Genomic DNA, 62,788 nt, shown 5'->3' with positions numbered 1-62,788 from the left:
TTAACCAACACGGACTATTCTCCTTTTTCTTTTCCTCTCTGCACTTCCAACATCTCATAACCTCAGGCTGAAGAGAATAACACCACTTTCTTCCCACTTTTAATAAGGATAGGACCTGAACATCCAGCCTTCCCAGTTTCAAAATGAGAAAAATTGAGTAGACGCCAATGCCAGGCCACTTAGTCCAGAGATGGACAAGCAGAAATGGCAAACTCTAGCTCTACAACTTGGGACAAGTTACTCTCTCTCTTCTTTGAGATATAATTGACATACAGCATTGTATTACTTTAAGGTGTTACAACATAATTGTTTGATATATGTTTATATTGGGAAAGGATGACTACCCAAGATTTTAGTTAATAACCATCACCCATCACCATACAGTTACACATTTCTTTTTTTTAAAAAAAGATTTTCTTTATTTATTCATGGGAGACACAGAGACAGGCAGAGACATAGGCAGAGGGAGAAGCAGGCTCCTCGCAGGGAGCTAGTTGCAGAACACCATCCCTGGATCTGGGATCACAACCTGAGCTAAAGGGTGTGATCACTCAACCACTGAGCCACTCAGGCGTCCCACGATATTTTTTTTCTTATGATGAGAACTTTTTTTTTTTTTGAGAACTTTTAAGATCTCTTCTCTTAGCAACTTTTAAATACACAGTGCAGTATTGTTAACCATAGTCACCATGCTGTGCATGATATCCCTAGGCCTTATTTACCTTATACCTGGAAGTTTGAATCTTTTGACCCCCTTTACCCATTTTTGCTTACTCCCATCCCCCATTACTGGCAAACACTATTTCTTTATGTTTGGGGATTTTTTTTTAAGGTTCTCATGTAAGTGAGATCATAGAGTATTTGTCTCTCTGTTTGGGTTATAACATAAGGTCCTCAAAGTCCAACTATGTTGTTGCAAATGGAAAGATTTCCTTCTTTTTTATGGCTAAATAATATCCCAGTGTGTGTGTGTGTGTGTGTGTGTGTGTGTGTGTGTGTGCTCCATTTGCTTTATCCATTTATCTGTCAGTGATCACAGGTGGTTTCCATGCCTTGGCTATTGTAAATAATGCTGCAATAAAAGTGGGGATATATGTATCTTTTTGAGATTGTGATTTTATTTCTTTCAGATAAATACTCAGAAGAATTGCTGGAGCATGGGGTAGTTCTACTTTTAGCTTTTTAAGGTGCCTCCATACTGTTTGCCATTGAGGCTATACAAAGTCTTCAAGTCCCTGTTTCCTAGTCAGTAAAATGGGGAAAGTGAGCACTGTTTCTTAAGCATGAAATGTTGATCAAATTGAATAGAGTTCTTATCAGCAAAAGGAAGAGAAACCTCTTGGTCACCACGGAGATTATAAGGGTGGGAGGCAGGAAGGTGTCAGCGTGGTGGTCTAGGATGGGCGACAAAAGAACAGCTGGGAGCAGACATGTTGGGGTGGGTGGGAATTGGGGTTTATTTCATAAGGGGCTTACAGATCTTCAGCCCCTGCCTTCATTCAGAAACCTCTACTCTCAAGTCCAAGCAGCTTGTGCCAAGATGAATCCATCCCTGCATTCAGGTGGGTGTGTAACCTTGGACATTGTGATTGGTTTCATGATGGGCAAGTGACTCCATCAGAGCCATAGAAATGTCCAATAGCTGTTGTTTAGATTTCTGGGCAGAAGTTCATGATGTTTTTTCATAGGGCCCAACCTTAGAAACATGTGTGGCTGGAGCTGCTGGCAGCCATTTTGTCACCATGAAGGAAGCATCTGTTTGAGTTTGGAGCCAACACAATCAAAAGTGAAGCAGAGAGATAAGAGAAATAGAGTCCTAGGGACCTTGTCAGAGCACCTGGATCCACCTCTATACCCTCCTGTTGCATGAGCTAGTAATGGGATTATTGCCACCATTATTTGCTCAACCCTATTTGACTTGGGTTTCCATCACTTAGAGTCCAGTGACTTAGTCTTGACTTTACACCATGATCATTAGGAGCCTTTCAGCACAGGAATTCCAAAGCGTCATGGCTCTTGCAAGACTCTCTAAAGTAATTGGGGCTGGCTGTAGGAAACTGAGTCGTAAGACTTCCACCATAGATGCCCTCCTCTGTCAGAAGACATTCCCCACCTGCCAACGTGGTGAGGGCCTACAGACCCCGGTGCCCTATGGGGAAAAGGAAGTGGTGACCAGTCCTGTGATGCCGGGATATTAATGAGTTTGACTGTGTCACATTTCTCCAGAGCCTGCCCAGGGATTTCAGGTAATAGATGGCAGTTATGTTGTATAATCTCTTCAAACCTGAACATTTCTGAGTACTGAAATATGTCTGGACCCAACAGTTTCAGATAAGGGTTTGTGGCCTAGTGGTGCCCTCTATTTGAAACATGGAAGCCTTGACATAAAAGCGTTCCACCATTTCTGGCTTCCTTGAAGAAGTGGAAGGTCTGGCATTGTCAGGGCCATTGGCATGCACACCTGTGGAGACAGATGCCCGACTTTGAGTTATCCTGCTTCCTAGATGGGGCCCATCCACTGCTCACAACCCAGTATCAGCCGAGAGTAGGGACAAATTTGGATAATCCTCTTTGCATGGGGTGGGGAGTGGCAGTCTGCAGAGGCTCCTAAAGTCATTCCTGGCTACCTCTGCAGGACCATGGCTTGTCATCCTTCCAGGAGCTGTACAATTCTAACAGGAGCTCAACTTGTGGAGAGCTGCCTTAGTGCCAAGCTCTCTCCATGCATCAGCTCATAGCATCATCATCACAACAGTCCTGGGTGGGAGTGATTCTGTCCCCTTTCAGATGAGGAGACACAAGCTCTGTGTCTTGCTCAATGCCACACACCCTTAGGAAGTGCTGGGGCTGGTCACATCTCCTTCAAGCTTCTCTGGACCATCACCTGGGGGTCAGTCAGCAGAGGTGACTGGACTATAGGATCCCCAACCTGGTCTAGGTGTGGAGGGAGGGAGGGCAAGAGGAGAAGTAAGAGGACAAGTATCAGGAAAGCCAATGATTAGAGTAGATGGAGCATGCTAAAGGGAGAAGCTTTCAGATTATTTGGCTCAATGTTCTTGTTTTCTCTTGGGGAATGTGGGGAAGGTTCTAAGTCCACCCCCCACTGCTGGTTTGGAATAGAGAATAGGGTTATCACAGCTGTTATGGGGAAAGGATTCTGGAACCTAATAGTTAACTCTGGGCTTTGCCATTTGACACCTCCCACCCCCTGCAAACCTCATTAACTTGCTTTGCCAGAGGGAGGGGAACTGCCTGGTGCCTGGGGGTCTCAGCTCTCTCTCTCTCACTTCCAGAACAACAGGCCCACAGGGGGGAAATTTCTATCACACTTATCCTCCTTGGACTTTGGGAAGTAAAAACCCAGCCCCCCTCCCGCTGGTGTGTGGACACACTTGAGCCCGGAGGAGTGTTAAAATTCAGCCGGAGAGGCACCCAGCACTACAGAAGCCTAGATAAAGGGAAAGGATTTCAGGCAAGAGGAAAAAATAAAATAAAGAGGCAAGACTTAAAATGTCCTGTGAAATGGAGAGCATTTGGCCCTCGGCACACATGTCTGCGGGAGATGACTCAACTCCTTTATAAAGTGGTGAGTTTTGTGTGAGCACAGATGCATTTTGTTTTCCTAGGAGGAATCAATGATTAAATTATCAGAAACCAAGCTAAAAAACCAGGCTGCTTGCATATTTCCCACACCTCCCCAGTGTCTCCTGCTTATGAGGTACCGGCTTTATCTTGGAAGCTTTAGTTTAAATGTCCAACACATCTTATTAATGAAAGTAATAAGCTGTTGTTTATTATATGTCATAATGGGGAATATGACTATTTAATATAAATCTGACATTTAAATTCCACTTAGCTCTGCGATGTGGACGATATCAAGGCATAACTCTTTACCCCAGAGTAAAAACTCCCTGGGTCTGCATTTTAAAGCATTGAAGTTTTCAAAGTAATCAGGTTCCTTTTTTTTTTTTTTTCCAGAGGAACCAAATTGTGAAGACATCTGTTCTGTTATTAATTTCACATAAATCTTAAGCTCCTCAAGGCCAGAAATGAGGCTTCATTCACGTCGAATTAATGAAACATGATTGTAAGTCCCTTGCATGGAAATGCTGTCACACAATTCTGAGCCGCTTATAAGCACCCAGTAAGCTCAGAAACTGCCAGGGGACAGCCATGTGAAATCCGCCCTCCCCTCCCCCTGCCACTCGAAAACAATATCTGAAAATATCACAACACTAACTATATCCTGAAAGATTAATAGCAGATGAGCATTTCTGGGAAATGAATCAGACTTTCTCCGTAAAGGATACCGGGTAAAAGCAGATTGCACAATATAAGGCTCTTTGGATACAGTTTAATAACTCTGCAGCCCTACGTGCACCTGACAGGAGTGGGGGGGTCCTGGGGTGTCTGGCAGAGATGTCTTTTGGGAGGATGTTGAAGGCATAGGATTGAAACAGGAAACCTGGACTGGCCAAAGCATGATACACATGTGTCACGCGTGTGAGAGAATGTGTGTGTGCACGCTTATGGGTGAATGAGTGTGTGTGTGAGTGGATGATGCACATGTGTATGTATGGATATGAGTGTGAGTTTGTGTGCATGTGTGAAGATGTGTTTGTCATGGATGTGTATGAGAATGTGTGCACGGGCACCTGGGTGGCTCAGTGGTTGAGCGTCGGCCTTCAGCTCAGGGCTTGATCCCGGGGTCCTGGGATCGAGTCTCGCATCGGGTTCCCTGCATGGAGCCTGCTTCTCTCTCTGCCTGTGTCTCTGTCTCTCTCTGTGTCTCTCATGAATAAATAAATAAAATCTTTAAAAAAAAAGAGAGAGAATGTGTGCGCGAGTTTGTGTGAGTCGTGTGTGATTTTGTGCATGTGTGTGAATGTGCATGAAAGTGTGTGTGTGAACGTGTGCATTTAATGTGTGGATGTGTGAAAGAGTGTGAATGTAGAGTGTGCGTTTGTATGGACTTGCGTGTGCATATGTCTGTGATGTGTGTGTTTGTGAGTGCATGTGTGTGTGAAAGATGTGCATTTGTATGAGAGTGCCAGTTCGTGCATAGACACACACACATAGATAGACACCTCTCAGGATAGACACGAGTCAGTCAGTTGGAGACGGATCTTCAGGAGCTCAGCACAGTCTTTTGCCCGTTTGAGCTCTTCTTGAAAGGAACTTGCTTCTGGGGTTTTGAGTGTGTGGGGCATGATTTTTTGTCAAATAACCGAAATTGCCAGCAGAAAGATTGTCTGGAGGGAGGCCTGGAAAGGGGAGCCTGAGATTTCTTAATCAAACTTCCAAGTGTTATTTTTGGTCTTCCGCTGAGCTGGGACCCAAAAAAGAATCTGCATATGATATTTACATCTCGAATCTTCAGAGCCTCATTAGCTTTGATATTTATTTATTTATTTATCTGCAAAAAGGAATTTAAATCAAACGGAGAGGCACAAAAGCAAAACCTTTGAATGCAGTGCAAAATTAATTAAAACAGGCAGCCGATGGGTAGAATGGAATACAATAGAACTCAGAGAGAAGACAATGAAACTAATTAGACTCTGATGGGAAAAATCTCACTGTGTTTAGTGATCATCCATTGGTAATTAATAAGTCACAAGTATTGGTGTTAGAAGGAATCGCCAGAATTTTCTCCCTCTTATTTTCTAGAAGTTTCTTCTGTCCTTTGATGCTGATCTTTCCAAACTGAGCCAATCAAATTATCGGAGGAGGTTGCTTTTTTTTGTTTTGGAGAAAACCGTCTGGTTGATACCAGCAACTGGTTAGCCCTCACCAACAGTCCCCAAAATAACACACAGGTGGGCTGAATTTAATTGACAGCAGATAAGGACACATCCAGACACCAGAGATGTTGAACTCCAACGGTGAGCAACTCACCCAAGTGGCGGAACCAATTTGTGTATATGAACAGATACAGTCCCAGATACATTTTTGCTCCTGGACATTTTGAGGCTTTGTTTTACCATCCACGCTTTGTAGATCTGTAAAAAAACATTTCCATCCACCCAGTCAAAAAACCCTTGGCCAACAATCTAAGAGAGGCTTTTAGCTTTGTTTAGCATAAGACAGCATCAAGGGGTCTGGCTTTCTCGTCGGAGTTCTTTTGAATGAAATGATCAGTTAGTATTTATGCTTTTTGTCCTCCTGTATTTTGCAACAGCACAAACGTACAACTGTCACAGTTGAACAATTTAATGCCTAGCTCGCCTGTCACAAAGTTTTAAAGTCGGCCACATGTGTCTTTCAGCTTCTTTTAGAATCTCCTTCCTACCACCCCCTCTCTCCCGAGCACTCAAGTCTCTCAGGATGACCCTGGGTCACTGCCAGCTTAAAGAGAGTGAGCTTTGAGAAATACCTTGTAAACCTTGATTTTAAAAGATGGTTAAAATGCTAATGGTGGAATTTCAGGCTCTGTGGCAGTTCTTGATAAAAGGGATATTTTTGAGCAAGAAAATCTTTCCGACGATTCCTCAAAAGCATTCTCCTCCAATGCATAGAGTTGGCTGTGTTGAGATAAGTAAGTAAATTAAGCCAGATCTCAGCTTTCCTTTGGGTAAAAGGGAAGGAACTGAACTAGAACTGGAATGATCTTTATGATTTCTTTTTTTTTTAAGATTTTATTTATTTATTCATGAGAGACACACACACAGAGAGAGGCAGAGACACAGGCAGAGAGAGAAGCAGGCTCCCCGTGGGGAGCCCGATAAGGGACTCAATCCCAAGACTCCAGGATTCTGCTCTGGGCCAAAGGCAGAGACTTAACCACTGAGCCACCCAGGTGTCCCATCTTTATGATTTCTTAAAGTTGATGTGATTTGTGATTCTAAGACACACATCACATATGTGTGTGCCTATATATGTGTATATGTTGTGTATATGTGTATATATGTGTATATCTATCTATATCTATATCTATATTTATATCTACATCTATCTATCTATCTATCTATCTATCTATCTATCTATATATATATATATATATAGAGAGAGAAGAACTTTGCTATTTACAAAGAAAACAAAAAAACGAAAGCTCTTTCTAATAAGTAGAATATGGATTCATTCATTCTCTGTGTGTGTGTGAGATCTATAGTCCAGGTCCTGAATCAGTCAGTCTTCCACATCATTTCATTTAGCCCTTAAACAACCTTTCAAGATGGGTATTCCTAACCGGAGTGATAGTCAATCCAGGTAACGATCCAGGAACCATGACACCTGCCAACTGGAAAGGACCCCTGGCAGCACACTGGATGCCCTTGTCTGTGCCAGGTATTCGCCGTAGCAAGATGAGAAGAGGTGGAGTCTGGGGGACGTAGGGGAGGAGCCAGGGTGGTGGCAGGATGACAGTGTGTGTGTGTGTGTGTGTCTGTGTGTGTGAAGCTGTTGAACAACTGGCCTGGGAAGTGCTCTAATTTTTAAATAACCAGGATTTTTTTATCCAATGTCCCATCAGACTGATTTTCAGTCTTCCCCGTTCTGCAGAGGACAAACATGGGGAAGTGGGAGGCCAAGGAACGTCTCCAAGGTCAACCCTTAGTCACTGCCCTGAATTGGAAGCCACGTTAAGACTTTAAGACTCCAAAGTTCACGTTCTTAACCACCGTGCTGACTGTGAGGATCCCTCTAAGCTGACCTCAAAGTGTCCCAGGCTGGCCCAGCATTTCTTTGTAGGGAGAGCTTCCAGAATCTTGTTTGAGGGGTGATAGAGCTGCCAGATTTAGCAAACAAATACAGGACACAGCATTACATTTGAATTCCAGATCAACAACGATACTGTTTTTTGTATCTTATTATTATTATTTTTTTAGGATTTTTATTTATTTATTCGGTGAGAGACACACACAGAGAGAGAGAGAGAGAGAGAGAGAGAGAGGCAGAGACACAGGCAGAGGGAGAAGCAGGCTCCCTGCAGGGAGCCTGACATGGGACTTGATGCCCGGTCTCCAGGATCAGGCCCTGGGCTAAAGGCGGCACTAAACTGCTGAGCCACTGGGACTGCCCTTTTTTTAAAAAAAAAATTTTTATCTATTTACTTATTGTATATTTTTAGTGTATTGCATGGGACACAGTTACACTGAAGAACTATTCATTATTCATCAGAAATTCGAATGTAACTGGACATCTTGGATTTTATCGGGCAGTTCTAAGGGGTGAGGGCATGGCCACGGGGATGCTAAGACATGTCTGTCTGCAGAAATATTTTCTTTTCTAGAAACTCCTTCCTCCAAAGCCGATGGGTCTTGCCTGCAGTCACCTCATTCCCTGAACCTTTCTGATTCTCAAGTCAAAATGCCAGGGCAGGGGCCATTTAAGCCAATGCCCTGCCTCTCTTTGTCCTCCTTTCCACTCGGGGAGGCAGCACCCCAGGCCCAGTGGCTTGGCTTTGAAGCGGGGAACATGGTCCACCAGGCGTGTCCTCCTCTCCGAAGCACATGGAAACTATTCCCTTCCAGAAGGCCTTCATGGTTTTTCAGCTACAGTTATAATTTCTGTGGCACCCCCGCCCCAGCTCAGATGGTATTTATTAGAACACATTGCTTTTGACAAGAAAACTGCATCTTAATTAAAGGTTGGCGATCCAAAGCCTGTTTGCAGATGAGAAAAATGAAACAACCCTATGAAGCAGTCAGTGCGTCTCCTCTGTTGGTGGGAACACGGTCGTCTACACTCGGGGAGGGTCTCCAGTGTCTCAGCCACTCATCTTCATCGGAGTGTGGGGTGCGTTGCTGCGCCACGAATGGAAATGAGCCTTTGAGAGGAAGGGCTTTCAGAGCAGGGATGCTCCACGGGCTGTCTTGGATCTGAGTCACTTCCTTCTGCAGGCTGTGGCACAAACCCCACATCCCGGGGCGGGGTGGTGGGGTGGTGGTGGTTAAGGATGGCTGCTCGGGGTCCAGAAACCACTGTCCATCCAGTGGGTCTGTGTCTGGGTTCAGGTGGAAGTGGGGAGAATCTGGCTCTGCCTCACCCCTGAGCCAAGACTGGAATAAGCTGGCAGAGAGGGGCGCCTGGGTGGCTCATCAGTGAAGTGTCTGCCTTCGGCTCAGGTCATGATCTCAGGGTGCTGTGATGGAGGCCTGGGTGGGGCTCCCCCCTCAGCAGGGAGTCTGCTCGCTTCCCTCTCCTGCTGCCCCTTCCCCTGTTCCACATGGCTGGTGGAGAATAAAAATGCTCCTTCTTGGGGTGGGGCTCATTAACTTGAGTTTCACAGAGGAGAAGACCCCCGAAAGATCCATGGAGAAAATTCAGGGAGTGCATGAGCTTGCACAGGAAAAATTTGCACATACCCACACACACATTTTTTGGGGTTCGAGTTTCTGACTGAAAGTAGTATTTCCTTCAGTTCTGAAAATAGGCAACACACTACAACTGTGTCAACACTACTTGTGTGTCTTTGTCATGAATAGAAATCACAGGGGACACCTGGGTGGCTCCGCGGTTGAGCGTCTGCCTTTGGCTCAGGGTGTGATCCCAGGGTACTGGGATCAAGTCCCACATCGGGGTCCCTGCATGGAGCCTGCATCTCCCTGGGCCTGTGTCTCTGCCTCTGTGTGTGTGTGTCTTGTGAATAAATCAATAAAGTCTTTTTAAAAAAATAGAAATCACAGATATTAAATGCCACGTAATAGTTGTTATAGGATATCTTGAAACAGACTCATTATAATACTGAAATTATAACTACTAGACCCACCTCTATATCCGGTTACTTAAAAGTTAACAGGAGCACGTGGATTACTGTATCTTTTTAAATTATTTGGATAACTGTCATTCAATAGAATTTGTTTTCTTTGCAGTCCTATTTTTTATTGTATCCTTGTGAAAATGTTATTCTGTGATGAAACGTGAGGACATGAAGCTAAGTGGGATGAGCCATGCACAGAAGGACAAATACTGTGTGATTTCACTCAGATGAGGTACCGAGAGAGGTCAGATTCACGGAGGAAGAAAGCAGAATGGGGCTGGGCTGGGGGAGGAGGGACGAGGAAGTTAGTGTTCAAAGGGAACAGAGTTTCAGCTTGGGAAGACGAAAAAAGTTCTGGAGATGGATGATAGTCATGGTTTACAACAGTGCGTACTTAATGCCACTAACCCTATGCTTAAAAATGGCTGCAATGGTAAATGTTATATTACGTGCATTTTATCACAATTTTTAAAAATCCATGGGAACAATACAGATATTTTCATATCACATTTAAAATAAAAGATATGCCCTGTAAAGGGGTTCATAGGCCTCACTGGAAGCATCCATATCACAAACTAGGCTAAGACCTGCACCCCCCCCCCCCCCCCGCAATTCTAAGGGAATTGCCCTTCCTCATGCCTGCACACTATCCCATGCCTGTTTCACTCCAAGGAACATTCTTCCCTCTTCAGGGCATGGCTCAAATGGCGCTGTCCCCATGGCTTCTGTTCTGTTCCCAGGGCTCACCTGAGGACATATTCTTCATATCCCTCTAAGCACGCTACTAGGATCCCAGCTGGACCTCGCTCCGTGGCAAGAGCCCAAGGCTTTGCTCTCTGCCTCAGGAAAGGGTTATTTGGCAAGTATCAGAGAAGTGTTCAGGCTATGTTAGTACCAGACTAAGATTGCTCCTTGGTGCAACAGAGAAACTCGAGTGACTATTACTCAATGCTTTGTCCACACATCATTGATGTGCATCTCAGGAATCACGCTCCCACACTTGGTGAGACTTTCCATAATCTTAGTGAATCTATCATCCCTATGAGGTTGATATTATCAAGAACAGCATTTTGCAGATGAGGAACCAAAGATCAGAAAGGTGTACCTGGGAGCACCTGGGTGGCTCAGTGGTTGAGCGTCTGCCTTTGGTTCAGGTCATGATCCCGGGTCTTGGGATCGAGGCCCACATTGGGCTCCCCATGGGGAGCCTGCTTCTCCCTCTGCCTATGTCTCTGCCTCTCTCTCTCTGTGTCTCTTATGAATGAATAAATAAATAAATAAATAAATAAATAAATAAATAAATAAATAAATAAAATCTTTATTAAAAAAAAAAAAGGGTGTACCTCCTGACCGCAGAGATTTTCTGCATCAAATATTTTTCTGTAGTGATGTTACTCAGGAGAAGCCCAGGGCTACATTACATAAAGGTCACATTTTATTGGAGAATCTGACTTTGGACCCATCAGAGAAAGATGACGGACTAAACACAAGCAAGGATTTTCTGATCCTAGAATTGGAAAGGCCATCCAGCTGGTCCCACCTGTTTTGCAGGATTGCTGAGGCCATAGTTTTCTGGTGCCAGTGTGAGTGACTTTCGGTTTCTTCAGCCTGAATTCTGGTGATGGAGGGGACGAGAGAGGGGGTCTGGGTTTGGGACATGTCCTCCTTTTCAGGATCCATGGCACCTCCTGAATGGACACCAAAAACAGCAATCATAATCACTCTGCTAAACCCCTGATGTGGATTATGTCAATGATTTCAGAACTTCCATCACTTGTGGCTCTCTTTATAAATTTGGCCATATCTGAGTGTCACTGAAACTTACCTACTTAGTGATATTCCCCCTCTTTAAATGGACCTGCTTTGAAGACCTAGATCTATTTATTTACAAAGCAAATTCCATATCACTCCTATAAATAGACGTGTAGTTAGGAACCATACAAATCGCTTTAATCAAAAGAAAATAGTTCTTAAATTCTACCTTTGTATTGCCACCTGGAATAGATTCAAGGCCAAAGTATACTCCCTTTTTTGTTAAAACAGGAAGGAAACAACAAAAATACTCAGTATCTGTTAGGTATTTTTTTTTTTATCTGTTAGGTATTAAAGACACAGTGCCATCCAATAGACATTTGTGTGATGTAATTAAGAGGGTCCAAAGGGAGTTTATTTTTTTTAAAATTTATTTATGATAGTCACACAGAGAGAGAGAGAGGCAGAGACATAGGCAGAGGGAGAAGCAGGCTCCATGCACCGGGAGCCCGACGTGGGATTCGATCCTGGGTCTCCAGGATTGCGCCCTGGGCCAAAGGCAGGCGCTAAACCGCGGCGCCACCCAGGGATCCCTAAAGGGAGTTTAAAAAGACATAATGGGGGCTGGCCTGGGTGACTCAATTGGTTAAGTATCCGACTTAATTTCAGCTCAGGTCATGATCTCAGGGTCGTGAGTTCAGGCCCTGCTTTGGGCTCCTAGCTGGGTGTGAAGCCTATTTAAAAAAAAAAAAAAAGACATAATGTATCCACCGTGTGAATCAATGTTATTTAATGACCTATCACCTAAAATCATTTCAGGTACCATGTGTGGTCTCTGTAAGCTTCCAAACACTCCATTACTCAGGTTCATCCTTGCACCAACCCTAAGCTGGTGTACTGGTTACTAGTTAGCACTACTCCACTTGATGGGTACAGAGAGGCTGCTCCACTAGCCTGAGGTGGCACAGCCAACCGGTGCTCTCTCCCCCAGGCTGCTGAGCTCCAGAGTGGAGTTCTGTGTCAGAGCTACACCTGCCCCTGGGATTTTGTGGTGTTCTGTGAATCCCCAGGAGCTGCCAAGGCCAGGTGTCCATCCAGCCACAAAGTCCCCTTGGTGACACCAGCTCCAGGCTTGCAGCCTCACATTCCTGTGATAGCAGTGTGCACCCAGCAGCCCCGGGACTGCTCAGACATGGCACATGAAGATGACATTGATGCGGGAATGGAGGAGTGGACAGGAGGGGAAGGACACGGAGGCAGGGGATGGAGAAAAGGAGAGCGGCCTCAAGTCTCCATCTGGAAAATGGGTATACTAAAAGCGACTTTGAGGGATAGGTGACTGTCGATTTGAGCACATAGTAGGGGCTTCCCTCCCGCTCCGCTCCTCTCTCTCTTGTCTCATACACCCCCTGCCCACACGTACGTGTGTATTATTTAGAGTGAAAATAGGGAGTTTGTAGCCAGGGTCTGCGCTGACATGAGAATCAACGGGACATGCAGGACAAGCAAGGCCCAGTCAGCCAGAGTCCCTTTGAGCTTCAAGGCAACTTTATCAGAAACTGGAGCAAGGGGTCCCTCGGGAGGTGTCCTCTGGCATGAACCAGGAATCCCTCCCAGCTGAACAGCCTGCCATCCCCCCATTAGAAGCCAAGTGTGGCATTGCCCCTTCTTCTGCGGGTTCCCGAGGGAGATGCAGGCGCCCACCGGAAAGCAGAGATGCGGGTTTCAGGTGTTTTTTTCCAACAGTTCCCCTCAGGAATGAGGGGACCCCCCCAAAGAGAGGGGAGGAGGGGGGGGACAGGACCCAGCAAAGGTAGAGATGTGTCTCCCTCAACACGGGCTGAGCGGCACTCGGGCGTCACTGTGCCTAAGACGGGGAGGACAGGCCAAAGGCATCTGTCCCCTCCACGCTGGCCTCTTGTCTGCTGTGGGCGGGAATGCTGGGCCTGACAAGAAGGCCAGGTTACACCCCAGCGAGGCCTGCTGCTCATCGCGGGCCCACCACTCCCTGGGCTCCCTGGAGCCCAGCACATCTGGCAACCTGGTGGGCTTTCCTTTTGGGACCAAGGAACCTCACACGCAGCGGTGCGGGGGTGCAGAGCCAGGGTAGAACAAGGGGGGCTGGGAGTGGGGGTTCTAACCAGCTCTGGGGGCCTCGGAAGCCTGTCTCTCTCTGGGCCTCAGTTTCCCCAAACTGTAGAATTGTGGCGTAGAGTCCAACCTCTCTGAGGTTTCAGAGCGCTTCTCATTCTTAAAATTAAAACAAAAGACAATGCTCTGGACGCTGCTCTCAGGTGAAACTACAGATGCACATGGAATGCCCAGAGAAATACTCGTGAAGATTATTGCCTGCTGAAGCCCCATCTCCCGCAAAGCCAAATACCCCAATCTTAAGAAAAATCCAATTCAATGACAGAATCTTAATTCTCAGCCAAGGAGTAATGCGGACTTAAGGGTCATATTTATTTGGTCTGAATTAAATGCGCTTAGTCTGAGCCTGCACATCAGAGCTCAGACACTGGTGGCCTTCTTTGTTTTGTACCGTAGGATTAAAAAAAAAAAAAACAACTGAGCAAACATTTTAATAACAAAAGATTTCACATGAAAATGCCAATATCTGACGCCTCTAGGAAAATCCAGATCTGGCTACCATCAGCTGGAGCTGAGCGGGAGAGTGCCAGCTGTGGTGGCCATAGCGTGCTCATCCTGTCCCTGCCAGGTGACATATTGGTGTTGGAGTTTGAGGCTCTGGTTTATAGGGAGAAGGTCTGGATGTTCAATGCACAAAGGGGGACCTTTGTCACCTCCTTCTGTGGGTGACAGAGACACAGCCATGGGCCTGCTCTGCCTTGAAATGATTAGCCTGCCAGCCGCAGCCCAGAGCCAGCCTTGCGTGCGCACCCCCCTCCGCACTAGTTGGCCAAGAAGGAGGCCCTGTGTGTGGCTGTCGGAGCCCTTCGGAAGCGAGTGTCAGCCTGCTGAGGGCTGGGGCCCATATGCGGCCCAGAAACAGCCCAACCTCCCATTCGATCTGGGTTTCCTGCTCAGCCTCTGTAGCACCTACTGCCAACTGGTGGCTTTTCATTTCTTCTGCCCTGGGCCTTTTTCCAACATGCGAAATTGCTTTCTCTTTCTCTCTGCAGGGTGGGTTCTGTGCTTGGTGGCAGAGTTCTCCGGGTTGAGGCTTTTGCAAAATGACTTTCTGGGTTGAGGCTTTTGCAAAAGTGACTTTTCGGAAAGGCTTTTCTCTGTTTAACTTTCAAAACCTCACCTGTCCCACAGTTTTAATTCTCTAGCCTTGTCTCCCCAGTTTGTTGTGTCCCAGGAGGGAGGGGGGCCCGACAGCCAGAGAAACCTTCCCCAGAGACTGCTTGAGCCTCGCCTTGGGTTCACAGCTGAATGCAGCAGGTAGATCACACAAGGAAGCTAGAGGGGCCTGTCCTGAGGCAGGACAGTGCCAGGCATGTTCGGGGCTGGGAAGGCAGGCAGCAGGAGCAGAAGGTGCCTGGGAGCGTCTGTTTTAGGGACGGTGAGGAATTGAAGGGTAGGCAGGGCCAGAACCAAGGGCCTAGGACACCCTGCTCTACTGTGGCCAGAGGTCCATGGGAGCCACTGCAGGTTTAAAGCCACAAATGATGCTGTGAGATCTAGGTTTTGGAAATAGCAATGTACTGACTGGAAGAGAGGCAGGAGGAACAGAGAGAAAGCAACAGCAAGGGTCCATGCAGCAGACAAAGGCTGAACAGCAGGGTGCTGGTGTGACTCCAGGTCTCCCAGATGGGGGGTGGGAAGGGCACTGGTGTTGACTCCAGGTCTCCTGGGTGGGGGGTGGGGCGGGCGGGAATTGAGGACGGGGCGGGGGCGGGGGCTTGTGAGGGATGCTTCTTGGGATGGGGAGATATTAGGCAGACCTAATCTGGGCTCCAGGGCATCGGTGACTCCAGGAAGACAAAGCTCAAGGTTGGGGCTGGTGAGGGAGAGACCAATGAGTCTAGTTTTGTGGATAAGTGATTAATATGCAAAAGAGAGCTGCGTTTTTCGGGTTTGTGATATCAATTTGCCCAGTCTACAACCTGTTTATGGATATGCATGCGTGCTTTTTTTGAACTCATAAAAGATCTTGGGAATCAAGGGAAAGTCATTTGCTTTCTGCTTGCTCCCATGAGAATCACATTCAACCTGGTTAAAATGTGACCTCTTCCAGGCGGAGCTGCGGGCTTTCCCCTTGTGCCCCTGGGTTCTTATCTTATGGCGGCGCTTATCTCGTGGACCTAGAGCTCACAGTTCTTGTCTCTATCTCGATGATAAGTGCATTGATTTCATCTTTGAGTTCACCATCTGGGGGGCACCTGGGAGGCTCAGTGGTTGAGGGTTTGCCTTTGGCTCAGGTCGTGATCCTGAGGTCCTGGGACCAAGTCCCACATTGGGCTCCCCATGGAGAGGCTGCTTCTCTCTCTGCCTATGTCTCTGCCTCTCTCTCTGTGTCTCTCATGAATAGATAAATAAAGTCTTAAAAAAATTCACCATCTGGCACAGTGTTTAATATATAGAAAACAGTCACTAAAAGTTGAAGAAAGATTAAATGATGCTTTCTTATGTTCTTCTTATGGCTTTAGATTCAAGGCACAGAGAAACCCAAGTGTTTGTCCTAGGTCACACAATGGTCTTAGGCCAGATCCTGAGGGACTTTTTTTCTCCAGCTTTGCCTTTCACATTTTACAAAGCATGTATTTGCCCTACACAGGTGTTTATAAGTTAGAACCCATATAGAAATTGAGAGACTTCATGCTAAGTCTGAATTTCTTGATTCTTTTGATAAATCAGATCTGGAGACATTGGACGGTCTCTTCTCTGTTTACCACACTCCCCACCATTCCCCAAGATGACCCCAGCATTAGGGTGGGAGGACCTGCATTCTTCTTTTGACATTATTATATAGTCATGGCTTTAATACACGTGGAAGCAAAATGAAGCTAGAGCAGACCTGATGGTTTGGAGAAAGAGACAGGATATATTACTTTAGTGGAAGTAAAGACTATGTGCTAGCTTTAAGGTACAAATAACCTCCTCCTTCACTCACTTTCACTGTGACTCTTGTGCCCAAGGATCCAGGCACCAAGGCCATCCCACAGAGGCAATAGGGTGCAGTGGTTGGGAGCATGGCTTTTCCAGTGACCTGGGGCAAGTTCCTCAAACTCTTTCTGTCTCTGTTTCATCATCTGCAAAATGAGGTCACGATGGTAACCATACCTATTCTGTAGGTGGTTGCGAGACTATAAGGCAACAAGTGTAATGAGCTCAGAACAGCCCATGCTATCTGATAAACACATATGAGAAAGGAGAAATCCTTGTCATGATGGTGAGTGGCAACTCACTGACTTATTCACTTATCAGTTAAATCGTTTGATCAGCATTGATTGATGTCCTTAGAAGATAGATGCCCTTGAAAAATGCCAGGCTGTGAAAATTAACTCTAACTCAGTGGTTCTCAATCATGATGGGCATGGAATGGTCTGGAAAACCATGGTAAAATTCTGATTCTGGGGTCCACCCAAGACCAAACACTAGACCCTCTGTAGGCAAAGTCTGTGGCCCCCATAATGATGAATTATGTCAAGTTGTGGTCAGGATGGGGCACAGTGCTCAAGCTAAGACTAGGTGCGCATGATCCTGACAGTGACTACCTTCTTAAATTTTGCACCCTGGTGTGCCTCATTGGCTTGACCTAGTTTCTGTCCCCTCTCAAACTTCTGGAATAGACATTCCACAAAAGCAAGGATTTTTTGGTTTATTTTCCCCCCCTTTCTGTGTCTCCAGTACCCAGAACAGCAGTGAACATATAGAATGCCCTTGATAAATGAATGATTGAATGAAGGGACCTATCCTCCTAAAGTTTAGGCTAGAGCTTCCTCTGCTGGACACAGCTGCTTCTGCTCTGCACAAACCAAAGGTGTGTAGTCCTAGATGTCACATGGTCAATGGTGCCAGAGGGGACCTTGGAGGTCAGCTGGGATGGTTTTTCCCAAGCCCAAGGCATTTGAGTCTCTCTATCAAGATGTTTGCCTTATCTACATCCCTCTTGAACTATTTATCATTTCTATTATCGAAGTATACTTTTGTCTGACAAGGAAACCTTTAAAAAAAATGAGTCCTGTAAAGGAAAAACTATTATCACTTGCCATAAATAGGTAACTGTAAAAATAAATACAAAGGAAAGAAATCATGTTGTTACCTTTAGCTGAATGCCATGCCTGAGGAGGAATGGGAGCCTGAGGCCTCCCCTCTTATAATTATGAAAAGAGGTTTAGAAACAGAAGGGTGGTGTTAAAGTACCTTTGGACTGAGACTTTTTCTTATAGGGACTCAGACAGCCCGAAGGATAGTTCAAACTGATCCCTTTCTCTCTCTGTGCATCAATATGATTTATTGCCGTAGTCATGTTTATCACCCAGTCCCATCCAGATGGTACCCAACCATCATCGTACGCATCCCACTGGGAAAACCCACAACTGGTCAAAGCCTCTCATGTTTACAAGACTCATGCCCCAAAGGAGAAGGGTTTCCCCAAGGTCACATTCACTTCTTCATCCATACATTTGTTTGATGTCTATCCATGGGACACCTCCTATATGCCCGGCGCTGTGAACCAGATGGGCCAAATCCCATCGTCATGGAGCTACCATCTTAGAGACTGTATTTCAGGTACCCTGACTCCCCATCTAGTGCTCCTTCCCTGCCCCTTCCCATCCAGTAGAAGGTGTTTTCATGGTTCCTGTCCACTGCCTGCCTGCATCGGTGCCTTGGGCCCTTGGTGTTATATTAACATCTTTTCATTTTAATCAAACAACTACATTTTCACCCCCTCCTGGGTTCCCCGTCCCTCCGGCACGCACTTCAAGAATGCTGCTAATTTCAGCGTCTGGCTTCCAGACCCAGACGTTAAAATGACTACCTTTCATCTCAAGTTCGTAACATAGAAAACCTCCAATATTGGGAACAGATAGCCTCGAAGGTGGGTTCATATCTCTCAGCAAGATTGCTGTAACTTTACTCTCCTGTGCCCGATCAAGGCTTTTCTCTCTGCCTCGTAGGTATTTTAATACAAATGTTCCTTTCATTTGACTGATTGAAGGTCTCCAACCTGCAATAAATGAAACATCTGATCCCCTTGAATCCAAATCACTTTTTCTTTGATTTTCTTTTACTTCTATTTCTTCATCCTTTGTTCTGCAGCTCGAGTCAAATTTCCCTTTAGAAATTGAAAGAATGTGTGTGGGTTTTTCCTGCCTTTTTTTTTTTTTTTTAAACCAGGCTCTAGTGCAATGCTGGCTTGTGGACTAGAATATTAAGGTCGAGTTCAATGGCTGACTGTCTCCAGCAATATGCTTTGCGTGTCATTGTCCTGCCCACCCCATCCAGCCCCCCAGTTTTAGGCAATGGGTATACAAATTAGCCTCTGTCTACAAGTCACAGACTCTGGCTTTCTGAGTCACCCTGGGGCTTGAGAGAAAATAAGGCTAAAGATTTTTTTCCCTCCCACTAAAGGAGTTAAGATATCCATGTACAAAGCCCTACATATTGGCATTTGGCCGTGGAGGTGAGCATTTAATTGCCTCTATAATGACTTATACCTTCTGCATGATATTGGGTCCCCAGTTTCAGGTAACGAGCTGCTGGAGACTGTCAGTCTCTGGAATGACTGGCTCATCCATATTCGCAACTTCAAATGGTGAGCAGTAGTCTTTCAGGAGCCAGCGGAGCCCTCTGTGTGTTCAATTCCCTGTTTGTGCCCTGTGTCTATACTTAGCTAGGATGTTTTTCCATCCAGTGGTCTTGCCTTGGCATCGGTGGAGACTTAAGGGGAAGGTATTGTGGGTACCAGTGCTGCTTCTTATGTCCTAGTAAATCTGCCTTTCTCCCTGAACTGGTAAAATAAAAAGGTTTATTGCATAGGGATGATCGATGGGTAACCAGGGGGGAATCCCAAGGAACATTCTGTTGAGCTCCTTACCCTTTGACCTACTGCTGTCTGGGGCCAGTGAGCCTTCCTGAACCTGTGTAGTCTGTCAGGCTTCAAGAGACTCTCTATGCTGATGATCTGTGTTTAATCCCTGCCTCTTGTTTACCTACCCACGGTTGGTAGGCATCAAGATGGCCCACAAAGATCTCAACTTCTGATATTCATACTCTTGCTTAGTCCTCTCCTGCTTTGAACCAAGGTAGGGCTGTGTGACAAAAAAAAAAAAAAAAAGGCAGAAGTAGTGGTGTATATCGACTAAGAATGGGCCATAAAAGACTGGTTTCCATCTTGGGTGCTGTCTCTTGCTCGGGGGAAGCTGCTAGGTTGCTAGAGGGCTTTGGAGAGACCCACCCTGCAAAGAACTGAAGCCTCCAACTGACAGGCAGTGAGACGCGAATAACCATGTGAATGAATCTTGAAGTGGGCACCCCATCCCCAGCTGAGACTTCAGAAGACAGCAGCCCCGGCTGTGTGTGAGAGCCTTTTGAGAGACCCAGAGCCACTCAGCCTAGCTGCCTGTGGATCCTGACCCTTAGAAACCACATGAGACAACACATGCATTGTTTAAGTTGCTAAGTTTGAGAATAAGTTGTTATGCAGTGACAGATCGCGGATATACCAGTGAACGGGTCCCAAGGCTCTCTGGGGGGTGTTCTAGGTCGGCTTCCTCAGTGGGTGTGGTGGAACTCCCTTACTGTCCTCTAAGATGCATTTTCTGTTCTCTCTCCATAAGAGACACCCTGGATTTAAATGGCTGCTTGGCTGCCTGGAAGGTGCATTTTTCAGCTTCTCTTGCAGCTAGTTGTGATTACATGACTACCTTCTGGTTACTGGGCATATGTGGAGGTGGTGAGTGCAACTTTTGAAGAGTGCTGTCACTGTCTTACATCTTCCTTTTTTTTTATAGCTTCCTCCTTCCTGCAGGCTGGAACTGTTCCTAAAGGCTGGAGCTCCAGCAGCCACCTCTGATGATGACTTCATAGGCGTCCCCAACAAGGAGGAGTGCCAAATCAAATCCTGACCACCAGCCCTAGAAGTTTTATTTATTTATTTTTAAAAAGATTTTATTTATTTATTCATGACAGACACAGAGAGAGAGGCAGAGACATAGGCAGAGGGAGAAACAGGTTCCCCCAGGGAGCCTGATCAGGACTCAATCTCAGTACCCTGGGATCACAACCTGAGCCAAAGGCAGATGCTCAAGCACTGAGCCACCCAGGAGCCCCCACTCCTGGAAGTTTTAGATGGGAGAGAAAAAACCCTTTCCCCTTCCTGTGTTACTGTGAGGACTAAATGAGTTAATGATGTACAGTGGTTAGAACACAGAGGCAGGGCCACGAACATAGAAAGTGCCATGCAAGCTTAGACTCTAGAGCTCCCACAGTCCTTGCTTTGATGGAGAGGCCCAAATGATTCCTTGGAAGCTTTCTTCTCATCTAGAAGTTCAATGCTCCTACTGAGGCATTCTCTCTTAGAGACCAACATTCTGCTCTCCTATGCAATCTCTGCTCTGTATGATTAGTCTCAGGAGGCCCATTCCACTCACTCATTCTTTCTAGTTGCTCACTCTACACCCATGAGTTCAGATCCATTGGTCCCTTCGGGCAAGATCTGGTCTTAAATTTCTGGACTTGTCAAAAAGATACCTTCAAAGCATTTGGCTGGATTGACCAGATGAGTGGTAGTGTTGGGATAAGAAAGACCTGGGGGTTGGTCTGGGAGAAGGCTTGAAGAGGAAATGTCAAAATCATAGATCTGGCTGTGTTGAGTTTGTGATCTATTGACCTTTTAAGCCAAACTGTTGAGTAGTGAGGTGGAAATACAAGTCTAGGGAGTTGAGGGTTGAGGTTAAGGATGGGGAAATAAATGTGAGTACAGACCATGCTGGTACTTATATGTATGTCAACTCCGGAAGACCTTCACCTTGCAACTTTGCTGGCAGAGTAGACAATATTGACAAATTCAAGCCCAGGCAGGTACCAGGTCCAAGTTACTTTAATATCATTTTCAAGGAACATCAACTGGACAATGCTTTCACAAATCACAGGCTGTCAGGGAGGGGGTCACATGGGTATTTAAAAAAAACATTTATTTATTTATTTGAGAGAGAGAGAGAGAGAGAGAGAGAGGAGAGGAGAAGAGAGGCAGGGTAGGAGGGGGAGATAATCCCAAGCAGATGCCTTTGCTGAGCACAGAGCCCTACACAGGGCTCAATCTCATGACCCTGAGATCATGACCTGAACCAAAATCAAGAGTTGGATGCTTAACCCACTGAGCCACCCAGGCACCCCCATTAAAAAGGCACATGGCCATTTTAAGATGAATATGAATGGATATTTCTGAAGGACCTCAGGTTTTAAAGTCAGAGAGCTCCAGGCTGGAGGTCTGGCCCCATCACTAATAACCTATTATCTCTGGGGGCACCTGGGTGGCTCAGTGGTTGAGCATCTGCCTTTGGCTCGGGGCATAATCCCAGAGTGCTGGGATCAAGTCCTGCATTGGGCTTCCCACAGAGAGCCTGCTTCTCCCTCTGCCTATGTCTCTGCCTCTCTCTGCGTCTCATGAATAAGTAAATAAAATCTTAAAAAAATATCTATGCTTTCTGGGCAACTCGATTACCTTTGCTGAGACTTAGTTCTGCCACCTATAAAATAAGGACAATAGAGTTGTTGGGATTTTGAGATTTAAAAAAATCAAGCCACAAATGATTCAACTAAGAGAAGAGACTAATGCATCTTACTCAATCCCCTCATCTCCTAGAAGGAAAAATCTATTGCTATTTCTTGCCCATATATGTTTCTTCTATAATTCCTATATAATGTTTTTGGTCAATGTGGTGAATGAAGGCAGGAAGGTGTTGTAATGGTACAAGAGCTTGATCTCCAGTTGGCACCTTAGAAGGCTCCAGTACTTCTAATGCTAAAGAATAAGCTTGAGGTGATTTGGGAGCCACACATTACCCTTCCACCTCACTGCAATAGAAATTTGGGGAGAATGAGAGAGAGATCAATCGACTGGTCCTTTCCCTTAGCACCTAAATGCAGCCATGATTTGTGGCCATGTCACGCACTGAACCATAAATACCAGAGTCTAGCATGAGAGTTTCCAGATATTTATATTTATAGACCAGGTGCCCTGACTGGTGAAAGGGAGTATGGAAGCCGGAGGGTGGCAGCGTCCTGAGCAGGCGCTCAGAAATCCCAGCTCAGGTGTGTAGAGGAGGGCCTAGTGTCCCCCACCTGGAACCGCCCCAGCTCAGGCCCATGCTCCTGCTGATGTGCCCCCAGGAGCTCAGCCCAGCGCTTGTTGGGGGTGTTTGTAAGCTCTTTAACATGTCCTGTAGTCAGTTTTAAAGGGTCTCGTCGTCCTGAAAGCTCTCTAAGCAACAATCGTCTCTCTCCTCCTCCTTGGCTTCCTTTTTTTTTTTTTTTCATCTCTGGATTTGTTTCAAGCATGATTGGAAACCTGCTGTTGTGAGTTTGCATGGAGGAGGTGGAGGCTTCCCATGTCCTTCTGCTTGTTACTTGCAGGAAGGGAAACATCAAAAGGCCCCGCGCCCACTCCCCACGTGGCCCAGATCTTCCTGTATAATGTGGAGAGGAAACTGGGGCCTTTGTGCTTCCCTCGCTCAGATCATATCAATTCAGTTTTCCCCTTCACTTAATTTGTAGTTGGAGTCGTCCTGGCAGGCATGCAGAGGTGGGTGAGGAGGAAGGTCAGGACGGGAGAGGAAGCCGGCTGGATGCAGGCTGGTGAAGACGCCCCAGGATTTGGAAACGAGGGGGAGGGAATGGCCAACATAACCAGGGTAAATCTCTGGTCAAAAGATGGCAATAGGACTGCGGCACTAACCTGGATGCTCCCAGCCCCCTTGGGCCCCCCCGGACCTCCCCAGGACTTGGCCGCTTTCTGTTTTGAATCCATAAAACAAGGCGCTGGTAAGCTGATGAGCCTTAGAAACCTCTCCAGACATTAGTTTGTGATTCCACATCCAGTTCTGTCTCTTAACATCTGGCCTTGTCCGTATCACTTCATCTCCAGAACTCTGTTCCCTCCTCTCTACAGTGGAGCTGTGAGGGGATGCGATAAGGGAATTATCACAAAAGGGCTTGGCAGGTGCCTGAAGCCTGAGAGGGGCCCAATAAATGCTACTCACATATACACCCCTTCTCTACACCTCCCGTGTATGCATGGGGGTACCTAGGGGACTCGTAATTTTTTAAAAAGATTTTATTTATTTATTCATGAGAGACACACAGAGGCAGAGACACAGGTGGAGGGAGAAGCAGGCTCCCTATGGGGAGCCTGATGCGGGACTCGATCCCAGGACCCCGGGATCACGACCTGAGCTGAAGGCAGATGCTCAAACACTGAGCAACCCAGCTGCCCTGGGACTCATAATTTGACATATTTATTCTAGTAAATATTTTATATTTTGTGAGCCAGGTATGGTCCTGCCGCATATCTTTCCCCCAACTATTTAAAAATGTAAAACCATTCTCAGTTCCCAGGCTGTACAAGAATACGTAGTGGACTGGAGTTGGCCTATGGACCATTGTTTGCCAGCCATTCTACTCTTGAAATCCATGGTTTGTATCCAAATCCTAGCTGTGTGACATTGGGCAAGTCATTTAATCCCTCTGATTATCATTTTCTTTAGCTACCAAGTGGGGCTTGTAACTACCCTGTCCACAGTGGCACTATGGGAATTATGCACACAGATACAACATTTAGCAGAAAACATCTGGGATACAGTTAGCACCTAGTGATTATATTTAATGTTATTAGTCAGCAGCTGGGAATTTGGAGCTGGATTCAAGAGTTCAGCTGGGGATAGAGTTTCATTTTTCTTGCCACAGGATCAAGGGAAAAGGAGTCTTTGAAAATAGGGTGCAGGGTATCTCTGGACCAAAGACTGACTGATTGATGCATTCATTGCTTCATTCACTTACTCGCAAACATTTACTGAGAGCCTACAGCATGCCAGGCACTGTATAAAAATTGGGGATACAGCAGAGTACAAAGCAGACCAAATCCCTGCCCACAAGGAGTTCACACTCTAGTGGGGGGAGATGGATGATACACATCTAAATACACTTCAGAAAGTGATAAGGGCTATCAGAAAAAAATAAAGCAGAAGAGAGAGGGTTAGGAAGTGCTGCATGGGGATGATTATTTGTTTGTGCTGAGGTCAGAGAAGGCCTCAGTGGGAAGGTGTTACAGGAGCAGAGATTGGAATGAAGACAGGGAATCGACCACATGGATGTTGGAGAAAGAGAATCCCAGGCACAAGGAGTAGCATGTGCAAAGGTCCTGTGGCTGGAACATACTTGGTCTGTTGCAGGAACACTGAGGAAGCCAGAATCCTAGGAAGGACAGTGAGGCCAGAGCTAAGTGTTCCAGAAGGAGATGGCAAACAGATGTCAGTGAAGGAGGGAGGCTAGGGAAGGGTGCAGACCATGCATGTCAGGTCTCACAGGCTGTTGTGAGCTCTTTCACGTACAGGGATGCTGGGGGTGCAGCCAGCTTCTCTGCTCCTTCCCTTTGCAGATACTCTTTTTTTCATTTAACTCACACCCATGTAGCACTCACTCTATCATAGTTACACACCATCATCTAGTTGTCTAATGGTTCAAAATCAAGCGTGGGAGGGGGAGACAGCTATTCAATAAAGATACAAAAATAAGACCATTGCCCAAGTTATAAGGAAAATTGAGTCTGGAAACCAGGGAAGACTGCTCTGAGGAAGGAACAGTGGAGGGGAGAGTGGGCATCTGGTGGGTGGCAGTAGGGTCCCTTCCCGGGGCTCGGAGAAGGCTGGTGTGGCTGGGAGGTGGCGAGCAATGGGGACCGTGGCCGGTGCATGAAGTTGGAGCAGGGACATCTGCTGGGTCTTCCGAAGCCTTAGGGGCCCGGTAGGGACCCTCATTTCTCCTGAGAGCAAGGAAGCCTCTCAAGTGAGCAAAGCAGAGAATGACATGATCAAATATGCAGCTGGACAAGGTCACTTTGGCTGTCGCCATGGAAGGGAAATCGGACTGGATTTGGGGTCACCTATTAAGAGGTTATGACAGTTATCAAGCTGAATACTTATAGTTTGATAAGACTGGAGACAGAGGGGACAGAGGGAAGGACCCTGTAAATGTTTTGCAGGTAGTATTGGGAGGACTCAGGGGAAGATTAGTCTTTAGGTGTAGACAGAAGGCACCAAAATGGCTTTGAGGCTTGGGTTCGTGTCCCCAGATGAAGGGTGGGCAGGCTGCTGGCTGGAGGGAGGAAGCCTTGACTCGTCTCACTTCTGTGATCCACCCGTATGGGCTCCTTGAAGGTAAGGACCATAGTTAGTTCCCTCCCGAGCACCTGGCTCCCAACCTGGTTACAACAGGTGCTAGGTCAGGGTGACATCAAGGTCCCTTCAAGCCAGGCTTCCTCCAGGGAGTTAGGATAGAACCTGGAAACACACCAAACTGGCCTAAGTGGAGTGACATTGAAGTTCAGTTTGGAAGTGAACTGAATAGGACTAAAAAATCTGTGCAGGGGGCACCTGGGTGGCTCAGTTTGTTGAGTGTCTGCCTTCAGCTCAGATCAGGATCCCAGGGTTCTGGGATTGAGCCCCACATTGGGCTCCCTGCTGAGCAGGGAGCCTGCTTCTCCTCTACCCCTGCTCATGTTCTCTCTCTCTCTCTCTCTTTCAAATAAACAAATAAAATCTTTAAAAAAAAAAAAAGTCTGTGGGGTTTTGACAATCAACTAGGAAAGTGGCCCCTGATCTTACCTGGCAATTTCTCAAGGTGACTTTGGACTGCCTCAGTTTCCTTCCACTTTGGCCCCTTTTCCTCAACCTCTCTTCTCTGCCTTCCTCTCCATTCCCAATATAGCCTATTTCTGGAGGCCACACTGGAGGGGACACTCTAAGCTCCTCCCTACCTCGGGGCCTCTGCACAGTCGGCGCCTGCTCTATTGGGAGTGCCTCTCCTGTCTGCCCCATCTCATCTCCATGAGTCTTTCTCATCTTGTTGTGCCACCTGTCACTTGCTCAGGTCATCTTCTCAGATCCCCTAAGCTCTTCATTCCCGGAGCATCCTGTACTTTCCCCAGGTGGCCCTGCTCAGAGCTGTCATTAGTTACTGTCCTTGTCCTTTTATATCCCTCTGGGTGATCTGTGACCCCTGGTGCCTAGGGCTGTGCTGGCCAGGTGCTGAATGAATAGATGGATGAATGGACGGATGCCAAGGCTTATGCAGTCTCAGGTTTGGGTGAGCCAACAGCAAGCTCATATTGTCCAATAGTGTTTTAGAAAGAAGGATTTTTGTTTTCCATCTTCTGGGCATATCTGCATTTTATGAGCCGAAATAAACCTTAGGCTAAAGGAATGCACCTCTTGTGATGGAGAAAATATTTTAAAAATATTAAATGCCTGTGGTTTTCATCCAAGTCCTCTATAAATCACATTGTCCACAACCATTCCACCACACTTGCTCCAGTGAAGGGTGAATGCCACCTTGGGAAGGAGTGTGCTAGAAGGTAGGAGAAGTCCCTGTGGATGAGAAGAGGAAGTGGAAAGCCCTTTCCTGGCAGGGGAGCTGTGAGAGGAAAATGCAAGGTAGGGACAGGTAGGGGGCAGGCCAAGTGCTGCTGGAGTTCTGACTGCCGCCCTCAGCAGGAAATGCTGGGGTCACATTCTCCACATAAGCAGCACCCTGAATGTCCAGGTGGGATAGATCGCCGGGAGGCTCTGGTCCTACGGGCAGAACTGACTCCAGCAGGTGCGAGTGAGGACTCAGAGGGCACAGTAGGGTAAGAGGTCCCTTCCCTCCAGTCATAAACATGAGGACCAGATAAGATGATTTGAACTGAGAGGAGATGCTTCAAACTATGTCTTTAATGAGCAAGCTGACACTATCCATCCCTGAACCTCCTGCCTAACACATGCAACCAGTGGCAAGAGGTTGGGGGGAGCTGATAAGACCAAGAGCCTTAAAGAAAACAGTGGCATTGTCTCTGTACATCTGAGTGGTAGTTGGATTGAAGTCATGACACCAACTTCCCTCCACACTCTGTAGTGTAGCACCTGGGGATTAGGCAACTTGATATTATTAATATTGTCTGCCCTTTGGTGCCATCGCAGCCGCCCTACCATCTGGAGCGTGCTTTCTCCTCCAGGTTGACCTCCTCTGCATCCTCTTCCATCTCTTTTGTAACGAAGAAGCACAACGTTGAAAGATTACCGTAGTCCAGTAGCAAACAGGAAGTGGGGATCATGGGGCTGAGACTCAGCTCCCTGGCTCCCAGACTCTTTTATCTGAGACTCTGATGGACAGGAATCAGCAGTGACCACGGATGCGTGTGCTTGCATCGCTCCCTGCTCCCCATGTGCAGGATGGGTTGTCTCCATCTCACCTGTCCACACACAGACGCTGGGGCCTCGGATGCATTAGCCAGCACCCCCCGCCCCACCACAGGTTCTGTACCCTCGGACTCCTTAACCGAGCACACTTAACCCTTATTCTCCTGTGTGGCCACTCTCGCCCACAGATCCCATGCTAACCCAACGGTTTTTCAGTTCCTGGCTCATCCCCCAGCCCATTGCAATTACCCTCTACTCCTCCTAGGAGTTAAATATTCCTGTCATGACTTGACCCTTTTGAAAATGTCTGATCGTTGTATCATAAAACAATGGCAAGGCAGTTTAATTGAATCCTTTTTTTTTTTTAAAGTGCATACTGACATCTGATGCAGAATAATAATGCTTGGCACTCACAGAGAACTTTTCATCTTCAAAGTGCTTTGTTACCATTAAAGGCCACGTGTGCCGAAGACGGATTCGCTTTCCTCTGTGTCACACCGGATCGCATCAGATTGAATTTGGTGGGGATACAGAGCAGGGGACTCTGTTGGAGTGCTGAGTGGTGCTTGAAAACAGCCTGAAAATAAGTGCTCGAAAGCTCAGGATAATTGTCATTTTCATTCTCATTCCCCACAACCGTGTCCCCGTCGTGCCTTCTTATTTCTGTTTGGGGCAGCGGCACAAGCTGGGTTATGCTGCAATAACAAGCAATCCCCTGACCTCAGAGGCTTAAGCTGGAAGAAGTTGGTGTCCGACGCATGCTACATATCCAGTGGGTCCCCTGGGGCTCTGCTCCATATCTCCTCTGCACAAGGGACCCAGGGTACATAAGTGGCCACCATGATGATGACAAATGTCATTCGAAGGGAAAGAGAGAGTGTGGGCAATCACACACTGACTGGCTCTTAACGCTTCCACCTGAAATGCTCACATGTCACTCCTGCTCATAAGACATTGGCCAACGGGTCGCATTGCTCCGTCTAACACAAGCTGGGAACTTATCACAACCTCCTAAATCTCTCTGTTGAACCTGATCACGTTACTTCTCCTCCATGTCTGCTGTCACCTCCCCCAGCAGCTTCTCTCCTTCCCTAGACTTCTCCAGAAGCCCCACCTGATTTCCCTAATTTCTCTTGGGCTTCTTTCCCCTAATCTGCTCTCCATACTCCAGAGCAAGGTTTTCAACATGCAAATCTGATGTCATTACCCTCACCTCAAGTTAAAACACTTCATAGCCTTTCCGTTGATCTCCATCACAGTTGGGCCCTGATGTACCCCGCTAACCTCATCTCGGGCCATTGCTCCCCATCACTGTCCTTTGGAGTCCTTGAACTGCAGGCTCTTTGCATTGACATTGTCTTCACTTAGAATCCTCTTGCCCCCAAATCCCTCCCCCCAGGTAGCTCCCAGCCAGGCATGCTTTCTCCAGAGAAGTCTCTCAGGTAACCTTTGGAGAGTCCACCATGAGCCTCCCCTGTGTATTACTCCCTGCAATCACAACTGTGTTTGCGTGGATGGCTCAGGGACTCTAAGCTCCACAGGGCACAGGCCTTATATTATTTCTCTTCAGCTATATATTGTCTCAGCCTAATTGCATAGTGCTTGGCACTCCTTAAATATTAATGGATTCAACGATTGAATGAATGAATTTCAAGTTCTCCCATTTCTATTTGCCAAAATATCCACCTTTAAAACAATATTTTATTTATTTGTTCATGAGGCACACAGAGAGAGGGGCAGAGACACAGGCAGAGGGAGAAACAGGCTCCCTGTGGGGAGACCGATGTGGGACTCGATCCCAATCATGACCTGAGCCAAAGGCAGACATTCAACCACTAAGTCACCCAGGTCTCCCCCAAATATCCACCTTATCTGAGGGTTCAGGTCAAAGGCAAAGCCCTTTGAGTGTACCTTCCTTGTCGTATTTATCACATTTCCTTGTTCTACAATCATTGTGAATTTGTCTTTCCTTCCCCCATGGGGTCTAGTAGCTTCAGAGCTTTGCCTATTACTGACAATTAGTGTGTGGCTGTTAAATTGACCCAAGGTAGCTAAACTCACCCTTTCTGGTTTTGAGGCAGAATGAAGTCTACATGGCATCTCCGTTATACTCTGCCCAGGGGTGTGGCTCTGCCCATCTCCCTGACCCCATCCTCTTCCCCTCCTCTTCACCCCATCCATGCCCTCTAACCACAGCAGCCTTTTGGCTCTTCCTCAAGCAATGCAAGCTTATTCCAACTGCAGGCCCTTTGCACTCCCTGTTGCTCCTCCCAGAGCACTCTAACCCTGGGTCTTCGCAGGATTGTGTCCCTCACTCAATTCAGGTAATTGCTTAACTCTCACCTCTCCAGAAAGCTCTTCCCCATCAAAAATGGCATAACCTCTTTTCTCTCTACTTAAAATTGTTCTCCGCTTTTTAAATTGTTTAGTATAGCTTTCATAAAGGCATGCCCTATATTTATTTGTTCATTTTCTGGTCCTTCACTTCAGTGTGGGGAGGAGTCCATGAGGGGAGGAGTCATCTGCCTTGCTTGTCACAATATCTTCAGTCCCTTCAGCCTCTAGAATGATGCCTGGCACAGAAGGGGTCAATGAACCCCTGTGAAGGAAGGATTTTTAATGATACTGATTCCCTGGCTAGTTTTGTCACATGGGGACATAATTAAGAGATTTAACTTGATTGATATTTTAGCTGCAGGGTAACAGGTATTTTCTAGGTGTTCCTGTAAGAATAGGAGGAATCGTCTTGCAACTTTCAGTCTGTTTTTCTTTCCATTTCTGCCTGTCTTTCTGACTCTGTCTCTCACTTTCTCAACCAATCAAAGTCACATACACATATACACATACATCTACTCAGAACAACTTTATTAGATCATTAGTTGAGGTGATGGAAAGTTGACGTTCTTTGATTTTGTTCTTCATGTGTTGTAGATTTCAAATAAATTAAGTTAGTCCCAAGAAAACAAAGTATGAATTTTGCAATTTTCTGAGAATTATTGGAACCAGGTCTTCAACACGAGATACGAGTCTATAAATATTCTCAATGCTTAAAGCAGTAATTACATTTCTGTGCTGATTCGCACGTAAATGTTTTCATATTTCTGCCACATGCATGTTGAGTGTACATAGTTTTCTTTTTTTCTTTCTTTTTCTTCTTCTTTTTTTTTTTAAAGAAAAGCACATAAAATACAAATCTTTCTACTTCAAAGTGGCGGGAGAGGAGTTAGAGTTCTAAATATTCTCTGATTTGGAATGGTGTTCCACTAGCATGAAACCAACATTTCATCAAAGTGGCTTGCTTCAATCAGGGTTGTACCGGTGAGATATAAATTATAAATCATATCTTCTGTTTTACATGAGAAATGGGAGCTCTGAGGTGGATCGTGCTTGAACAGATGGACTCGAGGTGGTTTCATGTCTTCTGCTGCTTATGTTTTGCTTCTAATGTCATTTTCAAAGATTCCATCATTAACTTCAGAGGCACTCAGGCAAGGTTCTTTCAACAACTAAATATGGGTTTTGGCAAAGGTTCCAGCAGCCCAACAAGGCAGGGTGGCCTGGGGTGGCTGGGGAGGCACAAATGGACCAGAGGAGTGGGCATGGAGAAGAGGACCGAGCAGGGGACAAGGAAGGGGCATCCCCCGATGCCCTCTCAGTTCCACTCTCTTAGCTAGAGAATGCCAGGGAAGGAATATAGGACTGACTTTCAGGTCCAACTTCATCTGCAGCCCATTGTTAATTGTGGGCCTCAGCTTCCCAGCTAATCGGTACCTAACATACGAGGTTGGACCAGGTGGGCTGATAGGCCACTGCATGGTTTGTTATTTGCTGGAATTCTGTTCCATAAGAAGTTTCTGAGAGTTAGGGTGACCAATAGCAGGGTGGGTGGCTCAGCACCATGGAAGTTTATTTTGTCACTGTTCTGGAGGCTAGAGGTCCAAACTGAAAGTGTCAGTAAGATCATGTTTGCCCTGATGGCTTTAGGAGACTCCTTCTTTTCCTCTTCCATCTTCTGGTGGTCCTGGTTGTTCCCTGGCTCATGGCCACATCACACCAACCTCCATCTCTGTCTCTACATGGCCTTCTGCTCTGTGTGTGTCTCTCTGTGTCCTCTCCTCTTCTTATGAGGACACCAGTCATGGGATTTAGGGGGCATCCTTAATCTTGAGGTCCTTAACCAATGACACCTTTGGAGCCCCTGTTTCCAAATAAGGTCACCTTTCTGACATTGTGAGGGACATGAATTTGGGGGGAACACTATCCAACCCATGGCGCCCCCGTATGCCTCTGTTGCCCTGGATTTCTTGTCATCTCCCTTGGACTCTACGAAGCTCCCCTGGATCCAGCAACTGAAGTGTTAATTCATGGCACGGCAGGTCACCTAGGGACCCTGCTCCAGGCCTCCGGGCAGGACTACAGGATCCTAGGGGCTCTGGCTACAGCATGCTGCTGCCATAAGCAGCACAGACAGCACAAGGGGGAGAGCTGGGATGAGCACATTGAGGACCAAAGAGACTTCAGACGTAGACAAAGGGAAGACGGTGATTGGGGGGCATATTTTGGGAAGACTGAACCCCAGTGGTGTGGTGTGTACATGTGCGTACATGAGCGTGTGTACACCTGTAGCCAGAGGGGGCGTGTGCTGAGAGTAGCCTCTGCTTGGCCAAACGGATGCCTTTGCCATGTAGCTGGGCAAAGAGTGCTTTCCTACACCTACACATTTACCCATGTTGTTTCTCTGCCTGGAATGTTCTTCTACTCCCTCTTAAGCTATATTCTCATCCTTCAAGGCTTTCTGGGATTTTGTTCAGGCCTGTTGTGCTACTCTATTCCCCATCCTTCCTCTGCTCTGAACTGCAGGAGAGGAAGAGAGAGCCAGAGAGCCAGAGACCTGCAGGCTACATCTCCTCAGGTCCTGATCAACTGGTGTCCAGCTGGATTCACCAACGGGAGTCACTGCACAGCATGGAGGGCAGGATGGAGGCGGAAGCCAGGATATTTCTCCCCTTCCTCCCCAACTACTGGTGGAACCTCACAATCCCATATTTGGCTTCTTGTTTTCTCCATCATTGGTAACCAGTTCCCTGTATTAAATTCCTTCTGTTTTAAGTACTCAGACTATTTGGCTGAAATGCCTTTGTGGCAACACCAAAATATGCTACATAACCATTTTTTTTATTTACCTCTCTGCCTCCCCAACAAGACAGGGAACTCATAGAGGTAGGACCTGTGTATTACTGTTTTTTGGTACCCACCCCCCATCAGAACCTTTCTTTCCCACTCCAACCTGTCCAGGACCCCTTGCATAGAAGGTTCATGGTAAATGTCTGTTAATTGAATGAATAAATGACAAGAAAAAAATCAGCTTTCCAAGGGCTTGTAATTGGCAAGTAGACATTATCTTCCATTTTCTTGACACAACTCACAGGAGTCTATTCTTTGCCTACATACACAATGTATAATCATACAGCTATCTGCACGTTTATTTGATTGACATCTGTCTCTTCATCTTCAAGGAACAGAACTTGGAGCAGTTTGTTTAGCTCACCACATTGTCCTGGCACGGTGCCTAGCTGATAGTAAGTACTCATGACATCTCTGTTAAATGAACGGTGGGTGGCCCAGCTAGGCCTTCAAAATTTCTAATTGCTTTTAACTTAAAAGAGAAAACTTAGCTCCACCTACTTGGGAAAAAAAGGAAAATATGTTAGCAGATGAAATTGAAAGACAAAGGAAGTATAGAAGAATTTTGTCAGCATTACCAAATAGTATTTCCTTTTGCTCTCATGGACCATGATAGTCCCTATGCAGTTTGGTTTTAGAGATCTCTGTTAAGCAGAACAGAATGAAGACTGTGTTTCCTCCTGATGCTGCAGAGACATGGACCAGGCCTCTCTTCTCTACCCTTCCACAGTTTCCTGGGTGGCCCTCCGCCGAGCCAGTGCTGATCAGAGCCTAGTGTTTGGTGGGTTTACACACCTGAGTCTCTCACTAGCTTGGAACCTCCCAGAGGGCAGGAGCTGTGTTGGGGTGGTCACTAGTGCCAACCACAAACATTCCAATTCTTTCCTCCTTCCAGAGCACAGTAGGATTGCATTTCCTGGCTGTCTGTAAAGTCAATCATGGGCAATGATACGTGAGTAGAAGTGACATATGTCGCCTCCAGGAGGAAGCCTAAAGAGCGAGGAGCATGATTCACCAGGTTCCACCAGGTTCCGTTCCCACTGCAACAGGAATGTGGAAGCACCTGCCCCGCCTGTGTCTCCGGGACTTGGAGACGCAGCGCCCCCTCCTGACCGGTGACGGACATGCAGCATGAATGAGAGGTCGACTCACTACTTCCTGTAGGTTTCTGACATTGTAAGCTTGCCTGTTTCTGCAGCGCGATCCAGCCTCTCCTGCCTGGTAGCCAAGTCTTGTTCACTTGGTTGGCTACTGAATCCAGAATGGTGCCTGCCTTCTATCTTGTGGGCTCTTAAAAAAAAAAGGATGAATACTTGACAGCTGAGATAAAAGAGGCAGAAGAATCAGAGGTGTGGATAGTATTTTTGTTTCCTTAATTCTCCTTTCTCATGGCTCAAAGTGCTAATTTATCTGCTGCCCACTGCCCTATCCATTCATACATTCTTCCAGTTAGTTGGCCCATCTGTAGATATTGGGAGTAGTCACAGGGCACCAGCTCCTGGGTTAGGTACAGGGTGGATACGACATGATCTGTTCTCTTAAGAAACTCACAGGTGCCTCGGGAGACAGACCCAATGTGAGTGCTGTCACTCCCATGTCCAGGGTCCTGGGAGGGAACCCAGAGGCACCTGAATGAACATACATGCATTGAACATAAACATACATTTTGCTCAAGTCCTTGGTGCTTTCATTTCCTAGTCCTCCAAAGTCCCTTACATTGCTTCCCCATCCTTGGCCAGCACTATAGCTCTTGGAGGGAGGAAAGCCCAGCTCATCATCCCCATTTGCGAGATGAGGGAACAAGCACTGGGGGAGTGAGACACTCAGCTAGATTCAGTGCCAGAGCCGGCATGAAAACTCTGTGGTCAGAGTTTCTAAAGTCAGAGGAGGCTGACCCTCTCATTGGGAGGCCAAGAAAACAGTCTGATGCAGACCAGGGACTTTATCAATGTCATCTGGTGAATCAGTGTCAAAATCAAGACTAGAATCCCATTCTCTCTGTCTGAAAAGTTCCAGAGATGTCTTCATCCAAATCACGTTTTTTTTTTTTTAAACAAAAACAAAACAAAGCAAAACAAAACAAAACAAAAACAGTTTCGAACTGACTAACAAAAAGCTCCTTGTGTTGATTATTTTTGCTTCAAATCAAAACCAGTTAAATCCAAGAGTCAGAACCACCAGGCAGAAAATGTCTTCTCAAGATACTCTGAGATCCTCCTTGGTCTGACATGAGCGGAAAACCCAGACCTGAGCTCTGGGCCACATGCCGAGTGGACATCTTGCAGCCCTGCAGGCCGGTTGCACACGATCAATACTGGGGGTGTTTGTGCAAGCAGCTCTGAACACCAGAAGTCGGGGAGGCAGGCGGATAATTTTGCAGTGGGGGAGAAGGAAAGCAGGCCTACCAGGTATCTGTTACTCGGGGAGAGATGAAAGAGGAATCAGCAGGCCCCTTTCAAAGCTGAAAACAGCCTGCATGGGCCGCTCACGCGGATGGCCAGCCAGCTGGGCGACAGGGGTTTTCTTCCATTGTGGTTGACCAGACCAGGAGAACTTCTCTGGGCCGCTTGTGTTAATAGGTTGTTAATGATTGATGCAGGGGCCTTTTAAGTCACCAAATGAAAGGCAGAAACAGGGCCTGGCTTGGGAGCTGATGACTACACCAGCACTTGTTCCATGCAAAGGCGGAATTTTAAAACATTTATGTTGGCTGAGCTTGAGCTGGGCTACACAACAGCCCGTTGAAGGAATGAAACGATCTTGTCTTGTGTTCGCCTTCCTTTGTTCTTTCACTCAGACATTAAAAATACAGCAGGCTAAAAGGAGAAAATAAATTTCAAAGATCCTGCTAGATGTCAGGCTCAAAGAGGAGGCGAGATGTGGAGTGAGTTTGCTAAACAGATAAAGCAAGTGGGTAGGAGACAAGTGGTAGGTTCTTTGGACCCAGAGACTTCACTCTGTCTTGGCTTCTCGCAGCCTCCTTGGGGAATTTCTGGGACACGAGATTGGTGCACCTGCTGCCCCTAACCCAGAGGTTTTCACAGAGCATTAAAGTCCACTAGTGAAATAGGCATTCTCTGAGCTCTCGGCTCAGCTAAGCTGAGTTTCCAAAAGTAGTGTGGCTTAGGTTCTTAAAAACAATAACCTTAGCTATTGATGTATAATACAAATACAGAAGGGTGTTTTCTGGAAGTCATAAACGTGCGCCTTTCTATCCGTGCATTGTATATGTCCGTGTTGACCAATGGAAAACACCCAAGTCACCCGCACTTGTGTCAATGAGCAGAGCATTAGTCTGGACACATTGTATCTAAAGGATCAGATGATTTCTTTGGAACTCTCCCATTGCAGATCAGATTTTCTTACTTTGATAATAGCTAATAAGTAGGGTGATTGCATAATTTATCGCGAGTGGGACATCTTTGGGAATGAAAATGTACAATGGGCATAAGTTGGAATGGTCTCCGTAAAAGCTAGGATGAATGTTCACCCTGTCTACCAAGAGTCTACCAAAATACCAAGAGTACACATGTGTGGAGCACTGTGTGTTTGAGTCCGTGTCTGCCATGGCCTCACCCCAGTCCTTCTCTGCCTTTCTCTCCCTGCCCTGTGCTCCAGGAAGTGGATTTTTGTGCACCCTGTCTCAATGGTTCATGGACCTCTGGCTTCTGCCAATGGGAAGCCTAGCAGGAGATCAGAGGGCCAGAGGAGAGAGAAGTTGGAGTATTTCTTCCCTCTGCCTCCCGACACTGCTGTAGCATCGCTTCTGCCTTCCATGGCTCAGCTTCTACTGGGCTGGTCTTCCTCCAAATCCCAGCCCTTTCTGGCCTCTGGTTGACCAGTTCCTCTCCTTGCTTCCTCAGTGCTAGGGGCTGGAATTGGTTTTTCTCAATTGCTAGTCCTCAGGTGCCTCCATATCCCTCTTTGGTTTCTACAACCCTGCCCACACCTCTGTGAGTAGCTCCTGCATTGCTCATTAGAAGGTTCTCATTCGGAAAAAAAAAAAAAAAAGAAGAAGAAGAAGGTTCTCATTCGAACCCTCCGACTTGAAATCCGTGTCCTGCCAGGCTCCTGACAGATACATCTGCTTGCTAGGAGCCAGCACTTTGTGCCCATCATCTCATGGAGTCCTCACAGCAGTCCACGAGCTAGTGACTGTTCTCCCCATTTCATAGGTAAGCAAACCGAAGAGAGAGAAGTTAAATCATCTGCTAAGGTGCACGGGTAGAGATCAGGTCTCATGTGCACAACGGGAATCTGGGAATGGTGAGGCAGGTCTTGCTCAGACTCATACTTGGAGGGCCTCTGACCACATCCCGAAATAACCAGTAGCTCCAGCAGTTCAATGCAAAGCCTGCAGCACAGAGAAGAGACTCAGATACGTGTAAGACTCAAGCTGGCTTTCTGTAGACAGATAAAGCATTGACTGTCTATACTTTTCTCTTTTCCAGCCACTGCTTTAATATCGTAGAGCAGTGAGTTCCCCAGACCTGCAGCATCAGGTTCTCTTGTTAGAAATGCCAAGTCCATTTGCAGATAAAAAAAAAAAAAAAAAAAAAAAAAAAAGAAATGCCAAGTCCAGGGCCCCACCCCACCCCTACTGAATCAGATTACCTGCGATGTATTATTGGCGACCTGTATTTTAACAGGCCCTCCAGGGGATGCTGATGCCCTGGCCCTTGGGCTCTTGTGGCTTCCTGCCTGAAACCTGGCCCTGTCTGCATATCAGAGTTCCTCAGGACTTCCCAAATTCTTTCTTTGTCTAATGGGATTGAGAACAGGTGAGAAGATGACATGAAAAGCCCAGGTCCCCTGCCTTCCTCCTTCCCCTGTGGGCCCCTCTCTATTTATGCAGCTGTTAAAATCACTGGAGCAGTTGTTCATGAATATTTCAGGGCCTCCAACAAATCCTGAGTCTGACTAGTAAGGCAAAGAGGAAGGAACCCAGAACTGCCTGACCTTATGGCCTGTTGCTAACAGAACTAGTCATTTATTCATCAAATCCTAGTGCCCCCCCCCCCCCGAATCTGGAAGGAGAAGGCCTTGGTACACATGGGACCCATGGGAAACAAGGATAGTGGGTATAACCAATCTTCTCCATGCTGAGAAGTTTCTGTAGGAAGCTTGATGGGGACATTGCCAATACTGTGGTTTAAGTGGGGTTCTTTCTATTCTGTAGTGATAAGCAACAGAAGCTAAACCAAGGGAGAGATCAAAGAAGTTTATTAGAGGATGTATCAGTCAGGGTTCAATCTAAGAAACAGAACCAGTAGAAGATATATATTAAGAGTTTTATCACAAGGAATTGGCTTCCATGACAGTGGGACTGGCTCGGCAAGTCCTACATCTGTAGGTTAGGCTGTCACGAAGGCAGGCTGGCACTCTGAGGCATGGACTGTAGCTGTGTCCATGGGCAAAATTTCTTCTCTTTGAGAGAGCCTCCATTCTGCTCTTAAGGCCTTTCACCTGATGGGATCAGGCTCACTCAGGTGATCTAGAATAAACTCTCTTCCTTAAAGTTGACTGATTAGGGACCTTAATCACATCTATAGAAAACCTTCACCATTACAACTAGATTTGATTAATAACTGGAGACTATAGGCCAGCCAAGTTGACCCATACAATGGACCATCACAGAAGAGCATGGAGTAGTCCCAAGAATCAAGGAAAAGCCACACTGAAAGGATCAAGGACCATTCTGGAAGTAGTTGGCGCCCATGGGATGCTTCTTCTGGGAGCCATTTCTAGGGAGAATAGTTCCAAACAGTTTTGATGTCATGTCATTTCTCCTCAGTGCCAATTCCTGCTGCAGCTGGGTGGCTCAGTGGCTGGGCATCTGCCTTCAGCTCAGGGTGTGATCTCAGGGTCTTGGGATCGAGTCCCACATTGGGCTTCCTGCATGGAGCCTGCTTCTCCCTCTGCCTGTGTCTCTGCCTCTCTCTCTCTCTGTGTGTCTCTCATGAATAAATAAATAAAATCTTTAAAAAAAAGAAGAAAAAGTGGCCATTCCTGAGTTTATATGATGCCTTCCATTCAATTCAAAATTCACAGGGCTTTGCTTTCTGCTCCCCGATGCCCCTCCCTCTCTCACGGTGAGGACACTGGATCCCAAGGATATTGATACATTACTCACTCACCCCAGCCTGCAAGAGACACACAATAGTTTCAGAATTGCTGCGTTGTACCCCTACCAACAGCCCTCAAAATGCAGGTGAAGATTTTTTCATATTTTTTCAGTCCCTAGACTATATCCCACTATAGGTGTGGACAGTCAGAGTATTGTGTTCAAAAGTTACCAGAGGGGGGATCCCTGGGTGGCGCAGCGGTTTGGCACCTGCCTTTGGCCCAGGGCGCGATCCTGGAGACCCCGGGATCGAATTCCACATTGGGCTCCCGGTGCATGGAGCCTGCTTCTCCCTCTGCCTATGTCTTTGCCTCTCTCTCTCTCTATGTGACTATCATAAATAAATAAAAATTTAAAAAAAAAGTTACCAGAGGGGAATCCCTGGGTGGCTCAGTGGTTTAGCACCTGCCTTTAGCCCAAGACGTGATCCTGGGGTACCGGGATCGAGTCCCGCATCGGGCTCTCTGCATGGAGCCTGCTTCTCTCTCTGCCTGTGTATCTGCCTCTCTCTCTCTCTCTCTCTCTCTCTCGTCTCTTATGAATAAATAATAAAATAAATTCTTTTAAAAAAAGTTACCAGAATTACTCTTTCTGTGCATGTGTGGTTATAGCATCACTGTGATTTACTTCTGTTTGAGTTGGAAGTTAGGATTTGCTTTCTAGACCCTTTTACATTCATTTTCTCTTTTAAACCATTCACAACTTTCAAGTGTCGGAGGCTTTCTGTGAAGAGGCTACAGAAACACAAGCCTCTGTCCCAGCCCCCTCATTCCACCTTTCTCAGCCCACCTCCATGGGAAAATATGTTCATTCATTTCCGGTTTATCTTTCCTGGGTTTCTTTTTAGAAGAAGAAGCAAACGCTATATATGTTCCTGTTTCCTCCTATTTCTTACCCAAAAGCATATTGTACATGCTTAAACATTCTTAAAAATTGTGGTAAAAAATACATTTACATACACTTACCATTTAACCATTTTAAGTGTGCAGTTCAGTCCTATCAAGAATGTTCACTCTGCCCTGTGGCAGAGCCCTAGAACCTTCCATCCACCAAACTAAAACTGTATACCCATGAAACAGCAACTCCACCCCCCTCTCCCTCCAGCCCCTGGCAACCACCGTGCTTGCCATTACTCTGAATTTGACTACTTTAGGTAGTGGAATCACACAGCATTTCTCCTTTTGTTACTGGTTGTTTCACTTAGCACACTGTCCTCGAGGTTGTGTCTACATCCATTTGGACCTTGTTTTGGGACTTCATCTTTGCTGGAAGCCACCCCATATTCGTCTCTGTGGTTGCATAGTACTCTGCTGTACGGATCCACAATAATTTATTCAGCCAGTCTTCTGTGCACGGGCTTTTAGGTTGTTTTCAATATTTTACTGTAACCAAAAAAAAATGTCACAGCGAATAACCTCTTCCATATGTGATTTATATTTGTACAAGTGTATTTTCTGGGTAAATTCCTGTATGGGGGTTAGCTGTGGCAGAGGGTGGAGGCATACACGGTTTCGTTAGATACCGTCAAATCCCCTCGTCAGAGACCTGCCTTCCGGCAATCCCTCCAGCAATCCACGAGTGTCCCTGTTTCCCTGCAGCATCTCCAACAAAGCCTGTTGATAAGTTTTTGGATTTTCGCCAATGTGATGGACGAGAGACAGTATCTCAGGTCTGGTTCTAATTAACATTTTTATTATGGTAAGTTCAATTGAGCATCTTTTCATGAGTCTAAAGATCATTTGTACACCTTTTGTTGTGAATAACAAAATAGATGTACCCAGTTTTGGATTTTCTTCTCCCTCTCCCTCAACTTTTTGAGCGGAGCCTTGCACTCTTGACAACTGTGCTTGCCCTAAATAGATAATAATGTAAAGAAGAGAAATATTTATTACTGATATTTTTTTTTCCATGCAGCATCCACGTTTTCCCTTCTTAAAGCATCACAATCTCCCTCTTAGGGAAATGTGCCATTGTGTGGAGACTGCACGGGCCATGTCCTCCTTCCCACACCCAGGCCATGATGGTGGCACACACGAGCTGCCAGGCATGGCTCCCTGGACTCAGAAACATGGGCAGGTGGCTGCAACACAGGGATGTCATTCGTCACAAGTAGCAACAGTGTTAGCTCTTCCATCAGCTCGGCTATACTTTTGCAACCCAACTCTCCTGAGATTGTGATTCCTGCTGGTCCCAAGCCCACTATTTATGGCTCTAGGAGAGGCTTCTCCAACCTCCCAGGTAACTACCAGCTTGTGCTTCTGCTACTCAGAATCAGTTTCTGTTGCTAACTCTAATAATCCAGAATCATTCTTTCATTTGGTGGCAATTGTTGAGCTCCTACGGATGCATTGTTCAAGGCATGAGCAAGACAGCTGTGAACAAAACAGAAAATGTCCTGCCTCCTTGGAGCTTACATTCTGATAGGGGAGACCCACAATGCAGGAAAGAGATAAGGAAGACAGATGGAACATGTTGGGGAGGGCAGGGAGGCAAGTGTGTTGGAGAAGGAAGCAGAGAAAGGAACAGGAAGAGGGAGTGGCTTGGCAGCAATTTTAACTGAGGTGGTTGGGGAAGGCTGCCTGAGAAGCTGACAGTTGACTGTAGACTTGTAGGAGCTAAGAATACAAACCATGCAAAACACCTGGGAGAAGAAGCTTCCAGGCTGGCCAACAAAAGACGCATTGGTGCTGAGACAAGATTGTGTGATATATTTGAGGACATCGATGTGCCTAGAGATGTGAGCGGAGGAGGAGAGAGAGAAAAAGAGTAGGTGACGTCTAGGAGGTGAGGGACGGGTGGGGGGGGGCGTGGGGGTTGTGCAGTGCCGTCCCTCACATCACTGTAGAGGTTTGGGAGTTTCCTCTGAGGAAGATGGGAGCCATGGAAAGTCCTGAGCAGAGGGACGGTGTGATCAGACTTCTTCAACAACCTCTCTCTGGCTCCAGAGGTTAGACTATAAGAAACAAGGTAGGGGGGCACCTGGGTGCCTCGATGGTTGAGTGTTTGCTTTTGGCTCAGGTTGTGATACTGGGGTCCTGGGACTGAGTCTTGCATTGGGTTTCCCGCAGGGAACCTGCTTCTCCCTCTCCCTGTGCCTCTGCCTCTCTCTGTGTCTCTCATGAATAAATCAATAAAATCTTAAAAAAAAAAAAAAAGGAAAGAAAGAAAGAAAGAAGAAGAAGAAGAAGCCAAGTGGGCAGGCAGGAAAGCCAGTGAGAAGACAGGAATTATGCACTTTAGTGCAGGGTGGCAGCGGAAGGTGGATACCATAAAAAGATAATTGAAGTTTCTCCCCACCCCGCCTGACATTGTCTTATATGCTCTCCGCGGTACAGGTGTGTGCCTGGGGAATTGCTGTACTATGAAACGCACATTTAAATTTCCTACCGCAGACTAGAAGTCCTACTGAGTTCGAAGGAGAAGATATCCCCGTGGGTGGTTGGCCTTCAGGCTCTCAATTGTCCTCACAGTAGCAGGCAGAGTGATGCTATTGTTATGATGGTACAAAGGAAGAAACGGAGACCTTGGGCTCTAGTGGGGAAATCAGACCAAAAACAAAACAAAACAAAACAAAAAAACAAAAAAACCCACAAAAAAATCCACCACCACCAACAGAAAAACAAAAAACAAATAAACCAAAACCAAATAAATAAAAAACCGGCCAGTTGTCCTAAAAGCCACGAGAAAGGCCAAAATGAGGCTGGGCTAGGAATTGGGAGAGTGAGAAAACCTGAGGTCTGTATTGGAAAGAAATGGAAGGAGTCAGCTAAGAGAAGAATGGAGAGGAGAGAGGTCATAGCAGACGGTAGGAACAGTGTGTACAAAGGCCCTGGGGCAGGAACGTGTGGCCCCACCTGAGAAACTGAGGGAAGCCTGAGAAACTGAGGGAAGCGGCTTGGATTTTCCTCTAAGCAGCAACCTCTGTTCATCTCCAGTTTCACATACATATGCATGTGCTGCGTTAGCTCCAGTTCAGCTGTTTCATTTTTGGGGGTAGAACATGGAGCTATTTCTTAATTGCTCTATATTTAGCTTTGTTTAAAAATCTATAATTTAAAAACCACTGAGGGTTGGGCTGGTAATTCAGCTTCCATGGTCCATTTACTCTTTGGCCTTGGCTGCTGTGAAAGCCCACCAAGGTGACAGCATGTGCCAGTCACGATGGAAGTGTTTGTTAGCAGAACATCTGCTCCCCCAGAGCTGGCCTGGGTCTAGTTGCCAAACCCCAGAGCTAATCCCAGGGCCCCTTGCTTTAGTTTCCTACACAGGGTGGCCAGACGGAGACAGCAGAACAGCTGGGGCCTAGTGGAGGGAGGCAGCGAACGACATCACAGGCCCTGGGTCATTTCGAGTCTGGACTGTGCTATTTAGCAACCCTGTCGCTTCCTCAGGGCCTCAGTTTGCTCACCTGTCAAATGGATTGGATGGAACGAGAGGCCCTAGAGCTGGGAGGCATTCTCATTTACTGTCGGGGGGGTGTCAACTGGCATGCCTTCTCATAGGGTCATCTGACAATATCACAATTTTAAAGGCACATTCTCTGATGCAGCAGTTCTCGCCCTAAGACTCTTTCTTCCAGATGCACTCACATTTACACAAGTAAGCATGCACGAAGATATTTACATTAGCGCCGTTTGTGGTAGCACAGATTGGAGGCAACCTAAACGTCCACCAGTAGGCAACAGGTTATATGAATTGTGGTGCATCCACACAAAGGAGTATATAATGCAGCCTTTGGAAAGAGTGAGATAGATCTCAGAGCACCTGGGAGGCTCTGTCGGTTAAGCGTCTACCTTTGGCTCAGGTCATGATCCCAGGGTCCTGGGATCAAGCCCCAGGTCAGGATCCCTGTTCAGCGGGGAACCTGCTTCTCCCTCACCCTCTGTCCCTCTGCTCTTCCTCCTTGCTCATGCTCTCTCTCTCTCAAATAAATAAATACAATTTTTTTTAAAAAAGATCTCTATGTAGATAAGCATGATCCCTAAAATATAATTACATCAAATGGTGAATATTGTGTGCATTTGCATTTTTTAAAAAAGTGATGATATAATATGCTTGCAAATGCACACAGCATCTCTACAAAAAGAGACACGAGGGACCTGGTAACAGTGGTTGTCCTGGGAACCTGCATGACTGAGTGAAAGGGAGGTTGCCTTTTCATGGTATATTCCCTTCGTACGATGTGGAGTTTTCCCCACAGGCATGATTAAATCAATAGATTAAATTAAATTTTAGAATGTTTTAGATGCCTGCAGAACCAGATAGGCAACCTCACTGACCGCAACAGGCTGAGTGTAAAACATCAGGGAGCAGCAGGGACGTTGGTGAACTGGAGTGCTCAAATCTACCCAAAGGGACAGCTGTCACTCAGCCAACTCGACAGCGGCCATGGGACAGGGAGGTCAGGGGCCAGGCGTCAGTGTGGCCAGACCTGACTTCTCAAGAGAAACAGAAATTCACATTTTAATGTGACCTCTTCTGATGCATAAGTGTTCACAACCGATTTACACTCTTATAAAACCAGACAAAGCACTGCTAGTCTAAAAACTTTGTTCCTGCTTGCATCCAGTTTGTGACTGCTGTATTAGATGACTTTCAAGTGTCCTTTCGACTTCACCCATCCTGTGCCAGGGATACTTGCAGCCGCTGCACATATATTTGCATACGTGCAATGGGTCTGCTTCAGGTTGGTGCAGGTGATTCTTCAGAAGGTGGCCCGGCCAGTAAGACAGCATGATTGCTCCGTGCCAGCAACCCTGGTAAATGGGAAAAGCCTCGGGCTTTGGGAAGCACAGGATGTTCGGCCTGACACATTCAGCCTTGGCTTTCCTCATCTGTGAAATGGGGACAACTATCATCCTGCCCTGCTGGTGTTTGTGAAAATCAAATAAAGAGCTGAGCATAAGGGGCTTTGAAAAATGATGGAGCAGGAGTATGACACTGCTTCAAGGACACAAACCTGGGTGGCCAGTGCCAGGCCTCCGGGTGAATTTCCTTCCTACCCTGTGCTCATGGGTCCTTGTGGAGTTTGCAAGCCCCAAAACCCCTGTCTCCAGAGGAAGTCTAGCGAATCCGATGTCACACACAACCAGAACCCAAAACCGCTGCAGCAAGTTCACAGACCCTCAGTGGATGGTGAGACAGGCATGCCACGTTCTAGCACACATCCTCCAGACACACTAGACCGGAAAGCCTGTTTAATTAAGAACTGGGCTGGAGCCCAGAGAGAAGTTATTTTCTACCACCTGTGAAATGACTTGATACTGAAACAAAGCAAAACAAAACAATGTTCAAATCAGAGTGATATGGAAAACTTGTACAGCAGGACAAAAACTTCTCAACGAATCCCCGCTTTTGCCACCAGTATCAATACCCTTTTATTGTCTACATTTACACAGCGGTGGGTAAAGGAGAGCCTCCTTCAGTGTGGCTGAGGTTCTGAGCTCTGCAAGAAAGATGTGAGAATTGAACGGGCAATAAATAATGTATTAAAAAGCAATTATTTATCTCCTTCCCTCTAATGGCTAGTAGCGGCCTGTTTCCCCTGGAATGAATCTGTTTCCTAGAGTATGGCTCTCAAAAAATAATAATAACAAGAAAGCCAGCCCTTCCACATAAGAAGACTGATTACGGAGGACGCTTTGCCAGGTTCACAGAGGTTGCAAAGCACACGGAAAGGTAATGCGGGTCAGCGCGGAGCAGGGAGGTGATTATCTATTCACACAAGGCTCCCCTGAACAATCCGGGAAGAGAAGCCTCAAAGACACACTTGAAAGATGATGTGAAGGGGGAAACGATCAGCTGTGTCTCCCCAATTATGGGACTGGTGCAAGTCTGAAGAGAGAGCTCTTTGTATAAAACACTGGAACGCAAACCCGCACCTGAGCCTGCAAGCCCCCCGCGCAGCCGGATCGAGCGCGTCTGCTCTGCAGCAGGAGCTCGAGGGGGAAGTGACGCTACACTTCACATCACTAATGAATTCGCAGCCCGGCATCTGAGAGCCTCTCATCTCCCCTGCCTGTCTCTCCTCGCCTCCTGTCCAGCCAGCCTCAGGAGGATCAGAGCAAGGAGCTGTTGTCTGTTGAGTGCCAGGCTCTGGGAGCTTGCAGACATTCTCTCTTTCCGACCTCAAATCCGCCAAGCTGAAGAGGAAATGGAGATGCTTGTTTGGAAACAGAAACAGCTTCAGGATTTGAACCCAGGACTGGCTACCGCCAATACCCAAATTCATCCTACTGAGAAAATCTCCTGGGCTTCTAACTGTTTAGGGGAAAGAAAAAAAAAAGTGTAAGTCCTCAGCCTTGGCATTCAAGGTCTCAACCCACCTGTCCCTTCTCATACCTGCCAGCAGCTCCACTTCAGCACAGCTTTCCCATTTAAACCACTTCTGGAATGTTCCTTGAACCACCTTGCAAATGCCCTTTACCTGGGATCCTCTGTCCTCATCCCTCCTCTCTTAATTTGCTCATGGTCTGCCACGGCTCTGGGAACAGAGAGCCTCTCATCTCCCCTGCCTGGTCCTGTGGCTTACCGTGCCCCCTCTCCCACCCCATGCTTCAAGAGCATATCTGGAGCCACAGCCCATGTTTCCCATAGTATTTGTTCAGCAACCACACTCGGCCCAGAAGAAATGGCTGGATTCTAGCTCTACTATTGGCAAACTTTGTGATGTTGGGTGAGTGAGGCAATGCTTCCTGGTCTCACTTTCTTCATTCTGTTGGAGCTAACTAACGATCCTTGTCCTGCTAACAAAGCTTTTGGTGGGAAGGCGGGGGTGGGACGGACAATGAAACAATGAATTGCAAACAGTGTTTAAATCTTGTCGGAGAAGTTGTGTTATTGTTAATATTTACATGTTTTGAATTTTCCTCCATCACATCCGGGCCTTCAAATGTTCCCAGGGAAAGGATGTAGGAGAAAAGTATGCTCTCGATTTTTATAGATGGGAAAACAGGAACCTATAAAGGTGGAGTGATTGACTTTCGGAAGAAACAGAAATAGAAACAGAGCCCCGAGAGGGTCTTTAACATCCTAACTTCTTGTTTTTTCATTAGATTATAGGGTCTTGTTAACAGCCCTCTGTTCTTATTCCCAGAGAAATAGTAATTTTAATAACTCAAATCCAACACTCTTTTAGTGAGTAGTTACTTTGCTCCAGAAGGAGATTTGAAGGCCTGGTCTGGCTCCAGGAACATTAATTTATTAGTTTTAGCCCAAGAAACGGAGCCACAGTGTGAGCTTAGGGAGGAGGCAGGATAGACCAGTGGTTGGGCACGTGGGCCACATGCCCCTTCATCCTGTTGCACCCCTAACCAGCTGGGCAACAGTGGGTATGTTGGTTACCTGCTCTTTGTCTCAGTTTTCTTATTTGTTTAAGGGCACCTCTGAAGTCTTAATACTCATAAAGTGCACAGAACAAAGCCTAGCATCGGTCAAGAGTTAATAAATCCTACTGTTCATTTGCCCAACAAATATTTGCTCAGTGCCCCTGGTGTACCAGGCTTTGTCTTAAGCACTGAGCATCTAGCAGGGGGCCAAAACAAAATCCCTGCCCTCATGGGGTTTCTAGTCACATAGGGAGGCAGGTAATAAATACATAAGTAATTTGGTTCGCTTTTCTTAGTAATCATCATTTTATAGATCGTGACATTTTTCATTCGATTTTATTGGCAGAGAATATGAACACTTACTGGATCATTGATTTTAAATTTCTACATGACTTGGTTTCTAAAGATCCCAATTTTATTGTCAATGTCTCGTCCCCAGTCACTCACTGGAAAGCAAATGCCCAGGAGACCACGGTTCTACTATAGCAGGGAACTAAAACCAGATTGGGGTTCAGACACTAAATGGTAGAAACTCAGGGTTTGCTTAAATTAGGGCTTGCAAACTCAAATGTTTGCTGAGGTCGAGTAAGTCACATAAAAAAAAAAAGGCAGCTGGCTGAAACTGAGACTGGGAGGTCCCCATCACATGGGGAAGTGGACCCAGTGCAACCAGAATTTTCTGGAACAATCCAGTATTTTTGTATAAAATTTTCTGATTTTTGTTTAGAGGCCACAAATTCACCTTTAAGATGAAACTGTGGAACTGGACCGAGTGTGGATGGAACGAAACTCTTCTGCAGGCCAAGTTCAGCCTGAGAACCACCAATCTGCAAAGATCCTTGGTTCATATCACTGTGCGTAACTTTCAGCTTTGCCCGAAACTGCCCTGCCTTTGGAAGACACTGCAGTTGTCTTCCTATTGTCTGTCTCTCTTCCTGGCATCATCATCTGTGACGGCGTCCTTGGAAGCGGATCTGGCGTGACGGGAGAGCCTGTGAGCTCGAACGCCGACTCCCCTCCAGCGCTCCAAGCAAGCCTGCTTTACAGCGGGCCTTGGAGTCCATCTGAGTGTGGGGGGAGTAACCAGTCCCTGCTCTTCCAACTTGAGTAATCACTGACTCTCTGTACTTTCCATCTTTCTGGGGATGTTTGCTTTCCTTGCATATTAATGTGTCCCTCAGCAGAACGCTTGAGTCCAAAAAGGGAGCAAGTATGGGGAGTAGCAGGAACATACAGACGCATTCATAGTCCGTCTGGCATAACACGGATGAAACCGGAACCCCTCTGGTCTCCTCCGCTTACCCCAGACATCCCGGAGACTTTGGCTCTTTGTTTCCCGAAGACTACAGGATTAGAGGAACTGGTCGCCCTGGCCCAGGATACAATCAGCCGTGCGGCTGAGCCGGGCTCAATCCTGCACCACTGATGAGTGACTGGCAGAGAATTCGCGACCAGCCCTACATGTGAGTGTGAGTGCGTCTTTATTCCTGTGTTCTCAGAGCCAACTAAGGCAGCTTTGAATCGTAACAAGCTTTTCAGGGCTTTGGGCTCTGGCCTTCACCAAATGGAATTCAGAGGGGATGAGTTTACATTTTCAGTTGCCTGGATTTCAAAGAAGCCCTTCAAGTAAGCACACACATCTCCACCGCCTTCTAAGGTAGAGATTCTGAATGTTGACAGTGCTTCAGGAGCACCTGGACAGCCTGAGGACACAGGTTTCTGGCTCCCCTGCCCCCTTGAGATTTGGGATCAGAAGTCTAGGAGAGGGCCCGAGAAACGCATTTCTGGCAAGTTCTGGGGGTGATGCCAATGCTGCTGGTCTGGGGACCACAACCTCAAGAACCACTGTTGTAAGGAATTAGCAAACAGATTTCTAAAGAGTCAAGAATGCATGCTCTTTTTTTTTTAATATTTTATTTATTTATTAATGAGAGGCATATAGAGAGAGAGAGAGCCAGAGACACAGGCAAAGGAGAAGCAGGCTCCGTGCAGGGAGCCCAACGTGGGACTTGATCCCGGGTCTCCAGGATCAGGCCCTAGGCCGAAGGCGGCGCTAAACTGCCAAGCCACCCGGGCTGCCCTCTTTTTTTTTTTTTTTAAAGATTTTATTTATTTATTTGAGAGAGAGCGCACAGGTAGGCAGAGCAGAGCAGCAGCAGGCAAAAGGAAGAGAAGCAGGCTCCCCACTGTGCGGAGAACCCCCCCCCCACCCCAGATGCAGGGCTGGATCCCAAGACCCTGGGATCATGATCTGAGCTGAAGGCAGACATTTAACCCACTGAACCACCCAGGCTCCCCAGGAATGCATGCTCTTAAAATACGGGTTGCTTTGAATGATATTGAGAAGCTTCCAGTCTGGTGGACATGGAATCAGGACATCTGGTTTCCAACCCTGACCTTGCATTACCAGATCTGTGACCTTGGGCAAAACACTTGCCTTCTCTGAATCTCAGGCTCCCTCCTGCCCACCCTCCATTCCCATGGGGAGCTGAGAATAATTCCAGCCCTCCTTCTCAAACAGGGGTGTGGGGAGATGCCAGTGACATCAGGCATGCATGGGCTCAAGACCCTTCATGCAGGCATGAGGGACTCCTATTGAGATTGTAAATCCTGGGTGGGGGAGGGCTTGGTTTCCAGGCTGTTCATGTCTTTCTGATGTGTGGGTCCTCTGCCCGAAGTCTATTAAGGTGAAAGACCCTCAGAATTTGAGATCAAAAGGTTCATTTTTCATGACAAATGAAACTTTATGGAGAAAAAAAAAATCACTTTCTCAGTCTCCAAGAACCCGTCCCAGCCTGAGAAATGGGCTCACTTACAGAAGTAGGCAAAGCTCTCAAAATAATGGCAACTCATAGATGTTCTTAACAGACTGCATTCCTGCTCATGTGGCAGGGGGTTTGTTTTAAACATTATATTCAAGAAAAGATCGTTGAGTCGAAAAATAATTCAGCATCAAGGAAGAGCTTAATTAGGCCAAGACAATAAGCAGATGTTAAAATCATGGAGCACACCATGGGGTCTCTTCAAAATGGCTGGGATTTGACTCACCAAGCACGTCTCGGAGCTTCTTCTCCAGCACAATGGACAGAAGCTCTCCCATAATCAGCTCTTGATTTCTTTCTTGATTATAAACAGACATTTCTTTTCCCTGTTGGCTCAGCCCACATCCGTGCTGGGCAACACTAGAATATTTTCTCTTACATCTCCAGGCTCTTTAGCAACATCAGACCCAAAGGCTGCGCTGAGTTGGCAGTTGTGTGTCTGGCAGTCTAGTCTGACCAGGGGCTGCAAAGGGCAACAGTAGATGTGAAGGTGCAACCTAGAGCCATGAGATAAGTTGAACGTTCCACTTCCTGCTCCTAAGTTCCAGGATCTTTCAAACCAGTTTGTGGCTTCACTGGCCCATTGATTTCAAGTGTTTTGTGTGACTAATATGGGCCATGTAGGAAAAAAATCTATAGCCAGACTGATTACAAGTTTCCTACTATCCTTCAATTCTCAGCTGTGGAGTGGGTAATTTAATTACAGCAAAGAGGAAAAGAATGTGAAATGATCCCTGCTTTGTGTTCTCCTGCCACCAATAGCTCCACACTGACAGTGTCAGCTGTTCCTTTAATCAAAGGTTAGTGGTGTGACATTGCACGTTAGGAGTGAGCCCAAAGACTTCCCCAGGGACTGGATGGAAGTTGAGGTGGAAAGAACTGACTTGGAATCCTGATATCATGGCATGCTCCAGTCAGGAGAATGTTTGCAGACCACCGGGTCCAACTTCCTTATTTTATAGATAGGGAAACGGAGATCCCAAAATGGGGAAGGACATGTCCAAGTTCACTTGGGTTTTAGTGATAGGATCATAGAACTAAAAATCAGAGCTGGAAGCGCTTCAAGGTCATCCAGCCAATCTTCCCATTCAATAGGTACCCGCAGGGGCTGGAATTCCCCTCTGCTGCTGGAATGTTTCCTGTGATAGGGCACTCACTGCTTTCAGGGGCATCTCATTTCCTTTTCCGATAGCTGGAAGCATTGGAAAAATCACTATTTTATTTGTCTTCCTGTGGTTTCCTAGTTCTATCCTAGGGGACACATGAATAAATCTCAATCTTTCCTTTAATTGCCAGGCCTGTGGATATTCGAGGCCATCTATCATGTTTTCTATAAATCTCTTTTCTTGTCTAGGACAAGCATCCCTTATGCCTCCTGAGATTCACTGTCCATTTCTCTCACCACTCAATTGCTCTGCTCACAGTTATCCACGTCCCCCTTAAAAGTACGATGCCTCAAACTGAATACAACCTTCCTGTGGTCTAATTAACATGATTATGTCCTTTGTTCTAAAGACTTCACACCTATTAATTCATCCTAAGATCACAGTGACTGCTTTCAAGAATAATTCATTTAGGGCTCTTTGGTTATAAGTGATGAAAATGCAATTCTAAGCAGCTTAAATAAAAGTGGGAATTTAATGGTTCACATAACCACAGAATCAGGAGTTGAACTTCAGGTATGGATGGATCCAGGGGCTCAGGCAACATTCACCTGAGGTATGTATCTCTGTAAGTCTGGCTCGGCTTTTCCAATTATTGGCTCCATTTCCAGGCAAGATAAATGCCAGTCACACTGTCTTAGTCCCTTGGACCTGCTGTAACAATATGCCACAGACCAAGTAGTTTTATAAACAACAGAAATTCATTTTTCACAATTCTGGAGGTGGGAAGTCTGACATCAGAGTGCCAGCATGGTAAGGCGATCACTGTTTTCCAGGTTGTAGACCTCTCATTGTGTCTTCACATGGTTGAAGGGGCTGGGGAACTCTCAGGACTGCCTTTTATAAGAAACTAACCCTGTTCACGAGACCTCCACCCACATGGCTTAAGTCCCTCCTGAAGGCCCCACCTCCTAATAGCATCATCTGTGAGCGTTAGGATTCTAATGTATGAATTTTAGGAGAACACATTCAGCACAGGACATACCAAACCTAAATTTTCAAAGTTCCCAATACATGGGAATAAAAGAGAACAGGCCTCCGGATGAGTTTGTTAGGGCTGCCATAACAAGGTACCATACTCTGAGTGGCTAAAACAACAGAAATTGATGGCCTTATGGTTCTGGAATCCAGAAGTCTGAGATCAAAATGTTGCCTGGATTGGTTCTGTAGAAAAATTTTTCTCCAGCCCTTCTAGGTTCTTTTGGCTGGTCTATTAATTAAATTGACATAAGACAGATTAACAGGGAAAAAACTAATTTAATTACCTATTTATGGGAGCCCCAGAAGAATATGAGAGCCTCAGGCCTAATTGAGGCTTAGATTGCCATTCTGGGCTAAGGAGAAGGGGACTGGGGTCTGGGACTTCAGAGGGGAGGGAGACAATTCACAGGAAGATGGAAAGAGTAAATGTTTGGTAAGCAAATGTCTGCCATGCCACGTAGAGACCACGGGACCCAGGCTTTGCCAGGCTTCCCCACAGCTTCCCATACTTAGACTGTATTTTTGGTAGTTATCTGTGGTGATAGTCTCCTTCTGGACCAGGTTCTTTAGTAAAATCTTTTAGGCAGTTAAGGGGGCGGGGTAAAAGCTCTCACTTAGTCTCTTGGGCCTTGATTGACTTTAGCTCACAGTAATCCCCATGCCAAAGTGGCACATCTTGGAGATGTCCTTTCTGAACCCCTTCAGTTCCTCCTGAGGGCCATGAAGAAGAATTGGTTCCAGGTTCTCACTGAGGTTCTGATGATTTGCTGGCAATCTCTGGTGTTTGTTGACTCACAGAACCATCATTCTAATGTCTTCATTTAGGGTTCTCTCTATCCATATCTGTTTGTGTCCAAATTTCCTCTTTGTATGAGGATGCCAGCCATATTGGATTAGGGTCCACCTTACTCCAATATGACCTTATCTTAACTAATCCCATCTGCAGCAACCCTAGGCCCACATAAGGGCACATTCCTAGGAGTACAGGCAGTTAGGACTTCAAAATATGAATTTGGGGGCTGAGAGGGGGGGACACACAGTTCTATCCTTAGCAAACTTTTTTCATGACAGTATAACCAAGGACTCTCAAGGCTGCAATTCATGGATTTCTAATGAATCACACACCCATGCCTGAACCAATTCATCTCTGTGATGCCAGGATGGAGACATACCCTTCCCCAGAGCCAGAGATGAAGCCAACAGAACCCAAACCACAGGGACTGAAAGCCAGGGAGGGAAGGTGCACAAGGATAATGGAGATGCCCTCAGAAGAAGTACGAATGGACGCCAGACACGCAAAACCGGTGGACATGGAGTGCATGAGAAAAACCGAGCAAGCCTAGAAGCCAGGGCCTGGGCAGCAGCTGAGGCTCCAGAAATAGGCAACTTAAAGGATGGGCTTGACTTTATCCCATTAGAAAGAAATCGTGTGTGTCATGAGTCAAAATGGGAAGCTGAGCTGCCAGACTGGTTTTGGTTCTTACAAGGCATCATGGAAGTGGGGCTGGTTCTTGGTAGCTTTCTGTTTTGCATTCGTTTCTTTTCATATTGGAAGATTAAAACAATAGCTTCTGGTGATCATTGCACATATTATTGATTAAAATCCTTGCCCGAAGACCTTCCATCTCACTTTTCAGCCTGGTGTGATTTACTTTTCTTTTTACTCCCTGTAACATATGATTAACGCTGATCTCCTGAGTCCCGGTGAGATGAAGCTGGGTGTCAGGTACGATTTGTCAGCTTGGAAGTATAGATTATTTTATGTTTCTCGAACTTTGTGGCCAAGGGAACACAGCTCTTGATTGTTAAATCCATCCACACTTTCCCCTGGGCTATGAAATGCCAGAAACATTAAATAGCCCACTTAATGCATAACCTCATTCTGTATGCTTGACTATTTTGTTTTTAATTTTTCTTCCCTTTCCCGGCTGCTCACATGAAATGGGATCAAAGAAAAAAATTATCCTCACTGGATTTTGTTAAAATATTAATAGGTTAGGGTTGACTGGCTAAATTGAATATCTTTGCTGATCTCACTTGCATGTTTAACTTGTGCTTAGGAAAATATGTTTCCTAGGTGATAACCTTTTATGTACCAGCCTGACTTCATTGAAATGCATAGAGATAAAAATATGTCACGCTCAGCGGCTATGCTATTCTTGTGTGGCACTGTGATTATTCAGATGGTAATTGACCCCCACCTGTAGACAGCTCCTATTCTGTAGTCAATCATTTCATTTGATGTTAAAATATGTGAAAGTACAATTATATAATTTACATTACAAATCATGCTGAATGCCAGGGGTCTCTGAACCGCTGACAAATGCAAAGGAACCGGGGATTGGGGGAGAGAACCCTGGTCAATAAATGAAGTGAATTACACTGGGCAAAGGGTTCAACTTTTCTTATTTGTGTCCACAACAAGAGCTTTTGTCCATGTGTCATTGAAAGAGTAGCTATGGTCTTCTCTCTGCACCATAAATGGCAGCCTTTTAGAGGCCTTTCTAAGGATGTCTCCCCCTTTTCTGGCAAAGAATCGCTTCTCCCATTAGGTAGAGAAATGAGGGCTTGCCCAGGCCTGGGGGGAAAGCAGATCTATTAAAAGGAAGAAGGCCTCAGGTCTGGGAGGTTAAGGTGGATCCTTGGTGGAGAACCCAGCATAGGCATTTACACAAAGCTTGTAAATGAGCCTTGCATGTTTCCATACCCCAGATCTTGGCCATCAAACTTGACACTTGCATTACTATTTTTGGGAGTCATGGCCATTATTTATCTAGCATTTAATATCTGCCCAGCACCGCGTTAAACATTTCAGATACATTATCTAGGCAACCCTCACAACACAGCCACACGAAGTAGTAGATCTGCCATCAGTACCCTTTTCCAATGAAGAGAATGGGCACTGGGGTTACAGGGCTTGCCCAGGGCCATAGAGTTAGATGGAGGAAGAGCAGGTGGTGGCAGAGCCAGGCTGGGTGACTACCCTGCTCTTCTGGATCAGGCATCTGATGCCTAAGTGACCACGCAGGACTGGGAAGGTGCACAAGACACGGTCTCTAACTCGTTGGGGCTTAGAGGAGAGCAGGCAGGTCTGGGTGGTAATGCGGATCCTTGGTGGGGGGTGATCCAAGTAGGGAACTCACCAACCATAGAGTTTCCATGTCCACCTTGCCCACCAATGGGAAGCAGAGAGCCAACACAAGTCCTGCTCAAGACTTCCTAAGGAACTAGCCTTTGAGAACTCCTGTAGGCCGGGAGAGAATGCATGGCTATTTCTCTTGTGGTTACATAATACTTCCTGCATTGGAGTCACCCAAAACCAGACTCTTGCTCTTTCTTCTGTTGCATTCCAAAGCAGCTGGGCTCTGTAGTCCCTGGGGCCTCTGGCTTCCAGAGCAGGTGCTGTCCTGATCCAGGCACGTGAAAGAAAAAGCTCCATTTCCCCCCACAAAGTGATTTTGGACTCCTAGAGCTGGGTTGGTTTCTGATGTGGACACCTGATCCTTGAAATGTGCCAGGAATACTGCCCTGTTGGCTAAGAACCACAGGTTTGCTTCCAGTGCCTCTCCCATAGGCGTGAGCCAGCTTCTGAGCAACCTCTCCTGGCAGTCCTCGGGAAGAGTACATTTCCGAGTACATCACCTGGAGCAGATGCTCAACATCAGATAGTCGCCTTCATGATTTTTACACCCCATCCTCCTATACTCTTAATCACCAAGAATAATTGCAAAAAGCACAGAGTCTGCAGACAAACACCTGGGTTCAAATCCCTGCTCTGCCATCTGCTGGCTATGAGATCTAGGATAAACTACCCTCTGTTTGCCTCGGTTTCCTCATTTGTAGTGAAATGAACAATAATGCCTGCCATATACATCACAAAAATTAAGAGTTAAAACGTAAAGCACTTGGAAATGAAAAGCCTGATTGATACATAGGAAGAGTACATGTGAAGTGTTAAATAAATTTGCATTTTTTTTTCTTAAATTAGGCTGGTCTTTTTCACCCAATTTTATAGGCAACCTAAATTTATCCCCCCCCCTTTTTTTTTTGGTAGGCCAGTGCCAGTGCCAGGCCCAACTCACAACTGTGAGATCAAGACCAGAGCTGAGATCAAGAGCTGGGTACTTAACAGAATGAGACCCCCAGGAGTCCCTTATTTCTTATCATCTTAAAAAAAAAAAAAAATGTAGGGCAGCCCGGGTGGCCCAGCGGTTTAGCGCCGCCTTCAGTCCAGGGCGTGATCCTGGAGACCAGGGATAGAGTCCCACATCGGACTCCCTGCAGGGAGCCTGCTTCTCCCTCTGCCTGTGTCTCTTCCTCTCTCTCTCTCTCTTTGTCTCTCATGAATAAATAAATAAAATCTTTAAAAAATGTAACTGCTAAATATTGTTTTAAACTCTGTTCACGGACCCCCAGTGGACTGATCACTGCATTCTGGGGAGCACCCCCCCGCAAAGAGTCAAGTTCAAACCCCTTGGCCTGGCAATCAAAATCCCCCACAGCTCTTCCTCCACTCACCTTTGCCCATTGGCTCCCACTGACGACTCACCACGTACCTTGTGGCCTGTTGATGGATGTACTTAAAAGACACAGAGTTGTTTCATTATTTTGTCCAGAGGCAGCGCAGCGTAGCGGTGAAGGACGCAGGTCTAGGGGCGAATGGCCCAGGTTTGAACTCCAGCCTCTGTGCCATCTTGGCTGAGCAACAGCATTACTCACCCCCCGGGTCTCAGCGTTCCCATTTGCAAAATGGGGACAAGTGTTAGAATCTACCTCAGTAGAGAGGTTAAAAGCATTAAATGAGCTACTTCGTGAAAGTACCTAGTTCAGGGCTCTGCCAAAGCGAGTGCACCCGAAGTGTGAGCTAAGCCAGTCTTTGGTAGTTTGGTCACATTTCTATGTTTAATAAAAGCCCTTAAGCCTGCATAATGGCCCAAAGAATGCAGCCTGGACCCCCCTGCCCGGGCTCTAGCAGAGCTTTTTGAGGAGCTCGCCCCAAAGCCCTTTCTCCCCGCCAGGACTGCTCAGCAGACGGCCAGGACGGCGAGCTGGCTGCGCTGGGAACCGGCCGTTCCTCCTTTCAATCAGACATCCCGGCAACAGAAATCGCCCCTCCGTGAATGAGCCAGACGCTCTGGCCAGGGAAAATTTCCCAGGCACTTTCCGGAGACTCATTTTGAAAGTGAATTGAGACATTATCTTTAATTAAAGTGGCAATCTGCCCCCCATGACTTTCCCATCCCTAGATGCTCAGATGACGGCCTCGTGTTTTGTCCCTTCCCTGCCTTCTCTCTCTCCTTTTAATTTCAAACCCATCAGCAGGCCAGTTTACTAAATTGGTTTTAATGGAAATTTAGCCAGCATGAATAATAATGAAATGTAAAATTATTCCTTAGCTAATGAACAGCCAGCGGCTTTGGGGTTAATCGTTTGCTTCTGGTGTCAGCTTATTTATATTGAAATAGAATTGTAATAGGATTCCAAACTAAAACTGTTTCATCTTCTTGATCATCGCTTACCTTAGGGTTTATTCTTTATCATTAAGCATTGTTCAGTAATCGCTCCCACTCTGGATCTACTTGTGAATTAATTAATTACCTACCTAAACTTGAGTGGTATTTTCTTTGATAGAAAACTTATCTCATTTTACCTTAGTATTGTGCTTTTATTCCAAAGCTCTCTATAGGCACAGAATTATCTTCTTCACTGATCTTGACACCAACTGGTCATCTTGATCAGTGGGGAATCAAGGGGTTCTCATGGCCTCTGGCTGTCCCCACAGATGCTCTCAGCTGCCTCCCAACAGAGGGCTAAGGCTATTTCTAGAAACCCATTTTCCTTCCTTAAGACTCAGGTCCCCTTTTAAAGAGGTGTGGGGATAGATCACTAGAGCAATGTTTGTTAAGCCTGTGGAGGTTGTTCAGGAGTTATCCCCGAGGGACATTGGTGGGCCAGGGGTCAGTCACTCATTTGGGGGAGAACTAGCCATCCAAGGAGTTCTTTCTTTTACAGATAGGTTTTCTGAGTTGAGTTTTTATCTGGAAAAACAAAAAGAGCAAAAGGTGAAAGGGTTAGTTGCACTGTTTAAAAAAAAAAAAGTTTAGCCTATGGGCCAGATTCATAGTTCCCAAATTTGGCTACATTGAAATCACAGGTGCAATAATTTCTTAGATATTACACCAAAAGCACAGGCAGCAAAAGGAAAAAAAATAAATTGGACCATCAAACTTAAAAGCTTCTTTGCATCAAAAGACACAATCACCAGAGTGAACAGGCACCCCTCAGAATGCGACTGCAATCGTACATCTAATAAGGGATTAATATCCTGAAAGTATAAAGAACTCCCACAACTCAACAACAGAAACCCAAACAACCAATTAAAAAATGCATAAAGGACTTGAAGAGATATTTCTCTGAAGAAGATATAGAGAGGCCCAAACAAGCACATGGAAAGATGTTCCACACCTCTTGTCGTGGGGGAAATGCAAATTAAAACTACAGTGAGATACCACTTCACACCTACCCACCTACCTCAAAGAACAATGATAAAGACTGGAGGACAAAATACATGGGAAATAGCAAAGTGAAACATTAAATAAGTTATGAAGATGTCAGTTAGTTCACCGGACACAAATTGAGCACCTGTTGTGTGCCAACCAATAAGGTGCTCCGTGCTGGTGCTCATGGTTATAGGGACCACGTCCTACCAGTGAGCTTGCAGGAGGGCTTGGGAGGGAAGGTGAAATGGTAATAAAAGATGAAAATGTTTAAGAGCAGATTCCTCTCTGTCGGATGACAGGTATTTATTTTGGGTTGTTCTTAATTTTTCTTCATTTAAGAAAGACCAGGAGGGGCGCCTGGGTGGCTCACTCGGTTAAGTATCTGCCCTCTGCCTTCGGCTTGGATCCTGTTCCTGGGGTCCTGGGATTGAGCCCGCATCTGGGCTCTCTGCTCAGCAGGGAGCTTGCTTCTCCCTATCTCTCTGCTGCTCCCTCTGCTTGTGCTCTCACTCTCTGTCAAATAAATAAAAATCTTAAAAAAAAAAGAAAGAAAGAAAGACTAGGATATTAAAGAAAAAAAAAACACCCCAAACTACCCTATTTAAGACTGTGTCTAATTCTTAAAACACCTGGAAGTGGATTGAGCACTGGCCACCTGGATTTGGCTTGTTTCTGTTACACTCATCTGGAATTCACTAGAAGACCAAACCAAAGCACTTTACCCAGAGGCCCTCAGCGCAAGGCAAAATGAGGCCGGACTATCCAAGCAGAGGTCAGGACCAGCCCTTAGCCAAGCTGCCAAGCATTATGAGATGTAGTGTCAGGATCTGAAGGGGTCCTTGGTGTCTGGTTCACCCATTTCATTCTGTAGCTAGGGAATCTGTGGCCCTGAGAGGGGAAGACCCCCAAGCATGTTGTCACACAAGGGGGTGCGATCATGATAGTCTACTTGTCTGCTCATCTGTCTTCACACCATCGCCTACCACACCCTACAGAGCATCTCTCCCCTCATGGGGGCTCCTGCCTCCTCCCTTCTCAGCTGACCTCCCATCCAGTCCTTGTTAAAACTTACTTCCCCTTAATCCTGCTCCTTATAACTGTTATAGATGATTAAAGAACACAATTTGGGTGATACAAACAGACTTTATTTAACACTTCATGAACTGGGCAGTCTCCGCTCCCGAGGGTTTGGGTGAACTGCCAAACAGAGCGGAAAGCAGGAAGCTCATATAGCATAAAGAGTAAAGAACGAAGAGAAGAGTAGAAAATGAACAAGGGACAAACAAAGTTAAGTATAGAGCGCAGAGCTGGTTTGGTGTCTGGGGGCTGGCTGACTGGATTTGCTGTGTTTCTGGTCAAGTGGAACACTCAGGGGGACGTGCAAGCGTGTAAGCTGCTGCGGCCCCTGGGCAGAAGCGACTCCATCTTGGGCCTGGAGATTTCTTTCAACACAACCGCTTGCTCATTCTGAGGTCACACTGAAGGGTAAACCGTGCCGTGGGGGGGGGGGGGATTGTAGACTGGCTGGAAGGGTTTTTCCGGCTGGGACCCGTGATTTCCTCCAGCGTCCCAGCAAGGCAGCCCCTGCCCTCCCCCACGACGCACTGCGCCATGGCCAACCCGCAGCCTGATGCCTGAGTACCTGCTGACCAAACTTACCAGGTACTCAGCGACGTCTACCACACTTCCCCAAGGGGTGTCCTTGGAAACTCTGATTCAGTAGATGCCATGTGGAAGCCTGGACTGTCTGCTTGACCCAGCACCCGGGTGATTTTAGACGTTGTCTAGCTGAATCAATTTATCTTGCCTTTCCCTCCCTCTGCGTAACTTGCAGCTAAGAAACTTGAGCCCCAAAGGTAAGGAAGAAGTAATATTTTCAAGTGTGTAAAACTTATTCTAGGACCCACCTACCTTTTAAGAACTAATTTATTCTTCTGTTCGAAAGCTTTGAGGAAGACCATAGGAGGATAATCATCTCTTTGTCGCTCACAACCTTGACAGTTGGATGGCTCTTTCTCATGTCTCTCCTTCGGGACAAGCATCATTTTCCTTTGGCAACAACTCCCTAGTCGCCCCACCCACAAGTCCTCTTCTAAAAACACCCCCCAGTGTCTCAGGGAGGAGTAACAGGGCCTGGGAACAGATCACTCCTAAAATTATAAAAGAAAAACATCAGCTCTAAATATATCATCCATGATGAGCCTTCTATTTTTAGTCCATTGTTGTATGGCTTGATATCCAGGAGCTATTGGTGTGCTAAGCTTTGCTGAAATTAGACTGCAGATATTAAAAGCAATTAATGTTCCTCTCTTTAGTTTTATTTATTTATTTCTAGGTTTCACAAAGCAATTACTTAAGAGGCCTTCAGAAGAAATCCCGGGAATCATTTTCAATCAGCAGAATGAAAATGTTGCCTTTTGTGATTTGGCAAATAAACGACGTGTAGAAATAACTCCCTTCTATGCCGCTGTGTACTATTCATTAAGGGCTAATTGCTGTGGTCTCTAAATGAAATATGGCAAACTGTGCCACTTCTGTGCCAGTTTGTTTAAAATCTGCAAAGCTTTATTATTAATACTATTTAATTATGAGAATGTCAGCCACGCGGAATTCCAAACCCATACTTTCCCTTCATCATTAGCAACAGGGCAAAAATGAAACACTTTCAACAATGAAGGGTTCATATTTCAAGCTTATACAGTAGCTGCTAAAAGGTTATACTCAGAAAATCAATTTTATTAAAGTCCTCCGAGCACTAAAGGGACTTGCATGCAACTAAGCAATTTTAAAAACATGTCCAGGAGCCGCGACTTTTTGATTCATGTTTTTAGCGGGATTATTTTGAACTATTTTCAATATTGTCTCCTTACAATGGGGTCAGGAGTGATCTGGGGAAGGGGCAAGCGGGGCAAAAGGGACGTGTCCTCACAATTTCTCCCTGCCTCAATTTCCATCAGACACGGGGATCTATGGAACAGGCTATCTAGAAGAGAGAGACTAGGGGAGGAAGGACAGGGAGGGAAGGGCGACAACATCTTTCATTTTATTTATTTAATTTTTTCATTTTAAACTCAAGAAAACAGTATCTAACTATGGATCTCAGCCACAGCTTTACCAGCTTGGGCATGGAAGCCTGCTCAAGACCTTCCCAGCTAGGCAAGTTCTGCTAACCATTCCAGAAAGGTTGTGTTTTGTTCAAATTCCTCCATTGGCAATTCATTTACGGCCTTCCTACAATCATCAACGCTACTTACTTTTATCTCTGAACTCTTCTCTTGGTGATTTGTGTGTCTTGTCTACTCAAAAAGGTTGTGAGCGTTTTGAGGGCAGAGACCACGGATCCATCGTCTTAGAACCAGGAAGCCAACCAACTCTTTCCCTGAGCAAGCACTTTCATCTTTAATTACTATTTGTCTAGTGGCCTGTGTCTCTTCTCCCCAACCTTTTTTGCAAACCCTTTAGTAAGATGCAGCTTACGTCACCAGAGTGTTCAGAATAGTGCTTGGCACATGGCAGGTGCTCAACATATGTTGGCTGAATCCACTGGTGTATTAATAAGCAATGGCTCCATCTCTGTGGCTCTCATGTAGTGTGGCCTGGGGCTTTTGTTTTAGTAGGTGCACAATGATTTCTTTCTGTATTATTATTTTAGTGTTTTAATATCATGTAGCATTTTAGTATTATTGTTTTCAGACTCATTGGCAGGGCAACATGGGAATTCCAATCAGACAGCTTGGGTCTGAATCCAGGGGATGCCTATTTGCAGCCATGTTATCTCCCTGAGGTGGATTATTGATGGCTCTAAGGCAAGAACTGGGCCTTCCCAGTTTCTCTTCCGGTTTAGAAGAGTGGTAAAGAACCAGGGTCTTGC

General features: G+C 46.3%; 1 long non-coding RNA gene across 1 annotated transcript; it reads left to right on the top strand.

The window, feature by feature from the left end:
• Nucleotides 1–3,328: 3,328 nt before the first annotated feature.
• On the top strand, nt 3,329–33,395 carry LOC129514268 (uncharacterized). The gene is made up of 3 exons (XR_008665368.1): nt 3,329–3,586; nt 3,979–4,087; nt 33,333–33,395. It is a non-coding gene; the product is annotated as an uncharacterized LOC129514268 (long non-coding RNA).
• Nucleotides 33,396–62,788: the final 29,393 nt, after the last annotated feature.

The sequence above is a fragment of the Nyctereutes procyonoides genome, unplaced genomic scaffold (assembly GCF_905146905.1).
Source record: "Nyctereutes procyonoides isolate TBG_1078 unplaced genomic scaffold, NYPRO_anot_genome, whole genome shotgun sequence".
Classification (NCBI taxonomy): Eukaryota; Metazoa; Chordata; class Mammalia; order Carnivora; family Canidae; genus Nyctereutes; species Nyctereutes procyonoides.
This window is presented reverse-complemented; position numbering and strand designations above follow the sequence as displayed.